Raw genomic sequence first — 72,089 nt, 5'->3', positions numbered from 1 at the left:
GTGTGAGCTGACATGATAGAATGTAGTGTATCATGTCCGCTGCACATCGATAAATGCCGACAGCATATGCTGTTGGCATTTATCATTGCACCATTGCAAAGGCAACTGTTCAGCCCTTCATTGGTTTTAATTTGCTGCAATTAACCAGATTGTATATATTATATACATATAAATACAGTGTGTGTGTGTGTATAAAACCATATTAATTGTGAGGGGTTGGAAGTCCTGGTGAGTTCCCACACTTTTGAAGGACTTGACCCCTGTATATATGTCTGTAAATACATGTATACACATAAATACACATATAAATACATAAATACATATGTACACTCATATAAATAGATAGATAGATAGATAGATAGATAGTACATATACAAATTTAGACACGTATATGTATGTGTCTATGTCAAAGCCCTTTGCAGTCTTTTTTTTTTCTTACACCTGAGACCTCATATCTTTGAGCCCTTATAACTTTTTAATGCATTTTTTTAGTAAGTGTAACTGTACTTTTCAATGTATTTTTGATGTATTTTGTACAACTTTTTATTTGAGCATAACAGTGATCACATGCTTTTTATTTGCTTTTCACAACAGGGGAGAGCTAGTTCATGTAAACCATAGAATTAACATTGTGATAACATCCGTGGATTGTGACAAACACAGCACTAATTGGCTAAAATGCAAGTAAATTGATAATAAAATGTCATGTGATCAGGGGGCTGTCATAAGAGGCTTAGATACAAGGTAATCACAGATGTAAAAAGTATATTAATATAACCGGGTTGGTTATGCAAAACTGGGGAATGGGTAATAAAGGGATTACCTACCTAAAACAACATATATTCCGGTGTTGACTCTCCATTTAATTCACAGAACAAGGTACAAAAAAGAGAAAGTGAAATATATATACTAAATCTATTCCACAAAATAACTAATGTCCCACTCAGGATTTAAATCCCCTAGTACTCTTGATTTTAATTTATAGATCCAATATAGCTCAAGGAAGTAAACTACAAATTCAGTACTGCAGTTTGCATAATGTCTGATCTTGAATTCTTGTCCCTTGGTTTCAAGGAGCAAACAATTGCCTAGATTTAGAGTTCTGCGTTAGCCGTCCAAACCAGCGTTATGTTTTTACCGCACGCTGGTATTTAGAGTCAGTCAGGAAAGGGTCTAACGCTCACTTTCCAGCCGCGACTTTTCCATACCGCAGATCCCCTTACGTCAATTGCATATCCTATCTTTTCAATGGGATCTTTCTAACGCTGGTATTTAGAGTCTTGGCTGAAGTGAGCGTTAGAACTCTAACGACAAGACTCCAGCCGCAGAAAAAAGTCAGGAGTTAGGAGCTTTATGGGCTAACGCCGGTTCATAAAGCTCTTAACTACTGTGCTCTAAAGTACACTAACACCCATAAACTACCTATGCACCCCTAAACAGAGGTCCCCCCATATCGCCGCCACTCTAATAAAAATTTTTAACCCCTAATCTGCCGACCGCACACCCCTGCAACCTACATTATCCCTATGTACCCCTAATCTGCTACCCCTAACATCGCCGACCCCTATATTATATTTATTACCCCCTAATCTGCCCCCCCCCAACATCGCCGCTACCTTATCTACACTTATTAACCCCTAATCTGCCGACCGGACCTCGCCGCCACTATAATAAATGTATTAACCCCTAAACCGCCTCACTCCCGCCTCAAAAACCCTATAATAAATAGTATTAACCCCTAATCTGCCCTCCCTAACATCGCCGACACCTAACTTCAAGTATTAACCCCTAATCTGCCGACCGGACCTCACCGCTACTATAATAAATGTATTAACCCCTAAAGCTAAGTCTAACCCTAACACCCCCCTAAGTTAAATATAATTTAAATCTAACAAAATAAAATAAATCTTATTAAATAAATTAATCCTATTTAAAGCTAAATACTTACCTGTAAAATAAACCCTAATATAGCTACAATATAACGAATAATTACATTGTAGCTATTTTAGGATTTATATTTATTTTACAGGCAACTTTGTATTTATTTTAACCAGGTACAATAGCTATTAAATAGTTAATAACTATTTAATAGCTACCTAGTTCATCCTATCCGGCAAGAAGAGGACATCTGGACCGGCAAACATCTTCATCCAAGCGGCATCTTCTATCTTCATCCATCCGACGAGGAGCGGCTCCATCTTCAAGACCTCCGGTGTGGAACATCCTCTTCTCCCGACGACTAGACGACGAATGAAGATTCCTTTAAGGGACGTCATCCAAGATGGCGTCCCTCGAATTCCGATTGGCTGATAGGATTCTATCAGCCAATCGTAATTAAGGTAGGAAAAATCTGATTGGCTGATTGAATCAGCCAATCAGATTCAAGTTCAATCTGATTGGCTGATCCAATCAGCCAATCAGATTGAGCTCGCATTCTATAGGTAGGAAAAATCTGATTGGCTGATTGGATCAGCCAATCCTATTGAACTTGAATCTGATTGGCTGATTCAATCAGCCAATCAGATTTTTCCTACCTTAATTCCGATTGGCAGATAGAATCCTATCAGCCAATCGGAATTCGAGGGACGCCATCTTGGATGACGTCCCTTAAAGGAACCTTCATTCGTCGTCTAGTCATCGGGAGAAGAGGATGTTCCGCGCCGGAGGTCTTGAAGATGGAGCCGCTCCTCGTCAGATGGATGAAGATAGAAGATGCCGCTTGGATGAAGATGTTTGCCAGTCCGGATGTCCTCTTCTTGCCGGATAGGATGAAGACTTCGGAGCCTCTTCTGGACCTCTTCTTGCCGGATAGGATGAAGCCTTCGGAGCCTCTTCTGGACGGATCGGTGATACCCGGCGTGGTGAAGATAAGGTAGGGAGATCTTCAGGGGCTTAGTGTTAGGTTTTTTTTAAGGGGGGTTTGGGTTAGATTAGGGGTATGTGGGTGGTGGGTTGTAATGTTGGGGGGGGGGTATTGTATGTTTTTTTACAGACAAAAGAGCTGAATTCTTTGGGGCATGCCCCGCAAAAGGCCCTTTTAAGGGCTAGTAAGGTAAAAGAGCTGTAAACTTTTTATTTTAGAATAGGGTAGGGCATTTTTTTATTTTGGGGGGCTTTGTTATTTTTTTAGGGGGCTTATAGTAGGTGTAATTAGTTTAAAATTCTTGTAATCTTTTTTTATTTTTTGTAATTTAGTGTTTGTTTGTTTTTGTAATTTAGTGTTTGTTTGTTTTTTGTAATTTAGTTTAGTTGATTTAATTGTAGATAATTGTAGGTAGTTTATTTAATTAATTTAATGATAGTGTAGTGTTAGGTTTAATTGTAACTTAGGTTAGGATTTATTTTACAGGTAATTTTGTAATTATTTTAACTAGGTAGCTATTAAATAGTTATTAACTATTTAATAGCTATTGTACCTGGTTAAAATAAATACAAAGTTGCCCGTAAAATAAATATAAATCCTAAAATAGCTACAATGTAATTATTATTTATATTGTAGCTATATTAGGGTTTATTTTACAGGTAAGTATTTAGCTTTAAATAGGAAAAATTTATTTAATAAGATTTATTTTTTTTCATTAGATTTAATTTATATTTAATTTAGGGGGGTGTTAGGGTTAGGGTTAGACTTAGCTTTAGGGGTTAATACATTTATTATAGTAGCGGTGAGGTCCGGTCGGCAGATTAGGGGTTAATACTTGAAGTTAGGTGTCAGCGATGTTAGGGAGGGCAGATTAGGGGTTAATACTATTTATTATAGGGTTTTTGAGGCGGGAGTGAGGCAGTTTAGGGGTTAATACATTTATTATAGTGGCGGCGAGGTCCGGTCGGCAGATTAGGGATTAATAAGTGTAGGTAGGTAGCGGCAACGTTGGGGGGGCATATTAAGGGTTAATAAATATAATATAGGTGTCGGCGATGTTAGGGGCAGCAGATTAGGGGTACATAGGGATAATGTAGGTTGCAGCGGTGTCCGGAGCGGCAGATTAGGGGTTAATAATAAAATGCAGGGGTCAGCGATAGCGGGGGCGGCAGATTAGGGGTTAATAAGTGTAAGGTTAGGGGTGTTTAGACTCGGGGTTCATGTTAGGGTGTTAGGTGCAGACTTAGGAAGTGTTTCCCCATAGGAAACAATGGGGCTGCGTTAGGAGCTGAACGCTGCTTTTTTGCAGGTGTTAGGTTTTTTTTCAGCTCAAACAGCCCCATTGTTTCCTATGGGGGAATCGTGCACGAGCACGTTTTTTAAGCTGGCCGCGTCCGTAAGCAACGCTGGTATTGAGAATTGAAGTGGCAGAAAATTATGCTCTACGCTCCCTTTTTGGAGCCTAACGCAGCCCTTCAGAGAACGCTCAATACCAGCATTATTTAAAAGGTGCGGGGGGAAAAAACACGCGTAGCTAATGCACCCCTTCTAACGCTAAACTCTAAATCTAGGTGAATGTTATTTCATATACAAAAATAAACGTAAAGGAGCAATTTCACATAAAATCTTTAACTTGTGTACAATGGGGCTGATTGACACCCCCTGCTAGCGGCTGATTGGCTGCCAATCTGTAGGGGGCAGCATTGCACAAGCTGTTCACTAGAACGGCTTGTACAATGCTGAATGCCGACAGCGATGTCTGGCGGACATGATACGCTACAGACATGCTCAATAGGAACAGGTGCCTCAGAAAGGGTGCCTATGAAAAGACTATGCAAAATGTGATAATGGAAGTAAATTAGTAATTATCTTAAAACTGTGTGCTCTTTCTGAATCATGAAAGTTTAATTTTGACTTTAGTGTCCCTTTAAAGGGACATTAAACATTAAATACATTTTATAAGCATAGGTTCTGCCATGTTGAAATCTGTCTTTGACTACGTTCCAGTGCTGATGTGTTTGCACATGTGCAGCGACTCTCCTTCAGATACTTGCAGTGTAACCTAGGTTCCAAAATGGCAGCCCCCATGATTAGAGGGAGGTGTATGAGTGTTTAGTGTCCCTTTAAGGGCAAAAGGGTAAAATTCTCACAGCTATGCATCTACCTTGCTGCTCGTGCGTATAAAGTTTCATTTACGTCTAGTTTGCCTTAGCGAGGTTCCTATTTTTGCTCCCTAGATAACACAAGTTACACCTGCGTTTGTCCTGCTACAAACCCGTACTTGGAACTTCTAAGTGAAAATAGAGTTTAATAAAAACAAAGCCCCTCACTGTGGTCCAGATGATCCAAAGCTCTACATACCGATGACATTATATAAAAAAGTCTTGTGAGAACAGCAAGGTGCCTCATAGAACTATATAAAGGCACAATTTAGGGTAGTTAGATCCCAGAAAAGATTTACTGCGCAGTGAGGCAGAAACAGCTGAGTGCTGTGTAGATAATCAGCAGCATTTCGGATGTTTCCATTAAGGCTGCTGTAGCTCTCTAACTAGTGAGAATTACGTACGTATACATAGGCAGCGAAAGCACTGCAAGGTGGCAGCAAAATAGCTCATGCGTGCCATTTACAAACTTTATCTACAACTAAAGCTCTATTTAAATACCCCTTAAACATGTTTGTGTACAACGTCCCTTTAAGAGTGGTAAATCTTGCTATGCAGGTTCAGGGTGTGACGGAGACACACATACAAATGTAATGCTCTCCGTGCCAGTGACTTTGTGATTAGCAGGTTCTATATTACTAATCAAATCCACATCATTTAGTTTTCTGTATTTATGTGGAAAATGGGTATTTGTTCTCTTGTTATCCTTTGTTGAAAAGCAGGAAGGCAACAGTTTTGCAACAATATTATTCATTAGCAAGAGCACTATATGGCAGCACTATTTCCTGTCAGGTAGCGCTCCAGACATGTGCCCGCTACCTATCTAGATATCTCTTCAACAAAGAATAAGAAGAGAACAAGGCAAATTTGATCATAGAAGTAAATTAGAAACTCTTTTGTAAAATTGTATTTTCTATCTGGATCATGAAAGAAACATTTTGGGTTTCATGTCCCTTTAAGCAACGTGAGACTGAATTCTATTTCTGGTGTCGGAACTCTCTCATCACTTCTGAAGACTGAAGGTTTTGCCTGATCTCCTTTTACTTCTTCAGGAATATTCAGAACATAATGCGAGAGATATGAAAGACAATGATAAAAGTAAAAACATTTCCATTTAACTTATGATGACATTTAAAAGTGCAAATCTCTCTTATGCTTTATGATACCAGCCAGCTCCTCAGAGATGATGCTGGCTTTTTATTTTTTTTATTTTACTGCAAAACATCCATTATTTTTTATTTATCTGGCTATAAACACAGCATCGTAAGATGAAACTGAATGCGGCATTGATTGTGTGCAATGATGTTTAATCCTAAAAATGGTTACTTCAGCTGAGTAAATGAACGAGACAAGAAAAACAATGGTTTGATAATAACTGTAAGGAAAACACTTTCATATGAAACAAAAGAAATATGCCGTAATTATAAGCAACACTGTTACCTTCGCAATATTGTTTTATTCTATTCATGTATATAAAGTTGTTTACTATACAATAATTTATTAAGTGAGGGCGGATATTTATGTGAATGTAAAGGGTGAGGAATTAACTAGAAATGTGGGACGTTACATTGGTTGTAAAACAAATTAATTACAGTCACATCTGAGATAAAAGCAATGCACACCTCCTGTATATATTGTAACCCTTTGAGTGTTGGCATTTTGGATGCTTTTATGTCCAAGGAAAACAGGCAGACTTTCAACATCTTCTAAAACATTTAATTATGGGCAACATTTACTCTGGGAATAATACATATTTTTATCAGAGGTGTGTCAAGGTATTTTAAATTGACTGAAAACAATTATTAACATTTTAAAAGAAGCCCGTAGGTCAAAATTAAACTCTTATGATTGAGATTGTAGATATAAACTTGCTCTATTCAAAATAATCTTAAATAGTCCAAAACACCTTATTCCAAGATATTGGAAAAACTCATATTCCATCTTATACATAATGGAAGAACTTAGTCACTAAACCTTACAACTAGAAAAACCGCACTATGTTAAAATAGGGAAATTAAACTGTTTCCTTAATGTTGAATTTTATTGGAAAGACACTATATTAACATTACATCCTACCTTAACGTATTATAATTACTGTATTATATTATTTTAATGTTACCAAAGAAGCGACTTAACATACCTTAATTTTGATCTTGTAGATGTTATTTTAATTTTGTTGTTGTCAACTTGTTTAAAAATGAATAAAAATATTTGACTCAAAAATAAGCAGTGACCGTAACTCTCGGCTGCAGGCCTTTATTAAATGACCCTACCCCTTAACCACTACTGCATACGCAGCCAGGGACATGACTGGACCTCATTGGGCCTCTAGGGCAAAGGCTGTGGAGGGGCCCCACATTTTAATAGCCCCCTCTTTTTTTGTTGTTGCAATAACTAGAGACTAAGCCTGAAGCCACATAGGAGCAAGAGGAGTTGCTTCTCTGTGACCGTGTCATTCTTCCCCCTTGGTTAGACCACCACAGAGAGCATGCACTTGTGCAGCCTTTCTGTATAAATATGGTGGCGCATTGTCTGTACAACAAGAACGTTTGGAAACCCTGGTACTGTATTTGTAAAAGCAACTACACTCCCCCTACACTGTAAGCCCTGTTTTGTAGGGGAGGGCACACTTAGGAGCCAGACTTGATGCAGGAGGAGTCCAGGCATCACCAGGCTCCTCTGTAGGAGCAGAACTACTAACCAAAGGGCCAGAAGGGGCCCCTAATCTTTTAAATTAAACTCATATAAATGTCTCAATTTGACATTACTAACTAGATAAGAAACAGTCTTTCCCCCCTCCCTGCTGCTCAAGGCTGAGAATTAGATATTCCACATTCAATAACCACCCAACTTCCAAAACTCACCACGCTAGTCCATGTTTCAGAGGAGCAACAAAGTCTGGAACAGTGAGGAGTATGAGCAGATTGCTCACCGGTTTATTATCCGTGTGTATGCAAACACCGGTCCGGGTCCCCGCTCCTATTACCTACCAGCCTGTTGTATATCCAGATCCACAGCTCCCAGGATTAGCAAGCAGCATTAAGTCGACCAAGTTCAACAATCCTCCGCCTGGATGTAGCGGCACATAACAGGGGTTGTGTCCTGGTGATCTCATTCCTCAATGCCAGTCTGATAGGTCCTGCAGCAATGAGTCTCAAGCCTGGTAAGGAAGTGTAAATGAAATAGCAGAAACGACCGGCAAAACTCCAAATGCTTGATATCAAAAAAACTTTATTCAGGAGAACTAAAATTGCACATAAAAGCACACAGAAAAAAGTCACTGCATAAGTAGAACGGTCTTACGCGTTTCATAGACATAATGACATCATAGATAACCTTGCTTAAATACACAGGGAAATCAGATACAATTAAAATCAGCTGTGACCTTAAAGGGACACTGAACCCAAATGTTTTCTTTTGTGATTAAGATAGAGCATGCAATTTTAAGAAACTTTCTAATTTACTCCTATTATTATTTTTTCTTCGTTCTCTTGCTATCTTTATTTGAAAAAGAAGGCATCTAAGCTAAGGAGCCAGCCAATTTTTGGTTCAGACCCTGGACAGCACTTATTTATTGGTGGGAGAATTTATCCACCAATCAGCAAAAACAACCCAGGTTTTTCACCAAAAATGGGCCAGCATCTAAACTTACATTCTTGTTTTTCAAATAAAGATACCAAAAGAATGAAGAGAATTTGATAATAGGAGTAAATTAGAAAGTTGCTTAAAATTGCATGCTCTAGAATGCCATGGGTTCCGGTGGAGGAGGAGCTCAACAGGTGTTGCTGAGCCCACACCTCCAGCCACACACATACTGGCGGTGGACTGTTTTGCGCGCCTGCTCCAAGTCCTGGGGCTCTTTGTAAGGACAGCTTGGTAAAAGCAGCTCTGGAACCCTTTACCAGTGGCCCACCATCCCACTGGTTCATACTAACTCTTTTCATTGCCTGGACTCAACTTGTCTCTATTTTGACTTACCCAGCCTAAAAACTATCTCTCATCACGCTACCTACCCTCTCTGCTTTAGACTGTATCTCCCTCCTCCTTCAAACTAAACTCTGCCACTTCGCTCAAACTTCAAACCTTATCTCCCCCACTCCGCCTGTAGCCCTCGCCAGGAAAATTTTCAGCATCTTTGACCGCTCTGTTATTACCTGAACCTCACCTGCGGTACCGCTGGAAGTGCCCCCCCTGCAGCGTTGCAGCTTGGTGTCCGCCCTCTCCCTCCCCCACCGGTGCTGCGCGGGAGGGAGCTGGGCTCGATCTTGGATTGGGGTTCTGACGCTGGAGCCGTCCCTCTCCGGCTGACGCCGGTGTCTGATGCAGCCCTCTTGCTCTCCTCCCACCGTTGCTGCGTGAGGAGAGCCGAGCGCGATCCTCGATAGGGGCGGAGGGGAAACGGCTACTGGAAGCAGCCCCGTGTCGGCTTGCGGGGACCTGGACGTCGCTGGCGAACACGGCGAGTGGACAGGCGGAGGCAAGGGGTGAGTTTACCTGAACTTTTTTCTTACTCCACTGTGGGTCAGACACTGCTCCTGGATACCTGAAGAGGCTCCTAAAAGTTTCAGGTTAGACCCGCTAAAAGTCAATTTTCTAAAGGCAGAGGTGAATAGGAGGAGGAAGGGGGGAGAAAGAGAAAGAATCAGGCTGATGGCGAATGGCCTGGAAGCTTACCAAGGGGGGTAAACCTGAGACGCTAAAATTGTCTAGAGCACTTAATTATATTCAACAAGCTCTCTTGCTCCCTATCTTGATATCCTAACTGTGGACTAAAAATATATAAAGGGGCAATTTGAACTTAAGAAGGGACCGAGAATAAAAAGACTTCTTCTATGAGAATATTTGCTTAATCTTTAACAACTTGAATATGCTCTCTCACTTTCCCCCTACCTGTTACAAAAGTTTCAAAACCTGATATTATTAACTGATTAACTTGCACTTCTCTTTTTATTTGGGATATAACACTATCTAGCTTTATTAGATTGCGCATATACTGATACTATTTATGCAAAAAGGAATTGTCTTTGTTTGATGGCTTTTTAAAAAGCGTTACTACGCTACACATATCTTCCTAAAGATGGGTCATTAAGGCTTAAATTGAATCATATCACTAACCAACATTCTTACTGACCCTTTGAAAGGTTTACATGATAGTTAGTGTAGCTGAAAAAAGCAAAAATTAACTGTATTACCTGAGTTTTTTTCCTGCTCTCTGTCTACGAAAAAGATACAATAGGGATACAGGCAGCAATCTCCTGACCTAACTGTGGTATTTAATACTTTACTACAACAATAATAAACAGGGGTAATTTCCCCTAGTTTCTTCCCTTAAAAATAAAATATTTCTAATCAAGTCTTTAGATTTTAAAGAACTCCCTGAATCAATACTACCTGCTTATTCATATCACCTAATACTAATAAGAGCGTGGTAACTCCTGATACTTAGTATACTGAAAATTACTGTGCCACATGAAATAAGCATATATCTAGTACTGCGCAATATCTGGTAGCCTCAGCCTTTAACAAATTTGAATAAGCTCCTTCAATTTTTTTTTTTTTTTTTATACAAAAGTTTTAAAACCTGATACTACCAACTGATGATGTTGCACTTTTCTTCTTGTTTTGTATATAACACTGTCTAGCTTTGCCAGATTGCGTACATACTTATACTGCATATGCAAAAAGGAATTGTTTTTTGTTTGATGGCTTTTTAAAGGTGTCACTACGCTATATATACAGGTATCTTACTAAAGCTGGGTCACTAAGGCTCAAACTGAATCTTCTTATTAATCAACACTCTCACTGACCCTTTGAAAGGTCTACACGATAACTAGTATAGCTGGAAAACCAAAATTTATCTGTACTACCTGAGTTTCTTCCCTGCCCTGTGTCTGGGAAGAAGAAGGAAAAAAAGAAAGAAAAAAAAGAGAACATACAATAGGGATACAGGCAGCAGTCCCCTGACCTATCTGTAGTACTCAATACCTTATCACAATAATAGTAAACAGGGGTAATCTCCCCTAGCTCCTTCTCTTAGAAATAAAATACCTCAAATCAATCCCTTAGATACTAAAGAACTTCCTGAATCAATATTATCTGCTTACTCATATCACTAATTGACTTCTTATTGCTAAAGAGGCTTTCCATTAACTTACTGTTGTTACTATTCTGTCAAATATCCTAAACCCAGTGATTAAAAATACTAAAGCCCTCATACTTTAGAAAAAGCGAGCAGATAAATAATATATAGGGTAAACGCGAATACACAACGTTTCTCTAAACGTCTTTTCCTTTTTTTTTTCCCCCTCTCTTCCCCCCCTCTTTTCCCTCTTTCTCCTCTTTTTCCACTTAGCTACACAATCACCCAAATAGCACGTAATTTAAATAGGGCATCACAAGTCACAGCCCGACACTGAATTGGCGCATTCCTCTACGCCCACCCCACTGATTCCCTTTTAGGGATCTTGAGATATATTCTTCCTTAGCTCACTTCTTCCTCTTCTTTTTTTTTTTTTTTAATCACAAACAACACAATTGAAAATTCCACACGAAGGCACTACCCTAGATCTGGCGTACTCACAACTCCCTGCCCGACTCAATCACCTCCCATAGGTCACGTACCATCTCCCCACATTCCCCCACCTCCCCTGCACCTCTACGTTCCTTCTTTCCTTTTTTTTTTTTTTTTTTTTTTTGTTTTTTTTTTTTTTTTTTTTTTTTTTTTTCTTTTTCTCCTCTCCCTCTCCCCCCTTCTTCCCTTCTCTCTGCCTCTCTCTCTTCTATAGAGAAGTACATGGATCAATTTCTTGGTATCTCTTCTAAAGCATCCTCACCAGGAATGGCAGGTAGACAAAGAGATAAGAAATCCAAAAACACACAGGACTCAACAGCTGAGATTCAATCAACTTTATTAAGTGCAGCCACACCCGAAGTACTAAATGTCCAAAATCTAGTTGCCAGCATTTCTGATGCCCTCTCTCCCAAATTCGATGCTCTTAGGATGGAAATTAAGCAGGATATTTCCTCTCTGTCTCAGGAAATCAGACAATTCTCCTCAAGAATGCAGGAGGTCGAGCAGAGAGTATCGGACCTGGAAGATACGGTAGCAGTACAAGGCACTAAGCTGGACAGCATCAGTTGTAGTAATCAAAAAACTCTTATGAGACTAGAAGACCTTGAAAACCGTAGCAGAAGAAACAACATCAGAATAATAGGTCTTCCAGAGGAGAAACAATATGAGGACCTTGCCCTCTTTGTTTCTGACACACTAAAGACAGCTCTCAAACTCTCGCCCTTATACAACAACATCTTGGTAGAGAGGGCCCACAGACTGGGCCCACCACAATTAGCTCAAAAATCTAATAGGCCTAGACCTGTTATTGTAAAGCTACTCAATTACCAGGACAAAATCTCTATTCTCCAGCACTATCATAAAACACAACCTCTCATTATTAATGGAGCTAAGATCCTTATTTTTCAGGATTTCTCGGCTGAGACAGCTTCCAAAAGGAGAGATCTGGCACCTATATGCACTAAATTCATAAATTCCGGAATAAATGCGACCATACTTTACCCAGCTAAATTAAAAGTTACTGTGAACGGAATGGCACATCTTTTCCTGGAGGCACACGCAGCCGAGAAATTCTTCATGTCCTTAGACTCCCTAGCAACAGACGATGCAGCCCCCACCTAAACAGTGTAGGTTCGATAACTGGGAAGACCTCTCATATAGGGCTAAATGGGTCAAGTTCCATATGTGTCAGGTGGTTTTTTCTTTTTTTTTTTTTTTTTTTTTTTTCTCTCTCCATTCCCTTTTCCCTACCTCTCTCCCTCATCTTACTTTCATGCAATAAAGATACAGAAAAATAGAAAAACTTAGAATAGTTTCGTGGAATGTGGGAGGGATCTCCACCCCCATTAAACGGAAAACCATATTAACACAACTAAGGAAATATCAGACGGATATAGGATTAATCCAGGAAACCCATCTCAATTCAGAAGAATCTAACAAACTTAAGTCCTCATGGGTAAGAGACGTATACTTCTCGCCAAGCATAGGCAAAAAAAGGGGAGTGGCAATTTTAATTGGCAAAAGAGCTCAGCTTGAGGTGATCCACTGCGAGCCTGATCCGGAGGGGAGATATGTCCTAATTAAAGTAAAAATCGCCCAGGAAATTTATACAATTTGCAACCTATATGGCCCTAATACCTTTGATCCAGAATTCTGGAATAGAATCCAAACTAAATTTCTCCTGTACAATCAGGGGCTATCAATTATAGGTGGCGATTTCAACATGGCACCGCACTCCCCATTAGATAGACTTAGAGAATCTATGAAGCAAAAAAAACAGAAAAAGGATAATTTAGAATCTAAAATGTTTAAGAAACTAAAACAAAACCTAGCATTATACGATATCTGGAGAAGTCAGAATCCAGATGTTCAGGAATTCACGTGCCTCTCAAAAGCGCATAAAACTATGTCTCGCATAGATCTCTTTCTCGTAGATGAGCGCTTGGGCTCCTTGAGAGCCCAAGCAGGAATTACCTCTATATTGCTATCAGATCACGCCCCTATTACTTTAGACATTAAGCCTGAACAATCAAGATTCAAATCTTCACGCTTCTTCTTTCCATATTATTTAGCGACAGATATGAAATTCAAAACCCACATTAGATCTAAATTTGAGGAATATCTCCGGTTTAATTCAGAATATACCGAACGTCCAGAGTTGTTCTGGGAAGCCGCCAAGGCGGTCCTTAGAGGAGAAATTCTAACCTACAAGATAGCCCTGACCAAGAAATTGAAGGTAAGGGAGAGAGAGATACAAAAAGCATTAACTAATGCATATAATAAATTCATATTACAGAAGAACGCCTTAAACTGGTCTAAGTATGTACAGGCTAAGGAAGCCCGGGATACATTCTCTTTGACTCAACAAACACAAAAGGAATTAAAAACCCAGGCTAAACTTTATAGATTCGGGAACAAGTCCGGAAAGATGCTTGCCAGAATGGTCAATAACGAAAAAAAGCAACCCTATATCGAAGGACTCCTAGAGAAGGGTGTGCAAATCCTAAATCCGGATAAAATCGCATCCACATTGGTGAACTATTATCAGGAATTATATTCCTGTAAAGGCTATGATCATGACAAGGCCACGGAATTCTGGAATATGATTAAAAGCCCTTCACTAATGGACGAAGATATCAGTATCCTTAACTCCCCCATATCAGTGCAAGAACTAACTGAGGCAATCTCTGGTCTTCCCACTGGTAAGGCAGCAGGTCCGGATGGATTACCTGGTGAATTTTACAAAATTCTTTCTTCAGAAATCTCTCCATATTTAATAAATTTATATAATGATCTCTATATCAAAGGTAAACCAATCCCTCCTTCATTCTCGGCATCACATACAACTCTGATCCTCAAGGAAGGGAAGGACCCAAGGCTCAAAGAATCTTATAGGCCAATAGCCTTACTTAATTCAGATTATAAGATTCTCACCTCTATCTTAGCAGCTCGATTACAGCAAATACTCCCACAGGTAATCCATCCGGACCAAGCGGGCTTCATGAATGGACGGAACTCCTCGGCAAAAATAAGGGAATTATTACTTACACTTGAATATTTGGAAAAGGCCCGGCAGGCGGGAGGGGGGAGAGAGGAAATGCCCGGAGCACCGGACATGGCTATTCGGTCCATTGACGCAGAAAAAGCGTTTGACTCTGTCACTTTCAAGCATCTCAACACCTCCCTGACAAAATTCGGAATTAAGGGTAAATTTCCTGAATTTGTTAAGAACCTTTATAAAGGCTCAGCTACACGCCTAATCATTAATGGCATGGTATCCCCATCAATAACTCTGGAAAGAGGAACCCGCCAGGGGTGTCCTCTCTCCCCTCTCCTGTTCAATGTGGCCATTGAACCTTTGGCAATCATGGTAAGACAAAACTTGGAAGGAATTAAGATCTCAAATCATGAAATGAAAATCGGCCTATATGCAGACGATGTACTATTATATATATCTAACACTAAAATTAACATCCCAAAACTTATGCAAATAATAGACCATTTTGCTACCTTCTCAGGATATAAAATAAATACAGCTAAGTCAGAAATTCTTTGGATCCGCAGGGATAAAGACTCTTGTACAGAAAATCCTTTCAAGAGAATAACAGATTCATTTAAATACTTGGGAATAAATGTTCCGGTGAATGCCGACAAACTATATGAACTTAACATACCCCCTATTATTAGGCAAATTAAAGAAAAGCTGAGAACCTGGCACACACTTCCACTCTCGGTCTCGGGTCGAGTGGCAATATTTAAGATGGTTCTTCTCCCGAAACTCCTTTATATACTTCTGAATGTCCCAGTAATCTTGTACGAAAAGGATGTAAGATTAATCAATAGCTTGATTAGCCAATTTCTCTGGCAAGGGAAAAAGGCACGAATTTCCCTTAAAAAACTCTCTCTCCCATGCGATTCTGGAGGTATGGCACTCCCAGATATCAGAGCATACAACCTCAGCTCCTTGGCACGAATAGCTACTAGCTGGATCTTATCTAAGGATTATATCCTAAATAACCATCTTGAAAGCAATGTCTGCGATCCTTATCTTCCCCTAGCACTCCTACACTCCCCTCCTAAAGAGCTACCCCTAGAAATTAAAAGACTGAAATCTATATCCAACCCTATCAGGGCTTGGTGGAAAATATCAAAGCTTTTATCTTTCAACCCTAAAATTTCAAAACACCTCACCTTGATAGGGAACCCAAAGTTTCAACCCGGTCTACAGTCTGAGGTCTTCAATAGATGGCACAATAATGGACTAAATAAACTAATCTTACTGATAGATGGGGACGGAAAAACCATTAAAACATTTGAAAAACTAAAAGGGGAATATAACTTACCCAACAAAGACTTCTTTGCTTATTTACAGATAAGGCATTATTTCCTGGAAACAACTAGAGAGGTAGGATGGTCTTGGAAATTAGGTAAACTTGAAAATTGGCTTACACTTACGACTGTGGATCGGATCTCTATCTCTGTATGCTATCATCTTTTGGCTATTAGCAGGGGCAACCAGAATTTAGCAAGACTTGCTCTAACATGGACTTCACTGTCAGAACAAAATAGGGTAGACTCAAAAATAGTGCAACATTCCATAAGCAAAGTGAAAAAAACAACTCTTTCAGCTACTTGGCGGGAAGCACACATCAAAATTCTTCATAGGGCATATTTTACTCCGGAAACGGGTCACAGGGTTCACAACTCAGGCTTCGATAAATGCCCCAAATGCTCATTCCCGGCAGCCAACTTAGAACACATGCTTTGGTTCTGTCCAAAAGTAAGAAATACTTGGTGCAAGCTGGAATATTGGTTGAATAAGGTGCTGAAAATTCCCCCTGTAACTTTTACCCTATATCAAATTATATTATGTAACGATAATCTAACTGAACGCCACCCTAATGATAACCTGATCTCTGTCTCGATATTAGCCACTAGATACTTAATTTGTAAAAAATGGAAAACGCGCTCAGCGCCCAGCGTATGCGAAATCCAAAACTGTCTAAAAAAACAATGCTTATTAGAACAAAAAGACACAGACATAGACAATGAAGAGGACATAAGGAATTTTTTCAATAAATGGGCAGTATATATTAAATCACTTCCTGAAAATGAAAAAGAATATATGATCTTCCCATTTCAAAACTCTGAACTAATCTTACTAGGCATCTGGTAGCTGGGCGAGATGAATGAGAGATGGCCACCTTCCCTTTCCCCTCCCTCCCCCTTTTTTTTTTTTTTTTTTTTTTTTTTTTTTTTCTTTCTTTTCCTCTTGGATTGTTTTTGTTTTGTTTTGTTTTAATTTAAATAAAATAAAAAAATTCCAACAATGAGTAATGACTAAATAGATGGATAATTCAGGTTAATCTATTGTATATATGAATTATAATATATATTTCATGTTTGGTTGATATTGTTTCTCGTTTTCTTTTCTTCTCTGTTATCATAACATGTATGACAAACTGAAATATCTCTTGTTTTTTTTTTGTGCCGATATGGATATTGTATTCATTGTTGGTTATAAATAAATATTTAAAAAAAAAAAAAAAATTGCATGCTCTATCTGAATCACAAAAGAAAAAATGTGGGTTCAGTGTCCCTTTAAAGGTAAATAGCAATAGCAATTGTGAGAGAGAAAAGACCAACTGAACAATTTCAAAATTTAAATACATTCAATAGGCAATTGGCTATATGCGGCAAACTTTAACCATAAGGATAACATATATACAGGAGGTAATAGAGAATATTTAAAATTTAAAACGTATAAAATACATACATACTCATATTAATACGATCATATTCATTTAATAGATGAATCACTGCATACATTAGCTACATGGAATAAACTTCTTAGTGTGAGTACCATGTACATGTGTGGCAGTAGGATAAATAGCTACGGACGGGACCTGTGAGTACAGGTACAAAGTAATGGGTGCTTAGAACATCATCTAAGTGAATCCCTATCCAGTATAGCAGAGATATTGATCTATGGGCATAGTCATAAAGGTTAATGAATGCATAATATTAAACCAATAATGGGCAAGTTACTATAGAATCTATTCATATGTAGAACACTTGATCAGAGATAGTGTATCTCATAGCTATAGTTAATTAATATTTCATCGAATATAGCTGATAATCCTGAAGATCCATAGTGATAATATATGCACACAATGTACTCAAAATAAATCAATACTGGTATAAACCACTAATCTGTATGGGCACAACACACATATTCAGATATATATGCACACAGTTAACCATGCTATTAGTTAAAGAGAATGTATAGTGTAAGCACATAGGTAAAGCTTTGAGAGAACATGACAGAAGTGGAAAAAAAAACAAAAGAGTGGGGGGACAGGTCTTACTGCCATGATAACATCAACACTGGTAGGACCAAAATTGAATGTCCCCATCAATGTTAAAACCATCGGGCCTTCTAGTTTTGAGTTATAAGATCCAAAATTCTTCCCTATAGAAAAGCCTTGTGGTCCTGTCTTCACCTCTCACAGAAGTTTTAACGTGCTCTATCACCTGCCATTTGAAAGTGGCATTGCATTTCCCGTGGTCATAGATGAAATGTCTTACCAGATCTGAACACTCAGTGCCGTGTTCAATATTCTTAAGGTGTTGTCTGATCCTACTACATGCCTCTCTGGTGGTGCACCCTACGTACTGCCTCTCACATTGGGTGCATTCTACCAGATAAATTACAAATGTAGTACGGCAATTAGTATGACTAGTAAGATCGTAGATTCTTTGAGTTGTTCTGGATTGAAATTGTTTTGACACCCTCGAGTGACCACAGGCTTTGCAAATGCCAAAATGGCACTTAAAATATCCCTTCACATTTAACCAACTATTCGTGTGTGTGACAGGAGGTCTCAACATGCTTGGGGACAGGACATTTCCCAGAGTACAGCCTCTCCTAGATACAAAGTTATCCGCCCCGGTTGACAGCCGCCCCCGACATAGCCGCAACCTAAATAAAATTTATTAACCCCTATTCCGCCGCTCCCAACACTGCCGCCACTAAATAAACTTATTAACCCCTAAACCTCTGTCCTCCCACATCACCACCACTAACTAAACCTATTAACCCCTAAATCGTTCGCCCCCCACATCGCAAAAAACTAAATTAAGCTATTAAAGGGACACTGAACCCAAACTTTTTCTTTCATGCTTCAGATAGAGCATAACATTTTAAGCAACTTCCTAATTTACTTATATTATCAAATTGTCTTTGTTCTCTTGCTATCTTTAATTTAAAAGCAGGAATGTAAATCTTAGCAGCCAACCCATTTTAGTTTCAGCACCACGGATAGCGCTTGCTTATTGGAGGCTGACATTTACCCACCAATAAGCAAGCATAACCCAGGTTCTCAGCCAAAAATGGGCCGGCTTCTATGCATTACATTTCTGCTTTTAAAATAAAGATAGCAAGAGAACGAAGAAAAATTGATAATAGTAGTAAATTAGAAAGTTGCTTATAATTGCATGCTCTTTCTGAATCATGAAATAAAAAAATTGGGTTTAGTGTCCCTTTAACCCCTTAATGACCGAGGACGTGCAGGGTACGTCCTCTAAAAAAAGTCAGTTAACGACCAAGGACGTACCCTGCACGTCCTCAGTCTGGAAAGCAGCTGGAAGCGATCCTGCTCGCTTCCAGCTGCTTTCCGGTTATTGCAGTAATGCCTCGATATCGAGGCATCCTGCAATAACACTTTTTAGCCATCCGATGCAGAGAGAGCCACTCTGTGGCCCTCTCTGCACCGGACATCGATGGCTATGCTCTTTGGTGGATGGGAACCAGTGTGGGAGGCGGGTGGCGGCCATCGATGGCCTTGTGATGTGGAGGGGGCGGGATAGTGGGCGAGGATGGCCGGGGGCGTGCACGGGGAGGCGGGGCGGGCGCGTGCACGAGGAGGGAGCGGGTGGGAACCGCTACACTACAGAAAAATGAATATTAAAAGTGGGAAAAAGGGGGGGATATATGTTAAAAAAAAGATCAGTCAGGGGGTGGAGGAAGCTACACTACAGAAAGAAAAAAAAAAGATATTTTTTTTGCAAACTGGGACTGGCAGACAGCTGCCAGTACCCAAGATGGCCCCCAATAAGGCAGAGGGGGAGGGTTAGAGAGCTGTTGTGGGGGAGATCAGGGAGGTTGGGGGCTAAGGGGGATCCTACACAGCAGCATATGTAAATTCAAAGATACCTTTTATTTTAGTACTGGCAGACTTTCTGCCAGTACTTAAGATGGCGGGGACAATTGTGGGGTGGGGGAGGGAAGGGAGCTGTTTGGGAGGGATCAGGGGGTGTGATGTGTCAGGTCGGAGGCTGATCTCTACACTAAAGCTAAAATTAACCCTGCAAGCTCCCTACAAACTACCTAATTAACCCCTTCACTGCTAGCCATAATACACGAGTGATGCGCAGCAGTATTTAGCGGCCTTTTAATTACCAAAAAGCAACACCAAAGTCACATATGTCTGCTATTTCTGAACAAAGGGGATCCCAGAGAAGCATTTACAACAATTTGTGCCATAATTGCACAAGCTGTTTGTAAATAATTTCAGTGAGAAACCTAAAATTGTGAAAAATGTAACGTTTTTTTTTAATTTGATCGCATTTGGCGGTGAAATGGTGGCATGAAATATATCAAAATGGGCCTAGATCAATACTTGGGGTTGTCTACTACACTACACTAAAGCTAAAATTAACCCTAGAAGCTCCCTACATGCTCCCTAATTAACCCCTTCACTGCTGGGCATAATACATGTGTGGTGCGCAGTGGCATTTAGCAGCCTTCTAATACCAAAAAGCAAATCCAAAGCCATATATGTCTGCTATTTCTGAACAAAGGGGATCCCAGAGAAGCATTTACAACCATTTATGCCATAGTTGCATAAGTTGTTTGTAAATAATTTCAGTGCGAAACCTAAAGTTTGCAAAAAAATTTGTGAAAATGTGAACAATTTTTTTTATTTGATCGCATTTGGCGGTGAAATGGTGGCATGAAATATACCAAAATGGGCCTAGATCAATACTTTGGGAAGTTTCTAAAAAATATATATACATGTCAATGGATATTCAGGGATAGTGTTAACTAGCGCTAATTTCGAAAAAAAAGTGGTTTGGAAATAGCAAAGTGCTACTTGTATTTATGGCCCTATAACTTGCAATGTAAACATTGGGTATTTCTAAACTCAGGACAAAATTTAGAAACTATTTAGCATGGGTGTAGATGTGTAACAGATTTTGGGGGTCAAAGTTAGAAAAAGTGTTTTTTCCTCATATTTTATAATTTTTTTATAGTAAATTATAAGATATGATGAAAATAATGGTATCTTTTGAAAGTCCATTTAATGGTGAGAAAAAGATTATATAATATGTGTGGGTACAGTAAATGAGTAAGAGAAAAATTACAGCTAAACACAAACACTGCAAAAATGTAAAAATAGCCTTGGTCCCAAACGGACAGAAAATGGAATTAAAACACCTGTAAAATTAAAATAAACTAATTTTAAACTATTAATTAACCTACCCTAACTATTATACTACAATTAAATTAAACTACCAATTAAATAAACTAAATTACATATTAAAAAACCTAACCCTAATTAAATTATTTAAATATACAATTAAACCTTATTAAAAAGTACTAAATTACCAAAAATAAAACAACTAAGTTACGGAAAAAAATAAACACTAAATTACCAAAAATAACAAACCAAATTATCCAAAATAAAAAAAATTACACCTAGCCTACAATAAACTACCCCCCCCAAAATAAAAAAAAAACCCTATCCTACAATAAACTACCAATGTCCCTTAAAAGGGCCTTTTGTGGGGCATTGCCCCAAAGATATCAGCTCTTTTACCTGGCAAAAAAAATACAAACACCCCACCCAACAGTAAAACCCACCACCCAACCAACCCCCGAAATAAAAACCCTAACTAAAAACCTAAGCTACCCATTGCCCTGAAAAGGGCATTTGTATGGGCATTGCCCTTAAAAGGGCATTAAGCTCTTTTACTGCCCAGACCCTAATCTAAAAATAAAACCCACCCAAAAAAAACCTTAAAAAAACCTAACACTAATCCCCGACGATCCACTTACAGTTGTTGAAGTCCCGCTTGAAGGATCCATCCAGCCGGCGAAGTCCTCATCCATGCGGCAAGAAGTCTTCATCAAGTAATCCCCTGCTGGATTACTTGATGACCTTAGTGAAGCAGAGAAGCACCTACCTTTAATTCCCGCCTTTGGATAGCAGAGCAGATAGCTCACAACAGCAAGAGGTGATTGTGTACACAGGGCGCAAAAATGGGACTCTAGCAATACGCAGAAATATCAGTAACCTGCAGAGGCCAGATGGGTTGGAGCCACTTCTTACTACATCTCACTTAGTAGATGTTGCCCCATGTTTCATCACAGCCCCCTCAATCACCAGACATACAGGACAGATCTGGAAGCCTCCTCAGCTCAGCTCCCACAGAATTGGAATAGGCTAAAAAAACTTAAAAAATGTACAGATGGTGAGGCAACTATGAACCTTTGCAACACTTCTCCATACATTCTTATGACGTTTGCCTGGTTGGTATAAGATATCACAGAACCAGCCAGTCCATTGCACATCTTGACTATCCCAAAAAGTGTCATTATCAATGCAATCTAACCTTTCATGAGGACTTTAGCGTCTGCTCACTTATGTCTTTATCTGCGTTGTCTGTTCATAATGATACTATCCCATCACAAGTTGTACATTACTTTTTATGGTTGAGATATACTAATAAGTGGGGTATAGGCTGAGCCTTTACAATTATGATCAATCAATGCTCTCTATGCTTTGCAGGATTAGTTTAAAGAGTGGGTACTAATATAGATTATATACCTGTTAATGATTTTATCGTGTGAAGGTGTAAAGTAATAGAGAGTAGTATTTTAGATCTCCTATAGCAAAATGTCAGAGCATAATAGATACCTAAAGTAGTCTGACTTCTTACAGGACCCAGAGGGTTAGATCTTAGTATTATCTTAGCACCTAGGTATTTGCCCTCCCAGGTTCCCTACATATTTAACTACCATAACGGTTTGTAATTGCTAAACTAAGCTTATGTCAGACATAGCTGGCTCATCCCTACAGGGTATCCTTTGCTGACATTGTAGACTGTAGGTTGGCACTTACACCTCATAGTCAAGCTCTTGCTCCTTAATACAGCAGCATTGTTTCCAAACCCCAGCAATATACCCCAAGCAAACTTAGTTTTAAAAAAAAAATAGTTTTTTGCTCATTAAGCTCTAACCTCTATCCTATGATATATTTTGTTAAGAAGAGATTGGATATTGTATTACCACAGGGCATACTCAATAAAACTGCCTTATATACTTGAGGTGTATGTCTTCTTTGAGCAGCTATCACTACTAGTTTATCATAATATGGAGCATTATATTGAGCATAGCTGTTGTAAAGGTTACTCTTTTATTTAGCTGACATGTTTCCTCCATCTCCCTCACCCAGTGAGGGAGGGGCAGAGGATATTAAGTAGTGACCCATAACAACATTAACTAGCTTATCCATTTGACACTTTATAATAGCTTACACTGAGATAATGCTAGCTATATCTGCAGGGTCCAGTCAGATCCACTACATGATATCGCAGACAAACGTATTAAGATACACATGCATCCTCTTAACTGTTATGTTCACAACGCCCTACAGAATTTACCACATATATATAAATACTTAGGACCTCTAGACACGGGAATACCTTTCTGAATCATATTACTAACTATTAGGAGGGTATAGTAGGTCCAGCTTTCATATACTGTTATGAATCTCTTGTACTGCTATTCACGGATACTTGTTATGCTTGCAATAATCGGTATATTCTGCCCTTGGGAATTTAAGCATATATGTTTCTTTGCTAACTGGTTTATTGTTCTGTTCTGTTTTTTTTTAAAAAAATCTGAAATCCCTTATTTATTTATTTATTTATTTACATAGTTCAGTGTTATAGTTGGTGATGTGTCACACCTTCACAACCCTGTATCTCACACAGCCTATTTTACACTTGAATTACTATATTAATCTATATATTACGACCTGTCTGGCCATATATCACATATAATATAAGAGCACCCGCGATATTGCTCTCGAAAACACAAAACTCATAAGAAAGAACCCCTCCTCACATTTTGTTAGCGGTGCTTACGCGCTTAATTACCTTCCTCATTGCTCTTCAGCACATTGACTCTCAACATTTCCACAATACACCTGCTCCTAACCCATACTAAATATGTTCTTATGTTCAAGATAGCAAACTTGTAAGGGTCATACATGTAGCTACAAAGCTATGTACCCTCCCTATATCACTTGGTCCAGAATTGGCCATTATAATAGCTACCATCACTTTCCAGAATATAAACTTAAAGAGAGGTTTCCAAATTTGATAACTCTGTACTATTTCTCATTATTTGGTTGTAACACTGTATATTCATGTTTGTTAAATGTATACTTATATATTGATGTCAAACCTCAATCGAAAATTATTAAAGAGAAAAGTACATATTATTATATTTTGTCTCTATCCCAACTTGTTTTATGTCCCTTTAAACCTCATTCTATATCTGCACGTTTTAGCTATGACCTGCTACATATCTGTTTATAGCTAAACCTAGACAGTTGCTGAAAGAGACAAGTAAATGGTTAAACCACATTCTATATCTGCACATTTTAGCTATGACCTGCTACATATCTGTTTATAGCTAAACCTAGACATTTGCTGAAAGAGACAAGTAAATGGTTAAACCACATTCTATATCTGCACATTTTAGCTATGACCTGCTACATATCTGTTTATAGCTAAACCTAGACATTTGCTGAAAGAGACAAGTAAATGGTTAAACCACATTCTATATCTGCACATTTTAGCTATGACCTGCTACATATCTGTTTATAGCTAAACCTAGACATTTGCTGAAAGAGACAAGTAAATGGTTAAACCACATTCTATATCTGCACATTTTAGCTATGACCTGCTACATATCTGTTTATAGCTAAACCTAGACATTTGCTGAAAGAGACAAGTAAATGGTTAAACCACATTCTATATCTGCACATTTTAGCTATGACCTGCTACATATCTGTTTATAGCTAAACCTAGACATTTGCTGAAAGAGACAAGTAAATGGTTAAACCACATTCTATATCTGCACATTTTAGCTATGACCTGCTACATATCTGTTTATAGCTAAACCTAGACATTTGCTGAAAGAGACAAGTAAATGGTTAAACCACATTCTATATCTGCACATTTTAGCTATGACCTGCTACATATCTGTTTATAGCTAAACCTAGACATTTGCTGAAAGAGACAAGTAAATGGTTAAACCACATTCTATATCTGTACATTTTAGCTATGACCTGCTACATATCTGTTTATAGCTAAACCTAGACAGTTGCTGAAAGAGACAAGTAAATGGTTAAACCACATTCTATATCTACACATTTTAGCTATAACCTGCTACATATCTGTTTATAGCTAAACCTAGACATTTGCTGAAAGAGACAAGTAAATGGTTAAACCACATTCTATATCTGCCCATTTAAGATATGACCTGCTACATATCTGTTTATAGCTAAACCTAGACATTTGCTGAAAGAGACAAGTAAATGGTTAAACCATATTCTATATCTGCACATTTTAGCTATGACCTGCTACATATCTGTTTATGCAACTTGCTTCTTTGGATTTCTTTTGCTTCAAATCTTCCAACACCTGGAGGTGGGAACAGTGAGGTGGATCCCCAAGGGTTACGATGCCATTACCCATTGTCAAAGGAGTGAGACCTGGTTCCTGTGAGCTTAAGAGGAGAGTTTCACCAGACAACTCTAAGGTTCCGGTCTGCCCAGCCTGTAGCACATCTTGGTGCTTCACAAAACGTGAGTGTATCAGAGTCTGAATTATCTTCCTGACATTTCACACAGAATTATGCTATGTGGCGCCTTCTCTATTTTCTTATAGAATAACTCTATGTGGATGGCCTTATACCTCGAGGAGAGCTGCCTTTCTACACTTATGTAGCACGAAACAGATTGGATATTCATTGGGCTATCATTTGTTTTAACATTTAAGCATATGTTATATTTGTGGTACTCTATCTTATTGCTTTTAAGATTAGATCACCGGCTTATTTGTATATTCACAGGATATCGTCCTTAATTTGGTGATATTTATTTTTATTTTTTGTGATAGCGCCCCTATTTACACATCTTAGGGTGTTATTTATATTGTATATCTGTTTATATAAACCTAGACATTTTCTGAAAGAAACAAGTAAATGGTTAAACCTCATTCTATGGCCTCTAGTTATTAAGCCGTCGACTTTCTTGCATTCGACGGCACCAGTACGCTCGCCTAAGATCGCCTAACATCGCTGCTGCGGACCTGAATACGCTATCCAAAATTATCAAGAAAGCTGTCAAAAAGCCACGCACCAAGTACGGAGCGATGAGCAGCGGACTGTTGTTAACTAACAGTCATCAATCTCGCTGCTCTTCGGCTTATTCACAGATTTCTTGGTACCCTGTCACTAAACACCCACACTATACTATACTGTTTTACCCCCTATACCGCCGTTCCCGGAGACAACCGCAACTCTAATAAAGTGTTTAACCCTTAAACCACCGCTCCCGGAGCCCACCGCCACCTACATTATATGTATCAACTCCTAAACCACCGCTCCTGGAACCCGCCGCAACTAAATAAAATGTTTATCCCCTAAACCGCCACTCACAGACCCCGCCACCACCTACATTATATTTATTAACCCCTAATCTGCCCCCCCCCCCACACTGCCGCCACTATATTAAATTTATTAACCCCTAATCTTAAGTCTAACCCTAACCCTAACACCCCCTAACTTAAATATAATTTAAATTAATCTAAATAAATATTCCTATCTTTAAATAAATTATTCCTATTTAAAAATAAATACTTACCTATAAAATAAACCCTAAGCTAGCTACAATATAACTAATAGTTACATTGTAGCTATTTTAGGATTTATTTTTATTTTACAGGCAAGTTTGTATTTATTTTAACTAGGTAGAATAGTTACTAAATAGTTATTAACTATTTAATAACTTCCTAGCTAAAATAAATACAAATATACCCGTAAAATAAAACCTAACAATTACACCTAACACTACACTATCATTAAATTAATTACCTAAACTAAATACAATTAAATACAATTAAATAAAATTATCTAAAGTACAAAAAAACAAAACACTAAATTACGGAAAATAATAAATAATTACAACATTTTTAAACTAATTACACCTAATCTAATGCCCCTAATAAAATAAAAAGCCCCCCAAAATAATAAAAATCCCTACCCTACACTAAATTTTACCTGTAAAAAAAAATACAATACCCCACCCCTAACATTACAACCCACCACCCACACACCCAACCCTACTCTAAAACCCACCCAATCCCCCTTAATAAAACCTAACACTAACCCCTTGAAGATCACCCTACCTTGAGATGTCTTCACCCAACCGGGCAGAAGTGGTCCTCCAGACGGCCAGAAGTCTTCATCCTATCCGGGCAGAAGAGGACTTCCAGACGGGCAGAAGTCTTCATCCAGGCAGCATCTTCTATCTTCATCCATCCAAAGCGGAGCGGGTCCATCTTCAAGACATCCGACGCGGAGCATCCTTCCAGGCCCGACGAATGAATATTCCTATAAATGACGTCATCCAAGATGGCGTCCCTTGAATTCCGATTGGCTGATAGAATTCTATCAGCCAATCGGAATTAAGGTAGGAAAAATCCTATTGGCTGATGCAATCAGCCAATAGGATTGAAGTTCAATCCTAATGGCTGATCCAATCAGCCAATAGGATTGAGCTCGCATTCTATTGACTGATTGGAACAGCCAATAGAATGCAAGCTCAATCCTATTAGCTGTTTGGATCAGCCAATAGGATTGAAGCTCAATCCTATTGGCTGATTGCATCAGCGAATAGGATTTTTTACCCTTTAATTCCGATTGGCTGATAGAATTCTATCAGCCAATCGGAATTCAAGGGACGCTATCTTGGATGACGTCATATAAAGGAACCTTCAGTGTACGGCTGGGACCGTATGAAGAGGATGTTCTGTGTCAGATATCTTGAAGATGGAGCTGCTCCATGTCGGAAGGATGAAGATAGAAGATGCCGTCTGGATGAAGACTTCTGCCCACCTGGAGGATGACTTCTTGCTGCTTGGATGAAGACTTCTCCCGGCTTTGTTGAGGACTTCTGCCCGCTTGGATGAAGACTTCTCCCGGCTTGATGAGGATGGATTTCCAGTCTTTAAAAACTGTAAGTGGATCTTCAGGGGTTAGTGTTAGGTTTTTTAAAGGGTTTCTTGGGTGGGTTTTATTTTTAGCTTAGGGACTTTGGGCATGGAAAAAGAGCTAAATGCCCTTTTAAGGGCAATGCCCATCAAAATGCCCTTTTCAGGGCATTGGGGAGCTTAGGTTTTTTTAGGTAGTTTTTTTTGGGGGGTTGGTTGTGTGGGTGGTGAGTTTTACTGTTGGGGGGTTGTTTGTATTTTTTTTTACAGGTAAAAGAGCTGATTTCTTTGGGGCAATGCCCAGCAAAATGCCATTTTAAGGGCTATTGATAGTTTAGCTTAGGCTAGGGTTTTTTTTATTTTGGGGGGCTTTTTTATTTTGATAGGGCTATTAGATTAGGTGTAATTAGTTTAAATATTTGACAATTTCTTTTTTATTTTCTGTAATTTAGTGTTTATTTTTTTGTAATTTAGTTAATTGTATTTAATTAATGTAATTTATTTAATTTATTTAATGTTAGGTGATAGTGTAAAAAAAAAAAAGGTTAAGGTTTTATTTTACAGGTAAATTTGTATTTATTTCAACTAGGTAGTTAGTAAATAGTTAACTATTTACTAACTAATCTACCTAGTTAAAATAAATACAAACTTACCTGTAAAATAAAAATAAAACCTAAGCTAGCTACAATGTAAATATTAGTTATATTGTAGCTAGCTTAGGGTTTATGTTATAGGTAAGTATTTAGTTTTAAATAGGAATTAGTTAGGTAATAATAGTAATTTTTATTTAGATTTATTTTAAGCATATTAAAGTTAGGCGTGTTAGGGTTAGACTTAGGGTTAGGTTTAGGGGTTAATAACTTTAGTATAGTAGTGGCGGTGACGTTGGGGCAGCAGATTAGGGGTTAATAATATTTAACTAGTGTTTGTGATGCAAGAGTGCGGCGGTTTAGGGGTAAATATGTTTATTATAGTGGCGGCGATGTCCGGAGCGGCATATTAGGGGTTAATAATTTTATTATAGTATTTGCGATGCGGGGGGGCCTCGGTTTAGGGGATAATAGGTAGTTTATGGGTGTTAGTGTACTTTGTAACACTTTAGTTATGAGTTTTATGCTACAGCTTTGTAGCGCAAAAACCATAACTACTGACTTTAGATGGCGTACGAATCTTGTCGGTATAGACTGTACCGCTCACTTTTTGGCCTCCCAGGCAAAACTTGTAACACCGGTGCTATGGAAGTCCCATTGAAAAAGGACTTTTTGAAAGGTGCGGTAGTTACGTTGCGTTACGGCCAAAAAGGTGTGCGGTACAGCTATACCTACAGGACTCGTAATAGCAGTAGTAGTGAAAAAGCAGCGTTATGAGGCTTTTTCACTCATAACGCAAAACTCGTAATCTAGCCGATAATTAATCAGTAATTGTAATAAAACACCCAGATTATTCTTTATTCAAATATTGGTGGGGAAAACTAAAGTGATCAAGTGTCTTATCAGTGAGGATAAAAATAGTTGTACAGATCACAACTGTGGAACTCAGGTAAGTCATAGGTTGTTGCTGAGTAAAAGTATAAGCATATACTTAAAATAAATATACTTACACCAAAACCGAAGCAATTTATCTATGTTGGTTACTCACACACATCCTCTTTAGATAGGAGGATGGTAGGAGAGATCTAATGAGAGGTGTGTGTGAGTATTAACAAAATTTTGAATAGCAATACAAACTGCAGTAGGGAGCTTAGTAAAGTGCACAAAGCGCATAGTAATACATTCAGAAGGACCTTGGTAAGCTTACCGGAATTCAAAGATGAGGTGGTCAAACAGAAGGAGTAAGCGTCCAGAGTCTGTAGCAGACGAGTGGAGCGGCACAAATGAGAGACGCTTGGAAGCAGCCGTCAGCTGATCGGAGCTCAGTGGAGAGGAACAGCACGGCTGTGATGACATCACCTGCAGATAGCTGAGTAAGGAAATCCGTATGCCGAACTCACGATTACAGGTAGATTATACAAACAGTGAATTCCGGAGTTGGAAATTAGAACAAAACTTGCAGAGTCCTTACAAGGAGAACCAGCACACTTAGAAGTGAAAAAAAGGCTTGGAAGGAAAATCCACACAGAAAGAATCAATGTGAGCAGCAAACCCACACCCACATTCAATACCAAGCAATGCTTGACTGAATGATGCTGCTATTTATTGGTAAGCATGTACGGTGAGGTTAACACACACTTAAAGGTGCAAAAGGAATGGAACAGATGTTACAGTAATACTATGGCAGGATTGGCCAGGGGACTATGGACATTACCAACAAAGGAGCTTATTAACCAAACATTCTAAATCCTTCCCTTATGCCTTTCTCTTTTTTTTTACGCTAAACGTCATGAACCATTCGCTTTTTGTTCATTTCGACCAATGATGTATCCAGCTTTTCGTTTATAAAACGACTGAAAAACATCAGCAACATTTGGACAAATTTACATTGGTTTGAAGCCTGAAGACATATCTCTAATACATTTTATTTTTTATCTTTATAGTTTAACCTAGGTGTTTCTCCTTCACATACAGAACCCTGCATAGTGAGATTAACAGCTTTAAAGCTACAATTTGTAGACATCTAAAGACGCAAGTATTGATGGAACGTCTCACCAGAGCCGAGAGCTTTAGATCCTGTATTGTCTTGATATTATGTATTTGGCAATTTTGCAATTTTATTGTACTTAAAGATCCTTTCAAAACCCCATAAAAGTGATGTTTGTTTTTTGAAAATGAACATTCCTTTTTACTTGCGGTAGTTTGGCATATCGTCCAGTGCGCAGTCAACTCCAGAGGATTATTTGTTTACAAATATGCATGTTCTATGATAGGAAAAAAGTTCAGAAATATATACACAGAATTAGGGGCTAAATCATTTACAAACAGTGAGTCTGAGGACGTCTTCAAACCAAGAACCCAAACACTGTACATCAGGGCACATATGAAAAAAAAATAATAATAAAGCTCAGACAGATTTTAGTTCACAAGCACCAAAAATTTTGAGTAGTAAAAAAAGTTCAGGAAAAAAAAATCTAATTTAGCACTGAAAAAAAATGAAATAAAAAAAAAGCCTCAGTTACAAAGGGTCAATACGTTTCGACAGAACTCTGTCTTCCTCTAACATTCTAGAACTGTAATAAGTTGATAGTTGTGTTTTCTGACCCACAGCTTGACAGGTACCTGTAAACTGCACAACAAGGAGCAAAATATCAGAGCTCAGCAAAGGCAAACAATTCAATAATGGTGAAAGAATGAACTACACACTTATGTGTATATGCTCGCGGCACGTGTATTTAAACACCAGACCTACTTAGAGATCTTAGGGTTATCCCAATCATTTAGAGAAGCTCATCAAATGATTTATCTAAGAAAATCGCTATTGATTTTAATGGTGCATTTTGAGGAAAAATTCTAAGATAAACATTTCTGCAGGATTGTGATTGTGTTTAGAATCATATGCTGTATCTGAATCATGAAAGAAAAAAAATTGTGTTTCATATTCCTTTAACCCCTTAATGACCACAGCACTTTTCCATTTTCTGTCCGTTTGGGACCAAGGGTATTTTTACATTTCTGCAGTGTTTGTGTTTAGCTGTAATTTTCCTCTTACTCATTTACTGTACCCACACATATTATATACCGTTTTTCTCGCCATTAAATGGACTTTCTAAAGATACCCCTATTTTCCTCATATCTTATAATTTACTATAAAAAATATATAAAATATGAGAAAAAAATGGAAAAAAACACACTTTTTCTAACTTTTAGCCCCAAAATCTGTTACACATCTACAACCACCAAAAAACACCCATGATAAATAGTTTCTAAATTTTGTCCTGAGTTCAGAAATACCCAATGTTTACATGTTCTTTGCTTTTTTTTTCCAAGTTATAGGGCAATAAATACAAGTAGCACTTTGCTATTTCAAAACCATTTTTTTTTCAAAATGAGCACTAGTTACATTGGAACCCTGATATCTTTCAGGAATACCTGAATATCCCTTGACATGTACATATTTTTTTTTAGAAGACAGCCCAAAGTATTGATCAAGGCCCATTTTGGTATATTTCATGCCACCATTTCACCGCCAAATGCAATCAAATACAAAAAATCATTCACTTCTTCACAAATTTTTTCACAAACTTTTGGTTTCTCACTGAAATTATTTACAAACAGCTTGTGCAATTATGGCTTAAATGGTTGTAAATGCTTCTTTGGGATCCACTTTGTTCAGAAATAGCAGACATATATGGCTTTGGTGTTGCTTTTTGGTAATTAGAAGACCGCTAAATGCCACTGCACACATACGTGTATTATGCCCAGCAGTGAGGGGGTTAATTAGGGAGCATGTAGGGAGCTTTTTGGGGTAATTTTAGCTTTAGTGTAGTGTAGTAAACAACCCAAAGTATTGATCTAGGCCCATTTTGGTATATTTCATGCCACCATTTCACTGCCAAATACGTTCAAATAAAAAAAAAAACTTTACATTTTTCACAATTTTAGGTTTCTTACTGAAAACATTTACAATCAGTTTGTGCAATTATGTCACAACTGGTTGTAAATGCTTCTCTGGGATCCCCTTTGTTCAGAAATAGCAGACATATATGGCTTTGGCATTGCTTTTTGGTAATTAGAAGGCTGCTAAATGCCGCTGCGCACCACACGTGTATTATGCCCAGCAGTGCAGGGGTTAATTAGGGAGCTTGTAGGGAATGTGTAGGGTTAATTTTAGCTTTAGTGTAGTGTAGTAGACAACCCAAAGTATTGAGCTAGGCCCATTTTGGTATATTTCATGCCACCATTTCACCGCCAAATGCGATCAAATAAAAATAAATTGTTTCCTTTTCACAAACTTTAGGTTTCTCACTAAAATTATTTACAAACAGCTTGTGCAATTATGGCACAAATGGTTGTAAATGCTTCTCTGGGATCCCCTTTGTTCAGAAATAGCAGACATATATGGCTTTGGTGTTGCTTTTTGATAATTAGAAGCAGTGATGTGCGGTGAGGTCAGAGGCTGGTGAGGCAGTGGCTAGGAATCGGATACATCTTCATTCTTTAGATATCCTTTGTTGAAGAAAAAGCAATGCACATGGGTGAGCCAATCGCATGAGGTATGCATATGCAGCCACCAATCAGTAGCTACTAAGCATATTTAGATATGATTTTCAACAAAGGATATCTGATTTTCTTCATTCTTTTGATATCCTTTGTTGAAAATCATATCTAAATATGCGCACTAGCTAATGAGCATATTTAGATATGATTTTCAACAAAGGATATCTGATTTTCTTCATTCTTTTGATATCATTTGTTGAAAATCATATCTAAATATGCGCAGTAGCTATGAGCATATTTAGATATGATTTTAAAAGGATATCTGATTTTCTTCATTCTTTTGATATCCTTTGTTGAAAATCATATCCAAATATGCGCAGTAGGTAATGAGCATATTTAGATATGATTTTCAACAAAGGATATCAAAAGAATGAAGATAATCAGATATTAGATGTAAATTAAAAAGTTATTTAAAATTGCATGCCCTATTTGAAAAATGAAAGTTTTTTTTTGTACTTGACTGTCCCTTTAAGCACTTTTAATGTGGGGAGTGGCTTCCTTAGCCATAAGAATAAACTAAGCTTCCTTGTCAGCAGCCAACAACACTATATTATTAATCAATTTACTCTTGCTCACTGCTCTTTTCAAAGAGGAGAGGTTCTATAGAGCTGGCACTAGTATAGTGTGAGAATAAGGGAATAATGGACCAATGGTCCGGTGCTACCCCCCAAACAAAATTTAATTAGAGAGCAAGTGGTTAGAAAAGGTCAAACCAAAGTGGGGGTTTAAATACAGCACTCTTCCCTAATAAATGGGTAGGGGAATAAAGAGGTTAAATTAAAAACTCTATTCTTGAATAAATGTGTTTAAAAAGAGAGAAACTATGTTTCGCAATCTACCAACTAGTCACACAGAATATAAACTACAATTTATTCTTCCTCACTGCTCTTTTCACCATCAGCCAGCAAAAGGACCTTTTCCCAAGGGAGACAAATATGCTGTTTTGTTAAAATCCAATACTCTTTTTTTTTTTCTTCCAAAATCTCACTTTAGGGCAGTTCCATAACAGGTGAGCAAAGGAAGGATAAAGAAATAAACATTTTTTGGCAGACATTTGTAGCCGAATTTGCCCATTCGGCATTGGATTTGAACATTGCCTCAGGATAATAGAGGCCCTGTATATTTATTTATATTGAGTCCCAGTCCACAAAGGTCAACTGAGATAGTTGCAGACGCACTATCAAAACTATTGCATTTACTTGAATCACTTTATCAAGAGCAATATCAGATTTTGCCTCCACCATTGTCTTACTGTACAATCATTAAAGGGACAGTACACTGTAAAATTGTTTTTCCATAAATGTATTTTCAATGACTTGTTATACCAACTGCAGAGTATAAAATATTTGAGAAATTGCATTTTCGGGTTTATTTGTGTATTTGAAGTAGCTGGTTTTGTGCTTTGAAACCGCAGCCTATTACAATGGGTTGAGCTTCAGGTAATATCAGATCTCATTATGTTATCACTTTTATGTACACAGACTTGCTTCCTTATCTTATATTTGTCTGGAACACCAAAGCTCAATACATAGAGAGAACAATGGAAAATTATCATTTTATTACTATCATGCCCCCCACTGAGGGTGTAATTTCTTCTGCTGGCTGTGTTTACTTAGGCTTGTCAATAGCCTATACGCCAGTATCAAAACTTTCAGTATAGGTTGGGAAACCACAAGCTAAATCAGCTATTTCAAATGCTCAATTATGAGTAAAGGAGCTACTTGCAACCAATTTAATACACTCTAGCAGGTAAAAAGTATAATTGGGAATAATTTAAAGGGGAGAAAGTTTTTGGGTGAACTGTCCCTTTAAGGATATATAGAAGAATAATACCTTTTTGTGCCCAATTAAGCCAGTAAGCCACCCGGTCCCTTCAGATTCAGAACGTTTTACTCTTACTATTTTTGTTTTTGTCAGTGCTGGCCTGAGTGCTATGCTGTGGTGTTTTTCACACCAATTTATAAGTTATGATGACATTTAAATAACCTCGTTAAACAAGGTTAATAAATGTCGTAACTTATAAATTGGTGTGAAAAACACCACAGTATAGCACCGACAAAAACAGTTACTAAAAGTAAAAGTAAGACGTTCTAAATCTGAACGAGTCAGTCCAGTCAAGATATAGCTTGAAGTTGCTGCCTAACTCTCTCAGTGCCACTGCCAATGATCATTATTCTGCCACGCAGGCAGCACAGTAAAAGGTGCAAATTATCTCCAAGGCTTAATGGATTTACTGATAATAATAACTGTGAAAACTTACAACTTTTTAAAACTATTACAAATAAACTCTCCAAAAAAAAATGCCTGTTCTTCAATGGCTTGGGCAATAAAAGAAAAAGCCATAACGGTTACCAATGATTTGCTGGGCAATACTTAGAGAAATACATCAACATCCATTTTTTCTAATTATTTATATTATTTAATATTTAATTATTTATATATGTATTTCGCCCACTACTATTAAGTATGGAAAAGGTTTATAAAATTGATTTAATGTCACAAAATTATTTCTATGAAACATCAAAACTCTGCAAACTTTGATACTGATAATTCATTTATTTTGTATGCTTATGAAATGTTGCAGTGCAATACACACACATAAAAATTTTTATATATATATATATATATATATATATATATATATATTCTTTTTTCAAGCTATTGTTGCTTTTTTACTCTGCTACTACACTGCATCTAGCTAAGACTTTTTATGAAATGCTAAATATTTAGTCTTTGGTCATTAACCATTGCTGTATTTATTACCAAATGTTAATCTAAATTGTATTTGATTTTCAAGTTCTTCATACATCTAGCAGATGTTAGGTAATATATGTTTTACTGTACATATATGCCAGGGGATTGCCTCTGGGAGGATTAAGCAGACTGGCCAGTGGCCATATAGAAATACAGGTTTACATTAAATTATGTTTTCAAGGGTAAAAACAGGTACAACGTCTAAATAAATGCCTTTTTATATTTGCAAATGTGGAAAACTCAGAAAATGGGAAATCTAAAACCAAAAATAGGTGTACTGAGCAACTGGAAACAGAAAAATTATGATCTCTCAAGCGTGAATGAGAATTTGGAAATGGATTTCCTCTGTTATATACAAATTACATTTAGAGATGACCCCATTACAATTACACACTGGGAAGGCTGATCTAGGTGCCACTGTGCCAGACTTAACCCGATCTATGACATTATCAATCAAAGAAACTTTAAGGCTAGCCGCTTTTTCTTTATACATAGCGCACCGCCACCTACCTACAGAAGTCAGATGCGCCAAAATGTTGAAATGTTGACTACATTCACGACGACACCTGTCCACCACACAGTCACGCCTGAATCCGTCTCGCTGACTGATCTGAGACTGAGAACACGATGTGTACTGACGCGCGCCTCGATTCCTTCCCGCCCGGCACTCAGCCCAGAGACTCAGACTTGCTGATGTCTGATTGGCTGAGAGGCCGGCCAGGGAGGGCTCCCGAGTCCCGAGGCTTTCAGAGTCAAGCCTCCGGTGGGAGCGTATGGGCCGCATTGGAGAGCACTGCATTAGCACCTTTTCTCCTCTTGGTGGCAGTCTCTCAGCGGCCCATACACTTCCACATTCATATTGCGCAATGCAAGGACAGCTGGCTGGCCTTGTCTTGCGCAATATGAATGTATTCTATTGATGTATTACGTTTTATATAAGTTAATTAATTTACAGTACACAAACACAAGTCCTGATTTTGGTGGGGGCGGTGGGGCGGTAGGTGGGGTCACCTTTTTTTATTAAAAAAAAATATATGAAAAAAAAAAAAGATCTAATTTTTTTATTTTTTATTTCTATAAAAAGGCTGTTATTACATACATTGGCCAGGGGAGGCGCTGCCTCACCTGCCTCCTGTGACTGCACGTCACTGATTAGAAGGCCGCTAAATGCCGCTGCACATCACACGTGTATTATGGCTAGCAGTAAAGAGGTTAATTAGGTAGCTTGTAGGGAGTTTGCAGGGTTAATTTTAGCTTTAGTGTAGAGATCAGCCTCCCACCTGAAACATCAGACCCCCTGATCCCTCCCAAACAGCTCTCTTCCCTCCCCCAACCCACAATTGTTCCCGCCATCTTAAGTACTGGTAGAAAGTCTGCCAGTACTAAAATAAAAGGTATATTTGTTTTTTGGGGGTTTTTTTGCATATTTACATATGCTGCTGTGTAGAATCCCCCCTGTCTGCCAGTACATATGCATATTTACATATGCTGCTGTGTAGAATCCCCCCTGTCTGCCAGTACCCAGTTTAGTAAAAAAAATTATGCTTTAATTTTTTGCCCTTTTCTATAGAGTAGCTACCCCCCCACACACACCCCTCGCAGAACCCTTTGATTGCTTCTTAAATTAAAATCCCCCCCCCCATCTCTCCCAATTTATTATTTAATGTTTCTGTAGTGTAGCGGTTCCCACCTGCTCTCGCCCCTAGGGTTGCCTGGTCTCCTCCACAAAAATACCGGACACGGGGGGGAATTTAGTAAAAAGAACATACACACACACACACATATACATATATATATATACACACACACACACACATATACATACATATATATACACACACACACACAGATATATACAGTGCCCTTGACTAAAATTGGCACAGATTGATTATTATCCAAAGAAGGCAGCTGCCATTATACACCTTATACTCAAAAGCAATCCATCTCTTGTTGGTTAGAGGGACATTAAATAAATGGCCTTTTCTTTAAATAATTTATTTGTTACAGAGTGTATCACATATATGATTTGACTTTGTATTCTAGTCAGAGGAGCCAGCACTAATATTAGTAGTCACAAATTCTGTATACACATATGCTTTATAACCTCTAAACTTAAAGATACTTCTTGGTGCAGAAATGCTGCTTAGTTTTACCTATCAAATCCCATTCTTATCTATAGATCCTGCAGAAATCAACTTTCACTGTCCAATATTATCGTCTGATAAGCAACTAAAAAAAACAGTTTTCAAATAATTGTAGAGCATGTAGAGCCTATAAGGTGACTAAAAAAAGTATTGGAATTGTTTAAATAATTGCATTGAAATTCAAAACGCTATGTAGGAATTAGAAACACTGATAACTATGAAAGCCAGATGCATGTAACTGTGTAAGCAACATCCCTCTTGCTAAAAAGGTGCATCAGAGAAGCCTCTTTTTCTGCCAGGTGAGCCTAACATAATACAGAACTTACAACTTACAAGTTTCAAATTGCTGCTGCAGTCTGCATATGTCAGCACGGGTCTTCTCACTGATGTGACGTCACGGGCGTGATCACGTGACATCCGACACTCACAGCATGCACAGGCACAAATCAGGAAGAAAGTCATGCCCGCTTCCTTCCTGCTTGTAGTCCGGAGTTCGCGCAAGCTAAATAGCATGCTAGAAGGGGTGCTGCAGTGCCGATTGAGGAGGGTGGAAGTAAAAACACGGGCTGGGAAGGTTGGGTTAGGTATAGCCGGTGGATGTGGCCAGGGGTCCGGACCGGATCACATGAAAAAATTTAAACACTTTAAATCATCTTAAAAGATACCTATGCCCGTTTTTTTTAACAAAATACCGGGCAGAAACTTAAAATACCGGACTGTACGGTCAAATACCGGACGCCTGGCAACCCTACCTGCCCCGTGCACGCGCCCGCCTAACGCCCCCCCCCGTGCACGTGCACACGTCCGTGCGCACCCCCGGGCACTCCCGCCTCTGATCCCGCCCCCCTCCACAAGATCACAGGCCCATTGCAGGCTGCCCACCCGCCTCCCTGTTTCGCTCCCACCCACCAATGACGCTCCGGTGCAGAGAGGGCCACAGAGTGGCTCTCTCTGCGTCGGAGGCTTGCAAAGGGGTATTGCAGGATGCCTCCATATCGAGGCATCACTGCAATACCCTCAGAGCTGCTGGAAGCAATCACAATCGCTTCCAGCACTCTGTTAGACAACTGACGTACCAGGTACATCTATTGTCATTAACTGCTTGTTAATGCATGACGTACCTGGTACGTCAGTTGTCATTAAGGGGTTAAGGAATAGGATACCAACCTTGCAAAAGCAGCTGGGTCTATCCTGTCATTGGTAGGTAGGTGATCTTAACATTTTTTAGAAATATCAGGTTTAAAATAACGGTCCATATCAAGGCTAGGGATAGGCGAATGTGGCTAAATTGAAATTCAAATGTTAGAACAAATATACCATTGTATATTCATTTTACACAATAGAATATCCATAAGAACAAAATGTGTTGCTTTCGATTTCGAATGTTCATAATAGTTGAAGTATACACATTCTTATTTTTCTAAATGCATACATAAATTGCATAAATTAATTAAAAATTGAATATTATAGCTAACAGATTACATACATTAAATTTAAATATTCAAACGAATAATACCGAATATCACAACTCCAATTCTGAAAAAGTTGGGACAGTATGTGTAATGCTCATGGGATATTTCCCTATCAGACCAAACTTGGCCAGTAGTCTTCTTATCACAGTGTCAAGTGGAAGGATAAGGAAATATCCCATAACAGAATGAGAGGTATAAAATGAGGTAAGTAGTACTCACGGAAAACAGGGCAGACCTTAAAATCAGCAGTACAGGAAAAAGCAGCAGAGAGGTCAATGACAGGCAAAGTTCAGCAACAAGGTATCAAGCAGTTCAGGGGTTAAACAGCAAGTTCAGCAACAAGGTATCCAGCAGTTCATGGTTTAAACGGCAGAGTGGTCAGACAGGCAAAGTTCAGCAACAAGGTATAAAGCAGTTAATGGGTTAAACAGCAGAGTGGTCAGACAGGCAAAGTTCAGCAACAAGGTATCCAGCAGTTCAGGAGTTAAACAGCAGAGTGATCAGACAGGCAAAGTTCAGCACTGAGGTATCCAGCAGTTCAGGGGTTAAACAACAGAGTGGTCAGACAGGCAAAGTCCAGCAACAAGATATCCAGCAGTTCAGGGGTTAAGCAACAGAGTGGTCAGGTAGGCAAAGTCCAGCAACAAGGTATCCAGCAGTTCAGGGTTAAGCAACAGAGTGGTAAGACAGGCAAAGTTCAGCAACGATAAATTAATCAAGCAACAGTAGAAAATAGCAACCAGGAGCACACAGAGTAAGTTCTATACTTGGGCAGTGTGTAAAAGTTAAGCAGGTACTTACATAGGCGCTGATTCATGCCAAGGATACTCTGAGGAGCCAACCGGCAACAGAGGGGAATTGATGTGTGGCAACCGCCGCATCCATGGCAACAGCCATAGCAACAGAGCGGAGCAACAGAGAATAAGGAGCGGCGCGGTGCGGCACGGCTAGACATAGCCCCCCACTCAAGGGTTCCCTCTGGGAACTAGAGTTGGTTTCAAAGGGTGAGCAGCATGGAACCTGGAGACCAAAGATGGAGTATGCACATAACGGGCAGGGACCCAGGAACACTCTGCCACAGAGTAACCCTTTTAGTGCACAAGGTATTGGAGTTGCCTGTGCTTGATTCTGGAGTCCAGGATTTTGGCAACCTCATACTCCGGTTCACCATGAATCAGGAGTGGAAGAGGAGGACGTCTGAGTCGAGTATACCTATTCATGATGTAGGGTTTGAGCAAGGAGATGTGAAAGACTGGGTAAATGTGCAAGGTCTTAGGCAAGGCCACTCTGTAGGCAACAGGAGAAAGTCTTTTGAGGACTTAATAAGGACCAATATACTGAGGTCCTAATTTGTGACAAGGTTGACGTAAACGGATATGTCGGGTAGAGACCCAAACACGATCACCTGTCAGTCAACAGTATCCGGGGTATGCTACCAGAAGTAGGGGAGGAGGTACTAGCAGAGACAGGCTGTGTAGCAACAGGAGCAGAATTTTTCTCTTCAACAAGTGAGGAGAGCATAGTGAAATAGTCTCCAACTTGGAATCCAGGCTTTGCAGATGTGAGGCGTGGGTTCCCAGCATTTGTCCCTGAGGAGAAATTGCTCTAGCTACCTCATTTGGGTCCATGGCCCAAGTATAATGTAATGCTCGTGAAAAAATTCCCTATCAGACCAAACTTGGCCAGTAGTCTTCTTATCCCAACGTCAAGTGGAAGGATAAGGAAATATCCCAGAACAGAATGAGAGATATAAAATGAGGTAAGTAGTTCTCACGGAAAACAGGGCAGTCCTTAAAATCAGCAGTACAGGAAAAAACAGCAGAGAGGTCAGAGACAGGCAAAGTTCAGCAACAAGGTATCCAGCAGTTCAGGGGTTAAACAGCAGAGTGGTCAGACAGGCAAAGTTCAGTAACAAGGTATCCAGCAGTTCATGGTTTAAACAGCAGAGTGGTCAGACAGGCAAAGTTCAGCAACAAGGTATCTAGCCGTTCAAGGGTTAAACAGCAGAGTAGTAAAACAGGTAAAGTTCAGCAACAAGATATCCAGCAGTTCAGGGGTTAAACAACAGAGTGGTCAAACAGGCAAAATCCAGCAACAAGATATCCAGCAGTTCAGGGGTTAAGCAACCGAGTGGTCAGGTAGGCAAAGTCCAGCAACAAGATAGCCAGCAGTTTAGGGGTTAAGCAACATAGTAGTCAGGTAGGCAAAGTCCAGCAACAAGGTATCCAGCAGTTCAGGGGTTAAACAACAGAGTGGTCAGACAGGCAAAGTTCAGCAACGATAAGGTAATCAAGCAACAGTAGAAAATAGCACCCAGGAGCACACAGAGTAAATCCTATACTTAGGAAGTGTGTAAAAGTTAAGCAGGTACTTACATAGGCGCTGATTCGCGCCAAGAAGACTCTGAGGATCCAACTGGCAACAGAGGGGAATTGATATGCGGCAATGACGTCATCGCCGCACGCTCACAGCAACCATTGCGTCAATGGCAACAGCCATAGCAACAGAGTGGCGCAACAGAGAAGAAGGAGCGGCGCTGCGTGACAGTATGGAAATGCAAACACACATTCCCATTTGGAGACTGGAAAATGCAGGGATGTCCCGGGAAAAGACGATGTCTGGATTGCAGCATATGTTTCTCCAAAATGGATACGTAACTTTGCAGTCATCAGATTTGAAATGAGTGCATATTTTCAAAAATACATTAAATTCAGTAAAACATCAAAAAATGTGTTAATAATGTGTTTTCAATATAGTACAGCGTGAATTGAATTTTCAAATGACTCTTTTTGTATGTTTTTTTTGCATTTTCCATATTGTCCCAACTTTTTTGGAATTGGAGTTGTAATTTTAATTCAAAAACTAATATTCGAAATGAGAATGTTAGAATATTTGATAAACTTTTGAAATTCGATATGAACGGACAAATGTGTAAAAATTTGTTTTAAATTTTGAATGTTGTGAAATATTTACCCATCCCTAATCAAGGCATATTCAACATCACAGGCATCACTGAGAGATAAATTACAGAAAGAGCAATTGACACTTCTGGCTGATACACAAGTCTAACCTTGTGTTACGGCCTGCCCGGATTCGAACCTGGGAATTACCTGTGAATGTTTACCTTGTTCCTATAACCAAGCATCTCTACAGTGATACCTGTGTATGCTTACCTTGTTCCTATAACCAAGCATCTCTACAGTGATACCTGTGTATGTTTACCCTGTTCCTGAAACCAAGCATCTCTACAGTGATACCTGTGTATGTTTACCCTGTTCCTGAAACCAAGCATCTCTACTGTAATACCTGTGTATGTTTACCTTGTTCCTGAAACCAAGCATCTCTACGGTGATACCTGTGTATGTTTACATTGTTCCTATAACCAAGCATCTCTACAGTGATACCCGTGTATGTTTACCTTGTTCCTATAACCAAGCATCTCTATTGTGATACCCGTGTATGTTTACCTTGTTCCTGAAACCAAGCATCTCTACTGTAATACCTGTGTATGTTTACCCTGTTCCTAAAACCAAGCATCGCTACAGTGATACCTGTGTATGTTTACCCTGTTCCTATAACCAAGCATCTCTACTGTAATACCTGTGTATGTTTACCCTGTTCCTAAAACCAAGCATCGCTACAGTGATACCTGTGTATGTTTACCCTGTTCCTGAAACCAAGCATCTCTACTGTAATACCTGTGTATGTTTACCTTGTTCCTATAACCAAGCATCTCTACAGTGATACCTGTGTATGTTTACCTTGTTCCTATAACCAAGCATCTCTACAGTGATACCTGTGTATGTTTACCCTGTTCCTGAAACCAAGCATCTCTACTGTAATACCTGTGTATGTTTACCTTGTTCCTATAACCAAGCATCTCTACAGTGATACCTGTGTATGTTTACCCTGTTCCTATAACCAAGCATCTCTACAGTGATACCTGTGTATGTTTACCTTGTTCCTATAACCAAGCATCTCTACAGTGATACCTGTGTATGTTTACCTTGTTCCTATAACCAAGCATCTCTACAGTGATACCTGTGTATGTTTACCCTGTTCCTGAAACCAAGCATCTCTATTGTGATACCTGTGTATGTTTACCTTGTTCCTGAAACCAAGCATCTCTACTGTGATACCTGTGTATGCTTACCTTGTTCCTGAAACCAAGCATCTCTATTGTGATACCCGTGTATGTTTACCCTGTTCCTGAAACCAAGCATCTCTACAGTGATACCTGTGTATGCTTACCTTGTTCCTGAAACCAAGCATCTCTACTGTGATACCTGTGTATGCTTACCTTGTTCCTGAAACCAAGCATCTCTATTGTGATACCCGTGTATGTTTACCTTGTTCCTGAAACCAAGCATCTCTATGTTGAAAACTACTATGTGCCGTTGTGAGCTGTGGGCTCACTTTTGTTTTTAAGCTGACTCACGATTAAAAGTTATTTTTTACGGGATTGGCCCCCCTGCAAGTCTCTAATTTCCTCACCACCTTGTGATGCCTGGAAGTTTTTGGGTTATCTCTACGGTGATACCTGTGTATGTTTACCCTGTTCCTGAAACCAAGCATCTCTACGGTGATACTCGTGTATATTTACCCTGTTCCTGAAACCAAGCATCTCTACGGTGATACTCGTGTATATTTACCCTGTTCCTGAAACCAAGCATCTCTACGGTAATACTCGTGTATATTTACCCTGTTCCTGAAACCAAGCATCTCTACGGTAATACTCGTGTATATTTACCCTGTTCCTGAAACCAAGCATCTCTACGGTAATACTCGTGTATATTTACCCTGTTCCTGAAACCAAGCATCTCTACGGTAATACTCATGTATATTTACCCTGTTCCTGAAACCAAGCATCTCTACGGTAATACTCGTGTATATTTACCCTGTTCCTGAAACCAAGCATCTCTACGGTGATACCTGTGTTTGCTTACCCTGTTCCTGAAACCAAGCATCGCTACAGTGATACCCGTGTATGTTTACCTTGTTCCTGAAACCAAGCATCTCTACGGCGATACCTGTGTATGCTTACCTTGTTCCTGAAACCAAGCATCTCTACGGTGATACCTGTGTATGCTTACCTTGTTCCTGAAACCAAGCATCTCTACGGTGATACCTGTGTATGTTTACATTGTTCCTGAAACCAAGCATCTCTACGGTGATACCTGTGTTTGCTTACCCTGTTCCTGAAACCAAGCATCGCTACAGTGATACCCGTGTATTTTTACCCTGTTCCTGAAACCAAGCAACTCTACGGTGATACCTGTGTATGTGTATCTTGTTCCTGTGTATGTTTACCCTGTTCCTAAAACCAAGCATCTCTACGGTGATACCCGTGTATGTTTACCCTGTTCCTGAAACCAAGCATCTGTACGGTGATACCTGTGTATGCTTACCTTGTTCTTGAAACCAAGCATCTCTACGGTGATACCTGTGTATGCTTACCTTGTTCCTGAAACCAAGCATCTCTACGGTGATACCTGTGTATGCTTACCTTGTTCCTGAAACCAAGCATCTATATGGCGATACCTGTGTATGCTTACCTTGTTCCTGAAACCAAGCATCTATATGGCGATACCTGTGTATATGTTTACCTTGTTCCTGAAACCAAGTTTCTCTAAGTTGATACCTGTGTATGCTTACCTTGTTCCTATAACCAAGCATCTCTACGGTAATAATGTGTATGTTTACCCTGTTCCTAAAACCAAGCATCTCTACGGTGATACCTGTGTATGCTTACCTTGTTCCTGAAACCAAGCATCTCTACTGTGATACCTGTGTATGTTTACCTTGTTCCTGAAACCAAGTTTCTCTAAATTGATACCTGTGTATGTTAACCTTGTTCCTATAACCAAGCCTCTCTACGGTAATACCTGTGTATGCTTACCTTGTTTCTGAAACCAATCATCTCTACTGTAATACCTGTGTATGTTTACCTTGTTTCTGAAACCAAGCATCTCTACGGTGATACCTGTGTATTCTTACCTTGTTCCTGAAACCCAGCATCTCTACTGTGATACCTGTGTATGTTTACCCTGTTCCTGAAACCAAGCATCTCTACGGCGATACCTGTGTATGCTTACCTTGTTCCTGAAACCCAGCATCTCTACTGTGATACCTGTGTATGTTTACCCTGTTCCTGAAACCAAGCATCTCTACGGTGATACCTGTGTATGCTTACCTTGTTCCTGAAACCAAGCATCTCTACGGTGATACATATGTATGCTTACCTTGTTCCTGAAACCAAGCATCTCTACGGTGATACCTGTGTATGCTTACCTTGTTCCTGAAACCAAGCATCTCTACGGTGATACCTGTGTATGCTTACCTTGTTCCTGAAACCAAGCATCTCTACGGTGATACCTGTGTATGCTTACCTTGTTCCTGAAACCAAGCATCTCTACGGCGATACATGTGTATGCTTACCTTGTTCCTGAAACCAAGCATCTCTACGGTGATACCTGTGTATGCTTACCTTGTTCCTGAAACCAAGCATCTCTACGGTGATACCTGTGTATGCTTACCTTGTTCCTGAAACCCAGCATCTCTACTGTGATACCTGTGTATGTTTACCCTGTTCCTGAAACCAAGCATCTCTACGGCGATACCTGTGTATGCTTACCTTGTTCCTGAAATCAAGCATCTCTATGGTAATACCTGTGTATGTTTACCCTGTTCCTGAAACCAAGCATCTCTACGGTGATACATATGTATGCTTACCTTGTTCCTGAAACCAAGCATCTCTACGGTGATACCTGTGTATGCTTACCTTGTTCCTGAAACCAAGCATCTCTACGGTGATACCTGTGTATGCTTACCTTGTTCCTGAAACCAAGCATCTCTACCGTGATACCTGTGTATGCTTACCTTGTTCCTGAAACCAAGCATCTCTATGGTGATACCTGTGTATGCTTACCTTGTTCCTGAAACCAAGCATCTCTACGGTGATACATGTATCCTGCCACAGAGCCTGCCAGCATCCTGCCACCTAAATTGCCTGTATCCAGTCTCGGCCTACAGTGGGCGTCTCCAGTTTCAGTTAGTCTGTTACTAAATACATTTATAATAGGGACTATTAGGGGTATTCCTGAAAGAAGCACTAACCGCTAGCCCCTTGCTGTACTCCAGACTATCCTAGCCTGCCATCAGAGACTGCATCAGAACCTCGTGCACCAAAGGAGGTAAGTAGCGAAGCGATGGGCAGCATTTTTAAATATATATGTATATAAGCATATACATATATATTTACATTGTGGTCTATGGGAACACACAGTTCCCATAGACCGCATTGTAAAGACACTTTCAGTGCCGTATTTTTTTCTAACACCCCACTCACACCAACTTTAAAGCCCCAAAACTGTCTAGCTATTTTTTTCTAAAAATAAAAAACTATAATGCCCTCTGTTTTGATGGTATTTGGGGCACTTTTAGAAGATTAAGCAGAGATCGGATCTCTGGTTAATTTTCTGAGCATAGTAGCAATAACCAGCCACTTGTAATGGCTGGTTAATTATTGCGCTCCCGCAAATGGGCCAATTATTTAGCGCTCCACTTGTAATCTAGCCCAATGTGTATATATGTATATACATACAAATATGCACATATAAACACACACATATATATATATATATATATATATATATATATATATATATATATACATTGGAATCCTTTGCATTTAAATTCCTGAAAACATAAAAAATCATATTTATTCAAATATTATTATTATAACAATGTGTTTTAATGTGCACTTACTGTACACATTTCCATTCCAATGTTCTTCAAGGTTCTTTTTATATTAAATTTATATCTATATATATATATATATATATATATACCTATATCTGTATATCTATTCCTATAGATATAAAGGTATATATATTTTACATTAACAATATCAGATCTTTATAGACATATATATTTAATAAAGAAAAGTAAAAAATTATGAAGAACATATGAATTTAAAATATCTGTTACATGCTTCCGGTTTTGCGGTTTCGGTCAAGTTAGCGCAGAAAAAGAATTAGTTATCAATGCACCTTACTGTAATATTAAATATAAAAACATTAATAATATTTATTAAAAATTATTATATATTCTGTTTTGTTTTTGTTTTATGTTGTCATCATAACAACAAAATAACTCTTACTAATAGAAAATGTTTTCTTGCATTGTAAATTATCATCTTACAATATGGCATTTTCCTTGTTTTGTATTTTTTTCCTTTTGTCTTTGATGGTTAAAATATAAAACCTCCTACAATGTATACACTGAAAAGAAATGATACTGATCTCAGGTTAAAGGAGAATGAACATGGTGTATATTCTTATGTTTTTCTTTTTGTTCTGTGCGCCCTGGGTGGCGTCTAATTGATGCACTTATCCTTTTTGCCTTCTTTCTTCTTTTTTTGTGTGCATTGTACACATTGGCCTCTATTTTCAAGCTGTCAACCGCAAATACGCTGGAATTCCGCAGCGTATTTGTGGCAAGCCTGATTCGCCTTAGTAATCAAAGGCTAGAGACCGGAAAAAGTAGAATTTAGTGACGTAACATACGATCCGCCGGACTCAGTCCGACACAGATTGATGGTTACGTCACTCCAGATGTTTCGAATGCAATAGATATTTATATATGAACAGTATTTATCAGAAATGAAGTGCTGCATTACAAAAGGTCTGCTCGCACAATAGATATTTATATATGAACAGTATTTATCAAAAATTAAGCGCTGCATTACAAAAGGTCTGCTCGCACAATAGATGTTTATATATGAACAGTATTTATCAGAAATTAAGTGCTGCATTACAAAAGGTCTGCTCGCACAATAGATGTTTATATATGAACAGTATTTATCAGAAATGAAGTGCTGCATTACAAAGGTCTGCTTGCACAATAAATGTTTATAAGCGCAAAAGTATATATAAGTAATTAAAGGGACAATAAAACCCATAACTTTTCTTTCATGATTCAGATAGAGCATACCATTTTAAACAACTTTTCAATTTACTTCTATTATCAATTTTGCTTCATTTTCTTGTTATCCTTTGTTGAAGGAGCATCAATGCACTACAGGAAGCTAGCTGAACACATCAGATGAACCAATGACAACAGTCATATAAGTGCAGCCACCAATCAGCAGCTAGCTCCCAGTTGCGCATTGCTGCTTCTGAGCCTACCTAGGTATGATTTTGAGCAAAGGATACAAAGAGAAGAAAGCAAATTAGATAATAGAACTAAATTGGAATGTTGTTTAAAATTTTAAGCTTTATCTGAATCATGAAAGAAATTTTTTTGGATTAATTTCCTTTTAAAATATGCAGTGAAACACCCTGCAAGGTTTTCCCCCTTTTTGAGATTTAACTGCAAAAGAGGTAATGAATGTAAATTGCAAAGTTTACCTACATCTAAATCATTATTTAAATTGGCCAATTTTGTTTTTGACTACACTGTCCCTTTAAAAAAATAATAATACACAAGTTAAACCTCTTAGTATAAAGTTAATTTTGTTTATTGCTTAGTGCTTCTCAGTAGGTAGTACCCTCACAGGTGTATTACATTTCCTAAGTACCCCCTAACCCTAAAATATAGATGAACCAGGGCAAAAATATCCGTTAGAAATCTACTTCTAAATTCTATCTACTATTTCTGATTGCAGATTCAGCAAAAAATTACAACTTGTTACAACAAACAAAAGGTTATTTTTGTACTTCTTCCACAAAAATGTCCAAATGCACTGAGATAAGAGGCGGCTTTCAATTACTTAGAAATCAGTTTATGCGCCTACCTAGTGTTAGCTTTAAACAAACAATACCAAGAGAACAAAGCAAATTTGATGATAAAAGTAAATTGGAAAGTTGTTTAAAATTGGATGCCCTATCTGAATCATGAAAGTTTAAAGGGACAGACTACTCCAGAATTTTTATTGTTTAAAAAGATAGGTAATCCTTTTATTCCCAACACGATTATATTAATATACTTTTTACCTCTGTGATTACCTTGTATCTAAGCCTCTACAGACTGCCCCCTTATTTTAGTTCTTTTGACAGACATCGATTTTAGCCAATTAGTGCTGACTCTTAGGTAACTCCACGGGAGTGAGCACAGTCTTGTCTATATGGCTCACCTGAACTTGCACTGTCAAGCTGTGAAATACTGTCAAAATGCACTGAGATAAGAGGCTGCCCTCAAGGACTTAGTAATTAGCATATGAGCCTACCTAGGTTTAGCTTTCAGCAAAGAATACCAAGACAACAAAGCAAATGTAAGATAAAAGTCTATTGTAAAGTTGTTTATAATTGCATGCTTTACCTGAATCATGAAAATTTAATTCTGATTATACTGCCCTTTAATTTTGAGTAGACTGTCCCTTTAAAATACACTGTGGGAAAATCATGAAATTAACTCTGTATCTAACCAACCAACTCATTTTATGGTTCCTTTTACTATACTTTAATAAACCAATACTTTACCTTTAATGTTCTGATATTATATATTTAAAGGGATACTCAAGACAAAATAAACTTTTGTGATTCAGAAAGAGCAGCAGTTTTGAGGCACTTTTCAATTAACTTCCATTACCAAATTTTGCAGGAAATATGGGGAACAAGATCCTAGCGCACAGGGTATACGTATACTAGTCTGTGATTGGCTGATGTCTGTCACATGATACAGCCTCCTCATCCTGTATAGTCTCTGCAAAATATATGTAAACACTGTAGCCACCATAAGTAACAGCATCATTTGCAACTAAACCCACTAACCTGAAAAACAAAAATATATTTTTTATACCATCTGCTTTATAAAGTATACTGTGCCACTTTGTATTTCATAAATAGGAAGATCTGGTAATTGGTAAACAAGAATTGTAGACTCAACGTATATACTTTGCTGATGAATGAACAATAATTATTTACAGTGTCTTTTAGAAATTTGCTAGATGGATACAATGGCCATATTTCTATAAACATTTCAAGACCAATGTCATATTCTTACAAAGGGCTCTGATACAGATGTTTAGGCTACAATGAGCTGTATCAGCAATTGACCTTCATTAGCAGACGGTAGATTATGTTCAAACAATGCACAGTACTCCTCTGAATATGCTTTTTATTAGCTCTGACTTAATTCTCATTCATGGTGCCAATAACAAGACAGCACAGCAGATATGCAATAGAGGCCATTCTGGGTATGTCCTTTAAATCTCCTGCCAAAACTGTTACAGCGATAAGCAGACATACTGTGCAAAATGCATTTTAATAAACAAGGGTTTTCTTACAAATATCATACCTATTATTATTCACACAATACTGTGCTAAATATTTTCTTGATCTAACTAATTTGGATAAAGAAGATTTTGCTATAGATTAATTCTGATACTGTTGGATGCCGTTCATTGTGTTTTAACATTCAGAACTTGTGCACAGGTTGCTAAGTGTTCAGCCTGCTCTCTCTTTAACCTCTTAGCCTCCAGAACGGACTGAAACGTCTTGCTAGTAAAAAGATTCAGCCATTTCTAGGAGCCAATGAGTTAATGAAAATCCTTCAGGTTGTTAATATAATGGATGTAAATGTTATTACTGATTTATGGAGTGACATATGGACATTGCTTTCAGCATAACTAAATCCCAACATAGACAGGGTAGAAAATAATCTAATAATCATATCTAAAACCTTATTCTAACACACTGGGGAGGTTGATGAACAGGGATTCATAAGCAAACGTACCATGGATGTTTACTAAATCAATTCAGGTTGTCCATTACCACTGAGTCATCTTGGACAACTAAAGTGATTCTTAATTTAGGGAATAAATACTATTTAAACCCTATTCAGTTGTTTTCTTTCAACATTTTCAACAGAAAAAATGTACTTTTCATTTTCCCCGCTGTGACCAGTGAACATAAAATGTTAAATATAGTGAAAAAAAATCACTTAGAGTTAAAACTGGAGCTGTAATCTATTATCTGAAAATTCTCAGACCAATGCATGCTGCTTTACTCATTACTGAGTTGGTACCAGCAAATGCAAGGGAAGTGCCTTTGTAAAGGAATGGAAATTGAATGCTAAATGAAATTTAGAGTCTGTGTTTAACCAGCAGCAGATCAGACAAACACAGTGAAAATGTGTCAGTTAGTACATTAATATTTAAAGGGACAACATTCAATAAATTGTTTCATCATTAACAGTTTTGCAGATTTGAAATAGATGATATTGTACATGGGAGTTGATCTGTTTCATTGTTTTCCACTGATCAGTTCTCTTATATTAAAGAACATTTATATGTCTTGAAATATCCTGTATTCCTGTGTCAGGACTGTTCAAGCTGAAGAATATATAAATCAGCACTACAATGCAAGTGATTTATAAAAAGGTACAATAGTAAAAAAACTGCAACAGCTACTTATTGTATATCAGCCCCATTTTTGTGAGTGTATCAAAATCTCATCACTATTTTTTATTGTAAATTATTTTAAATAATTATAAACAGCTTCTGGCCCCTGCTGCAATAAGGATTGATACTTTGGCCCATGGGTATTAGCAGGTCCATTGATTAGAGGGTCATTATGGGGGAGGAAGTCACTTGGGAGGAGTTTCATACTGGTACATTAAGGGTGGGGGTCCCTTGGATTTGGTGTCCTTTGTAAATAGTGGAATCTATTGTGAGGGGGGTTTCACTGGAGCAAGATGATACTTTTGCAGGGCAGGTGCAGAGATGGGAGTGCCACCCATGTCTGTAGTTTATTGAAGTAAGAGGTCACCATAATAATGAATTGGGTGTAGGGGTCCAGGGTTAAGATATTATGGGTTACATTACAAGTCGAGCATTAATTTAATGTCGCCTGTAAAGGGGCAAATTTGTTACAAGTGGGTGGTTAACGCTCCCGCAAACTTGTGGTAACACTTTGTGCTAAGCAAAATTAACCAGAGGTCAGACCTCTGGTTAACTAAATAAAATGTCAACAAATTGCCCCCAAAATAAAGTATATATTTCCTATATTAAAAACAAAATTATAAGCATCTTTAAAAAAAAAGAAAAAGAAATCTGTGCTTTTACTGTTAATATATATGTATATGGTTATATACATATGTATGTATGTGTTAATATGTGTTTATAATCATCTCTAGGCTTAGTTTTAACTAAACAATGGCCTATGTTTGATGAGTTAAGAAATGAATGAGGTCTGTAATATGTATGTATTTATATTTTGAGGTTGTATTATAGTAACGTTTAACACGCCTATTTTATTTTAACCAATTAGCATTGTCTCTGTATTTTAAATAGGATGATCATGATGATTCATGTAAGGCTATGATTAAGTCTACGGCCAAAACGCGTAAGCCACTCTAGGCGTTGTGTCCTACATTTGGCTCTTCATTGTGGAAGTTTTAATATAGCTAATTAAAAGCTATGTTTTATTTATTAAGCAATTGGTCTACCTCCTTTGTGCTATGTTTTGACTTTAGACACATATAAACACATAAATATATATGAAAAAAATGAGAAAATTGGTGCTTTATTTAATATAAGCTGGATTTTCAAACTTTTGGATGACCTTGATTTAAATACTGTTTTTGAGGTAAACATCCAAAAGTGTGCTACAACATAATTTGTACTAATATACAAAAGACCTATTATAGATAGTTAATTTCAAGTATGCTGTAGAACATAAAATATATACAGCTATACCCCGCTCATACAGCGGGTTAGGGACCAGAGCCCCCGCTGTAATGTGAAAACCGCCTTAAAGTGGAACAAGGCAGTTTTAGCTTTCTTTTCACTTGCCAGTGTATATTAGGGGTGCAATAGTGCTATGTTTAGTTTAACACTAGCACAGCACAGTATTCAATTAGTATTCAATAAATACTGTGCCTGTAAAATAGTAACAATTACTGCAGTAAAATTTGCCAGACTTTAGCACTGAGACACAAATTGTACTGTAATGCTGTAAACAGAGGGAACTAAACATAACAAAATGGCGCCAGTCACTTTTCTCGCACTCTCGCAATGATTACAGCACTGTTTCAAAATCCTTGGAGGTTGAACTTTAGCTCCACAAAGCGCTGTATTAGCGAAGCGCTGTAAAGTGAGGTATACCTGTATATAAAATAAAATTTAACATTTAATGATAGCAATTTAAAAAGATGGCAAGAAATCTGCTGCCCGGCAAAACTAATATAAAAGCACATCTCTGCCTGTTTTATATAGTTGAGTATATATTTCAAAGGGTGCTACCTTTGATCAAATAAATGCATAGAAAAGTTTCACTCTATATTAATTCCTACTCCCATTGTTCCCTTTTGGACAAACAAACATGAAATTAACAAACACACGGACAGAGAGCACATTAAAATTGAACACAACATGGGGGCAGAGCTAGCCAGCACAAGGAGCGGACACACTGTAGCTGAGCTCCCGCACACTATAGATTAAAGGGCTTTATATCTCTAATACCCCTCCAAACCTTAATTCATACAACCTGGGGCACATGTTACCACCCCACCAGTTGGTCCTAGAAAGCACACAGTGAAGGGCTGCGTGCGAGGAGAACGCCAACCTTGGATCTGCTGAATGGCCCAGCCTATCACGGAGGCCGCCACCTTGCCTCTTATGAGCTGCAACTGTGGCGTTTCATATTGTGTGGGACCTTTCTGAGCTCTGTTGTCACCGGGACTGGGTAGAAGACACCCTTAACCTTTTAAGAGGATTACTGCGGCTGCGGCATTGCCTTATCAGGGGTGTGAGTACCCCCTTCTTGATCGCCACTTGTCATCATCATCAGATTACAGGAGGCCCAGCTCCATTTGTCATCAGCAGACTCCCAAGGCCTCACACAGCTGCAGAACTAGTGGGGGACAGACAACCCAGCTGGACCCGCAAGTGAAACCCCAGAGAGCCTTTTACTAAGCAACAAAACGGCCGGCTGAGACAGACCCAACCTTCCAAGCTCCTTGTATAAGCGGGTGAGATCTGACTTGTTAACCCCTACACACCACTGCACTCAGTCTCATCTACCCATTTTTAAAGGGGAATTTGATAACACTTACCAACACCTAAGGGCTTCTGAGCCACATTACCAGTAGGCCTTAGGATTCACAATCCACTAACTCTGCCTTATCTCATACATTTCTGGACTTTATTCACACTTTTGGGACTAATCCAATAAATCTGCAATATAAAAGCTTTTATTACATAGGTTTAAGCAATATTATCTAACATTTCTATGTCTGTTTTCTGAGTAATTTGTACCAGTTTGCCCCTCTCCTCTCCCTTTCCTGCTCAGCTTGTCTGAGCGGGTCACCTCCTTATCCCTTTTTCCCCCTCTTTGAGGACGTATCCAATTTTCCCTGAGGAGAGGGAACAAATTCATAAAAAGCCTGTGTATTGAATATCATTTTCCCTAAGTACTACTAAGTTAACTATTATAGAGGGTACTTGGTGCCCTCTCCTTTGTGTAATCTGGGCCGGATCTGCTTCTCCACCCCCTTCTTTCCCGCCTAGCTTGTCTGGGTGGGTCACCTCCACATCCCTTTTCCCCCCTCTTGGAGGACGTATCCCATTCCCTGAGGTGGGAAATTGATCTGGACGTAGAAATGTAATTGGTGTTACAATTGTTACTAAGTGTTAAAAACCCCAGGGTTAGGTGTTAACATGTAATCAAGGTTACTTCATGGCAGCACGCTTGCTTTCCTGACAAGACTACTCATTAAAAGCTAATCTTTCACCTCCACTGCCACTGTCAACTAATAGCAGAGCTGCCTCAGCGCCCGCATATCAGGGGTTGCGGCCCTTCCCTCTAAGTATTTCACTAGCAAATCCCTCCTGCCTGTACTCTATTACGGTAGTAAATCCTTTGACTCCCAAAGAAAATTACATGAGTATATAAAAGTAATATATTATTTCAGAAACCACCTTCCCCCACTATGGTGGTAGAGTAGTCCTATCAGGAAGGCTATGGTCAGCCCCGATCTGCTCCTTGTTTAAGCAATATATTTTAGTATTAATTATACTATTATTATTATATAGTCAGTGTCTCTAGTGTTACCTTGTACCTATGTGAATTTATAAGATCTCATTGTTTCATATCAAGTTTGGCTATAAACCCACCCAATATTCCGCACTCTTCAAGGAGGCACCCCAAAACTCCATCAACTTTCAAAAAGACGGTCTTTGATCACTTTTCCTAATGGCCAAAGGATCATTCAGATACTGCTGGCAGGGATCTAAGTGATCCAGAGTCCCTAGATGAAGGTTATCAATCAAGCACACAATCACCTACTCAACGGCAGCACTACATAACTGAATCCAGCTTAAAAAACATTTAGCTGCACAAATGAACTCTATCACTGCAGAGATTCAAAGCAGTTCTGCAGAACTAAGAAAAGACATTGCGGAGATAGGTGAAAGGGTAGATACACTAGAAAGGTGACATGATGACCTTACTACCGATCACTCCAACCTCCTCTCATACACAGAGAGCCTAGCAGATCAAATCACTCAATTAGCGCTTAAGCTGGCGGATGGTGAGGACAGAGCCAGGAGAAATAATGTTAGATTTAGAGGCATCCCCAACACTGCTGGGTCCTCTGTAAGGCACCTTGCACACTATGGAGTGACCTCATAGAGCTCTAAAACCAAGGACACTGTCATCTGACAGACCAAGAGATGTTGTGGTATGCTTTCACTACTTCACTTTCAAGGATCGATTGATGCAGGCAGCTTTTAAAAAATCTGCCCTTCCAGAAAACGTCAAAGATCTTCAGCTGCTACCAGATCTATCTTTACATACCTTGCAGCAACGAAGGTCCTACATGCCTATCTACACCTCCCTCAGAAGGGCCAACATCAAGTACAGGTGGGAATACCCCACAAAACTAATCATAACGAAGGACAATCAAACCCATGTGGTGACCTCACTTCCTCAAGGCAATGCCCTCCTGGCAAACTGGGGACTGCAAAATGATCCAGCACCTTTATCTGTCACTCCTCATCCTAAATTGAGGGCCTCTGCGCCTGACTGGACTGTAAGAAAACAAAGATCTAAATGCCAGAAACATGGCCAGCTCCAAGACTCTCTGCAGCCTCGCCGACTTAAACTAAAATTTCCCCACGAAGTGGGAACACTCCTACATCTTGAGATCACGTATAAATATGGCATTATTCTTGTTCGGTTACCTAGAGTTTAGATAGAATTTATAAGTTTGTACTATTTGTTTGCACTTAATCGGGGCTGACTGTATCAGTCTCACATTTTATTTGCACTAGTCGCCTCCCCCAGCACAGAGCCCACATTTGGGTTCAACAGTGGTGGACTATTTCCACTGACCAAACCCACATCCTTCCTACCCCTCTGTACCCTTCCCAAACTCCACCCCACATCCTACAGCTCAATATGACCTCCCTTAAATTTGTTACACACAATGTGAGAGGCCTGAATTCTACGGGAAAAATAAGTCTTCTTATAAGATCCCTTAAGTCTCATAGAGCAGATGTAGCATTCCTTCAGGAAACGCATTTATCGTTAGATGTCCAAGCCAAACCCCTATCTAAGAACTATCCAGTCATAGAATCAGCCCCATTCTCCAAGAAAGCGAGAGGAGCAGCCATTCTGATCCATAGGCGGTTGGCTTATGACCCACAAGTCAGATACGTCATATTACTATGTAAATTGAACCACATCACCTATACCCTGGTTTCCATTTACCTCCCCAATGTCCACCAATCCAAATACCTAAAGAAAATTCTACACAAGGTTGATCAGGTCAAACAAGGCAGGGTTATCTTAGCAGGGGATTTCAATATGGTTTGGGATAACAGATTAGATAGGAAATCCAACCCTTCTAACAAGAGCTATGAAACCCCTGACCCTTTAAGTCTCAAATTTTAAAACCCTAATGACATAGTTCGGTTATTACGACATATGGAGATCCTATCACTCACTTGATAAGGACTACACCCACTTCTCTCACCCCTATAGGACATACTCCAGGATAGATTACCTATTTTGCCATTCGGACACCCTTAGACTTAGTACAATCAGCAGACATATCCATTATCCCATGGTCAGACCATGACCAAGTTACAATGGGTCTTCATTCTGTGAACACTATTAGATCCAAATCCACCTGGCGATTACCCCACCATATACTATCAGACATACCATTTAGGGAAGAAGTAAAAAAAGAATTGAAATTTCTCATACAAGCAAATGATAATCCTACACTTTGTGTGGACATAATATGGGGAGCAATTAAGGCCACTATTAGAGGCTACTTTATCAGAAAAAAGCCCACCTAAGAAAGCAGGAAGGCCTCTCATTTTCCCAGCCCACTGTAAACTGAGAGACCTTGAATTATCGCAACGCATTTCCAACTCCTTAGACCTTAGAGAGCAAATCTCAAAACTCAGATGTCATGTCTGTCAATTAGAGCTTAAGTGGCCGATTTATCATTGTCCAACATGATACGCTGTAGAGCTGTAGCGTATCATGTCCGACAGACATCGCTGAATTTGTTTTTGCAAAGTTTGTGCAAGCTGTGTTCACATTATGCTATGATTACGGCTGTTGCTGAAACATGTTAGCCATAAGGACACTGCATATGCCACTGACTGGTGGTTTATGACTTTGTATGTAACTTTTTAAGCTATTTAACTCCTTGAATAAAAGATAAGTTTTACTACACCATTGGATGGACCGGTTCTCCTTGTTTTCTTTAACTTTACCTTGGATCTGGAGCGAAGTGAGCACGGTATTTCTGTTATCCAATACAGACCTAAAAGGCTACAGAAGGATTTGCTGCATACAGGCAACGAGGTGACAGGGACACTTACAGTGCTAAAAGACGTCATTAGCGGTTGCCGGTTGAAAGAGGGAGATGAGCGGGTGTGCCCAGCGAGCAAAGGTGCTTGACACAGAGGTGCAGAACGGATACCTGAATCGAAAGCGGACCCACCTAGCGACTCTCCTTAGGACCGACCTGAGCAACCAAGACGCAGAAGGAAGACACAGGTAAGAACTGAGTTATACTCACGCATGTTCCATCTATACAGACCAGTTGTCGTTAACGCTGCATATTGCTCAAATCCAGAGCCTGTCATACATGACTTTGTTATATGCCTTTATTGACAGTGCTGAGGTTAATTCTTTTTGACTGTTACTATATAATTTCTTGGCCAGTGAAAAATAGATCTTTTATGTAATCTAGAATATAAAATATTTGTACAAATCACTTGTAATACATTTTAATACGAAAACATTTTTATTTTTTTTATGCTAGTAATTATATCTTTGGTCCTAGTAATTATAACTAGTCTAGAACAAAGTTTGAGGTGTACCATATTTACCTATAGCATTATTGTAAACCAATGTTTTTGCTTTAGTGCATTTATACTGTTCCCCGGTGTACTATAGTGGACTTATATTAACAAAGTGAATGTGTTTATTGTGGTGCTTTAAAATTGTAAATATTAAAGTTCCCTAATAGATATGTGTTAGTGTCTACGTTAATATAATTTTACTCGCTATTAATAATATTATACAATAGTGAAGTGATTATATGCTAAGTACCCCTTTTTTATATATACATTCTAAGTGCTAAGTTTCCTTAAGTGTATTTTACTAAATATTTAGTGTGATTCTATTTTGAGATTATAGTGCTGTCATGTTACAATTATTCATTTAAATTATGTTTTGAGAGCATCTAAATTGAGTGCATTTGTGTCACTATCAATGTAGTTCTTTTTATGTAAATATTTTGTAGTTCCATTTATGTGAATATTATGAATGTCGTAAATGATCATAAGTTAGAGGCAATAGTAAGTTATGAGTAGAGGCTACTTCTAGATTAATGCTGCTACTCTGATGTCTTTATTTAGTCCATAATGTCCATATGTCTTTATGGTGTGGATCCAACAAAGTTCCCTCCTATCTAACTCCTTTTCCATCTTACCCCCTCTCCAATGTAGGGAAACTTTTTCAATACCAATCCAAAGTATCATATAAAGGACAATTATTACAATGTAAGTGGACTCCATGATCATCTTTCTCTTTTTTTCGATTTTATTTAAATGTTCTAATTTAATTAAAAAAATAAAACGTGAGGTTTGACCTAAGTATTGGATCTTACAATTGCATTGCAATAGATAAATTACATTTTTTGTTTTGCAACTGATATTTGATGAGTTTTTCCTGTGATAGTCGATGTAAATGTTTTGTGTGTTCATTTTGTATTATTACATGCTTTGTAATGTCCACAGGTATAAAAACCTGTAAGATTCAAAATTTGAATGGGTTTAGGTGGATTCATGCCTTTAATTAGGGAGGGTGCCAATCTCTGTTTGAGATTAGTGCCTTTTCTAAATGTTATCTGTGGTTTTTCAGGAAATATGGTATTGAGGACCTCATCATTCTTAGGAATGTGCCAATGTTGGCCTATAATATGTTTAATTTGTTTGTGGTAACAATTAAAGGTGGTAATGAATCTGGAGAAACTCTGTGTTGGAGAATTATTCTTGATGTTATATGTTATTAAAGAATCCCTATCTTTATCTCTTACATCAATTCTGTCTTGTTCTAGAGTTCTACTTTCATATCCCTTTAGCTCAAATATTTTTTTGATAATTTTAGATTGTAAGTTAAAATCCTCCATTCTATCACAATTTCTCCTGATTCACAGGAATTGTCCCTTTGGAATGGCCTTTAGCTAAGTAGGGTGATGTTTACTATCTTTTCTTATATATGTGTTCATATCACATTTTTTTAAAAATGTTTTTGTGTGTATATTACCTTCTATTATAAAGATAGAAAGATCCAGGAAATTGATTTCTGTCTTACTTATTTCTGGTGTCAGTTTTATATTCATATTATTACTGTTTAGATTAGAAATAAAGAAATTCAAAGTGTCATCACTTCCGTTCCAGATACATAGAACATCATCAATGTATCTCTGCCAGGGCACCAGGCTCATCCCAAATGCATCAATGGACCATACATAAGTGTGTTCAAAGTGGTCCATATAAATATTAGCATAACTTGGGGCGAACCTGGTACCCATGGCGGTTCCACAGATTTGTAAGTACTGGTAACCATCGAACCAGAAAAAGTTATGTTTTAGTATGTATTCTATTGATGAAACAATAAATTCCAAAAGTGGAATTGCCAGATCTGGATCTTGCTCTAACTTCCATTTTATAGCTTCTATGCCTTTTTGGTGGTCTATGACGGAATAAAGCGAAGTCACATCCATTGTGACCCACAAATAACCTGGCTCCCATTTGGTGTCTCTAAGTATGTTTAAGACATGTTTTGTGTCCCTAATATAAGAATTGGCTGTTTGTGCATATGGTTGTAATGAATTATCTATAAAAGCTGATAGGTTACACGTTAGATAATCTATCCCACTAATAATAGGTCTACCTTGGGGTTTTTCTGGATTTTTATGGACCTTGGGGAGAAAATTGAATATTGGTGTTTTTGATTCTGTTTTATATAGAAATAGGTATTCATCTTTGGAAATTATCTCCCTGTACATAGCTTGTGATAATATCTCATTTAATTAATTGGTGAATTTCTTTTTGGGATTATCTTTGAGGATTAGATAAGTATTAGTGTCTGATAGTATTCTATTGGCTTCTTCCATGTAATAACTATGGTCCATGATGACTATGCTCCCTCCCTTATCCGCCTCTTTTATGATAATATCTTCATGTTTATTTAAAGTTTGATAGATCTCAAATTCCTGTTTGTTCAAGTTAAAATGTTTGAGTTTTGACTGAAAATGTTCTATGTCTTTAAGTATTAGCTTTCCAAAGACCTCTATATTGGAGCCTTTACAATGACTTGGATAAAAAGTAGATGTATTTTTAAAATAGGATCTGGGGTCTCTCTTTTGTGTTATGTTAACTTGATTGTGACTTATTATATCTTTTTTAGCAAAGAACCTTTTAACTGTTAAATTCTGAATGAATTTTTGTGCATCTATAAAAAGATATTCCTGAGGAAACATTGACTTTATAGCTGAGAAACGCGTTGTATTAGTGGGGAGCTACATGTCTATGCCCTCCTATCACTGGAAGCTTTTGTTTTTATGTGAGTTTTAATAAACCTTGTGTTTTACATAAGCCAAGTGTTAGCACCTTACTTTTATCCCTATTGCTCTTTGGGGTGAACTACATTCAGTACTCCATCTGGGTACTGCATCTGGTGTTTCTGAGTGTTACCTGATGCCTGGGTTAGCTGATACACCCTGAGTTATTAGTTTGCTACCACAAGCACACAAGGGTGCTTCAGCTAAATGTGAGTATCCATTCGGCTTTCTATTCAGTGTGGGATTTGTTACATCTCTGATCTACACATGAGGCGCCCCTTTGTCTTTTGTATCCATGTCTAGAGCCTGATCGAGAGTGATCTGCAAAAATGAGAGCAGTCCTGTATCTGGAAATTATGGACTAACTGTTTTGTGAGATAAGAATATCTCTGACCTGTCCTCTCATATATTGGACTTGTACTGTAGTTGTGATATTTTATATTACTTTTTATGCATTTGTGATTGATCTGATGCATTTGTGATTCATTATATGTTATTTATTTTATTTGTTTTAATTTATTTTGTGTTTTTTTTTACTTTTAGATGGTCATATATTAATTTATGTAGTAGAGAGCGCCCCCTAACTTGGTTAATTTTATAAAAAGTTAAAATGTATTAACACTTTGTGTTGGAATTAATTTTAAACCTTTTGAAAATACTATCTTTTCTTGGTCAGTTATAATCTGTGAAGAAATGTTGTGTACTCCTATTCCCTCTGGCACCTCCTTCTGTGTCTTTCTTCTTCCTCCTCTTCTCTGATGGGTTCTGTCTGAGTGGAGTGGGGAATATGTGTTCGGATATACCCATCCTTGATTGGTAGGAGTGTGATGTAGCCCTGTTTTGCACCTCTCTCTGTGTGCATCTTGTTGAAAAGGGCGAGATGAGCCTTGCTCATGGGTATAATGTTGATTTTGTTGATCACTGGCTCTCTCTTTTTCTCCATTTTTGAACACATTTTTAAATTCTGTTCTGTTACTGGAGTGAGTGTTGTAATTGTAATTCTGATGTGGTTTATTATGGTTGCCTCCTTTTTCATGGTTATTCATATAACCATGATTTTCCCTATTATTGTGATAATTGCCATTTTGGTAACTCATTTTATATTCATAATTCTCCCTATTTGTATGGGAATTATTTCCGTCATAGTTCTTTTTGTGGTTTGAATAGTCTCTATGTGCATGTTCTCTATTGTGGTTGGTGTTATAGTTATAATTTGAATTAGTATTATAATTTTGACTAAAATGTGTATTATTCCTTCCCCATGGTTGCATATTCCTTTATCTAGAATAATCTGGTCTGGAATTATCTCGCCTGAATGTTTGTGATGTATGTGTATATGGTTTTAAAGATTTAGTCTGTACATACTGGGTCCCAATTTTTAAATCTTCACTGTCTCTGAGGTAATTATTATATTTGGAGTCCCCAATTTGTTCATCCAATTCTTTAGCTTGGGTCTTAATTGATTCAAATTTGTCATTACATGCTTTGTTGGCTAAAAATGTTCTGTTTCTAAGAAAAAAATCTACTTTTCAATGTCTTTAAGGGCTATGTCTTGATGTTCATATAGTAAACTTACTAGGTCTAAAGAACATTTATGGAGAGCTGCATTCCATTTATTCATAAAAACTGAATTATCTGTACCAAAGGCTGGAACCTTAAAGGGACACTGAACCCATAATTTTTCTTTCGTGATTCAGATAGAGCATGCAATTTTAAGCAACTTGCTAATTTACTCCTATTATCAATGTTTCTTCTTTCTCTTGCTATCTTTATATGAAAAAGAAGGCATCTAAGCTTTTTTCTTGGTTCAGAACTCTGGACAGCAGTTTTTGATTGGTGGATGAATTTATCCACCAATCAGCAAGGACAACCTAGGTTGTTCGCCAAAAATGGGCCGGCATCTAAACTTACATTCTTGCATTTCAAATAAAGATACCAAGAGAATAAAGAACATTTGATAATAGGAATAAATTGGAAAGTTGCTTAAAATGTCATGCTCTATCTGAATCACAAAAGAAAAAAATTGGGTACAGTGTCCCTTTAAATACCCTTAGTCCTCTGGGGACTATTTCTTCATTTAAATTTATGCTTAAAAAGGTTATTTCCCACCTTTTTTTGTTTTTTGTTTTTTTAACATATAATTTCCGTAGTTTATTAGTTATAGATTCGCAATTGGGACTGTCTCTATCTGATTGTTTAAAAGTCTTTAGAAAAAGGAAAAGGTCCGGTTCCGTAAAAGCATCAAAATTTATTGGACACTTAAAAATCCAAGTGGATGAAACATCAGCAGCAAACATCAGCATACATCAGAGGAGCGTACACCAAATGGCTTACGCGTTTCGGCCGTTGGCCGTAATCATAGCCTAACTGGTTACATTCTAACATACTATTTAAACTAACATCTCAATTTTTTTTTTTTCAATAATACTTTTTATTGAGGTAAAGTCATAGATAAAACAGTACATTTACATAAGGGAATCATGGCAACATGTCCATATGACATACATCAAGAAAGCAAACATAAATGAACAATATAACAGACATGTCATTAGGATTTTGTAAAGTTCTTGAGAGCTATCCAAAGAGGACGTTCTTTAGCCATGAGTGATACCTCTTTTTACATAACTTCATACTCACAGACAGCGAATAGTACATGCATCTGAGTTATCTACTGTAAGCCTATAATCTCACAAAGGTGGTTAGTACCTGAAGGCTTATCCCTGTCAATGCTCAATTCAGAGATCATAGTTTTAGCTAAAAATAACATAGACCAGAAAACAGTAACTAAAGGTTCACACATGCCTTGCCTGGGGCATGGCCCCTCCTCTAGACTTATCTAATATAAGATAAAGTGTATATGGATTACTTAGTTATCTAGACCCAGGCAGGCTATACCTTGTTCAACAGTAAAAGGTTAAGAATGTAACCGGGCGGCAGGGCGTCCAGGTGTGTAGAGAGGAGTAAGAGAGTGGGGAAGGGGGAGAGAGGAGAAAGGGGAAGCGAAGGGAAAAAGAAAAAAAAAAAAAAAAGGGGGGGAGGGGGACCCCAGTCTCAGCAGCAGGTGGCTATCTCCTACAATGTTCCCTTGATCTCCACTCCCGAGGGCCATTGCATTTTAAATGTCTTTCTATTTGTTGTCTCCTACTTCCCAGAGTGCCCAAACTTGCCCGTGTAAGCCAGCTCTGCCCATGGATCTCAAAGAGAATTCCTCCATAGACCGGATATATTCGATGATATCTCGTATCATGTAAAGTGTGACCTGTGTTTTTCCCAACCAGCATCTTGCGATTGCTAGCTTCGTGGCTAAGAGTATAGTGATACAGAGCATTTTCTCAGGTTGGGCCAGTTTCTCTAGTCCTAAATGGAACAGGGCAGTATCAGGTGTCAGTCTGTGTAGTAACCCCAATTGATCTAACATTACCTCTATTTGGTCCCAGATTTCCCTGATTCTCACACAGCTCCACCAGATATGATAGTGGGAACCCCTTTGGCCACACCCCCTCCAGCATCTGTCTGTAGTCTGTGGGAACATCTTATTGAGGCTGACTGGTACTCTATGCCAGCATAGGACTAGTTTTATGTAAAGCTCGTATAATGAGACACAGTGGATTGCTGCTCTAGTATATTGAACTGCCTGCTGCCACTCGAGCTCCTCGTGCTCCCTCCCCATATCCCTCTCCCATTCCACGATGCGGAAAGTTTTGGTAAATCTTTCGGAATCTAATAGGAGTTGATAGTGTATTGTCAACGCCTTGCGTAGGGGCTTGCCCACTAGCCACCTTTTTTCCCATTGTGTCAATTCTCTAGGTTTCTCCTTTTGGAACTTCCAGGATATCAACAATGATATAAGCCTGAAATACTCGAAGTGGAACTTTTTGGGAATATCCATGTCCAACAAGTCCGAAGCTTGAATCGCCAACCCTCGGGGTGTATGGAGATCCCTGACATGCCTGATACCCCAGCCAGACCACAGCTGCGCATGGGATTCCGGCAGGCAGGATAGCAGAGACCTGATTGAATGTATTGGGGATGGGTGTGGAGCCACTCCGGTCAAGCCACGAAGTTCTCTCCATATTTTAATGCCTGCTTTAATGACAGGATTCTCAACCCCCAAGAGTGTATCTGCATGTTGAGGGACCCATATAAGGTCTTCTAGCATCAGACCTGAGGGGAGCACAGCCTGCTCAAGCTGTCCCCATCTGGTGTCTTCAGCTGGAGCCCCCCACGCAGTCACGTGGGAGAGCATAGCCGCCTTATAGTACTTGCCTATGCTGGGTGCTGCCAACCCTCCATGTAGAACAGGCCGTTGTAATTGTTGCATGGCTATCCTCAAGGGTTTACCCTGCCAGATAAACCTGTTTATGATCGTCTGGAAATGACTAAGAATATATTGCGGGACAGCCAACGGTATACACCTAAAGAGGTATGTGACCTTGGGAAGAAGGGACATCTTTACCGACTGTATTCTCCCAATCCATGATATCTCATATTTAACCCATTTCGCAGTAAGAGAATCGAATTCTTTTAGTAGAGGGTCGTAATTTGCCCGAATTACTATCTTCGGGTCCGGGGAGAGGATAACCCCTAAATGTTTCAATTCAGTTGTGGACCAAGCAAATGGGTAAGTCTCCTTGAGCCCCTTAAGTTGCTCCGTAGGCAGGTTTATCACCAACGCCTCTGTCTTAGTGAAGTTGAGCTTATAGTATGATATCGTACCAAATGTCTGTAAACATTCAAATACTACCGGCAATGAGGTCTCAGGTTCCGTGATGAACAGGGTGAGGTCATCTGCAAAAAGTGCGAGTTTCTGCATAGTATCATGAATCAACATTCCCTGTATTCCAGCAGTTTTTCTAATCAGGGCTGCCAGAGGCTCAATAGACAACACAAAGAGCAGTGGGGACAATGGGCACCCCTGCCTGGTCCCATTTCTGATCTCAAAGGGATCGGAGCAAAACCCCTTTCCTCGGATTCTGGCTGAAGGGCCCGAGTACAGTGCCATGACCGCACTAATTAGACGGACCGGGAGCCCAAAGACCCTCAACACTTCCTCCATATACTCCCACCGCACCCTGTCGAAGGCCTTTTCTGCATCCAACGACAGGGCAACAAGTGGGAGCCCCAGAGACTTGGATTCAGCAAAAATGTCCAGAAGGCGGCGCGTATTGTCCGAACCCTGACAACCCCGGACAAACCCCACCTGATCCAGATGGATCAGGGAGGGGAGTATTTTGGCTAGCCTATTGGCCAGGATTTTCGAGTAAAGTTTTATATCCACATTTATCAAAGATATAGGTCTATAACTTTCACATCTGCTCGGGTCTTTATTCGGTTTTGGGATTGTCACAATTTCCGCTTCCAAGTATTCTCTGGGAAAACACCCAGTCTGGAAGGCTGCATTAAAGACAGACACCAGGATGGGACTAACCTCCCCCGAGAGTTTCTTATAGAAGATAGATGAAAATCCATCTGGACCCGGGGCTTTGTGCAGTTTCAGCCCCTTTATAGCCTGGGTCACCTCAGAAACAGTAATAAGAGCTGACAACGATTCCTCAGCTTCCTTCGGGACCTTAGGCAGGTTGAGGGTATGTAGAAAGTTCACTATATCCTCCCTAGGGAGGCTTGGCCTTCCCTCCAAAGAGGATATCTGGTAGAGCCTGCTATAATACTCCACAAATGCTTCGCCTATGGCTCTTGGAGAATAACACCTCCCCTTCTCCGTCTGGATATAGGAGATTCTGTTCGCCATTGTTTTTTGGCGAAGTTTATTCGCGAGCATGCGGTTGGCCTTATTTCCACTATGGTAGAATTTCATTTTCAAATATCTGAGCGTTTTTTGCGTTTGCTCTAGCTCCAATTTTTGGATTTGTGCCTTGATTTCTTGCCACTTAGTGACATCCAGGGGGGAGGCCCTGTTCTCAGCTCTCTTCCTAAGTGCTCCCAGCTTGCAGTATAACTGTGCCAGGGACTCATTTCTCTGTTTTCTCTGCTGTGATTCCTTTTTTATAAGGAGCCCCCTCATGTAGTCTTTTAGTGCCAACCAAACTATGGGGACTGAAGTCTCCCCCGTGTTATTGATCCGAAGAAATTCTGAGGTTTCTCTGGTCCATTCGGGCATGGAGGTATCTTGGAATAAATAGTCAGGCATGTGCCATCTCCTGGGCCCCTCTCGGGCGCCTCCTGCCTCTAAGGCAACCACCACCGCATCGTGGTCAGACCATGTGCATGGCATTATAACAGATCTTTGTACCCTCCTCAGTGCCCAAGGGTCACAGAAGAAGTAGTCTAATCTGGAGAAGGATGAGTGGGGAGCCGAGTAGAAGGTATGATCACAAGAGTCAGGGTGGAGAGCCCTCCAGACATCATGGAGATCGTATTGGGCAGACAGTTCCCTAAATTTTTGAGAGGTATAGTCTCTATTCCTATCTCCTGACAGTTTAGTGTTCCCCCTCCTATCTTTCTCTGGATCCCAGATCATGTTGAAATCTCCAGCTAGTAGGGTGTGGCCTTGTTTTACTTTATCTAATTTCCGGAGGAGATTCTTAAGGAAGCTAGCTTGATTGGTGTTAGGCACATATATAGCCACCAATGTATACAGAATACAATCAAGCCGGCATACACAAATTACGTACCTCCCTGCAGCATCACATTCAGTGTATATAGGTTCGTACGCTACTTGATCCCCTATCAGTATCGTCACACCCCTTGCCTTCTTGTGAAATGTGGATGTAATACAAATTGGGTAGTGTATTGATTTGAATCTGGCGGCTATATCATCCGTCCAGTGGGTCTCCTGGAGGAGAGCTATATCAATATGGTGATTTTTCAGAAATTTAGTGAGCAAGCTCCGTTTAGTCGGAGAGTTCAGGCCTCTGGTGTTTAAAGTGCATAGTTTCATGTCTCGCAGCTGTGAGGGGGGCCCTAAGGTAAAAGAAGAGAGGGAGGAAAAAAAAAAAAAAAAAAGGGGGAGGGAGGGGGGTAGGGGAGAGAGGGAGGGATGAGAGTTATAGAATAAGAGTTTTCGTAATGATGATCCAACCTCCTCAGACGCCCCGCCTCCCCGGATTGGCAGAGAGTCCTCTACTCCGCCAGGTGTATGCGGGGGGCCAAGTGTCCCCTATCCGCATATTAATCCTATGTTTCACGAGTTGGAGAGCAGTAATGTGAAATACTGTGATATATAGAGGAGTGGGGCGCTGGGGTGGGGAGGGCAGGGGCAAGAATAGATGGGATGAGGTAGTGTTAGTAGGGCAGGGGGGGGGGAAATGGGGCGGGATGGGGCGTGGATCGGAAAACAGGAGTGGGCAGATAAAATGAGTGTGAAGTACGACGGGATGAAGGAAGTAAAGATAGGGATAGTCGAGATGGGGTGGGAGAGGCAAAGAAAATAGTATGGGACACGATGGGAGGGGAGCAGGAGAAGGGAGTTATGAGATGGGGGGTAAGGTGGGAATGAAGTGGTGGAAGGACAGAAGACAAAAGTTGGAAGATGGAGGGGGCTAGGTAGAGAGGCGAAGGGGAAAGAAGATTGTGATGAGCCGGTAGGTGTGCAGTGCGCAATGTAAAACAGAGAATGATGGGTGGAAAGTGAGGGGTGAGGGTAGGGGGATGTAGGGTGAAAGGTGGGGGGCGAGATATGGGAGAAAAAAGGTAATAGATGCGGAATGTAAGGTGGAGGGTGAGAGATGGAGGATGAGGGATGGAATATGGAAAGTGGTAGTTGAGGGGTGAAGGATGGAAGATGAAAGATGAAAAATGAGAAATGAAAAGTGAAAAGAAGGGGGGGGGCGGAGCCAACAACAGACCCACAGCCCCCCCCCCAAACCTATATCTATAGAAACATATGAAATGAAGACAACATCAACAAATTTATAAACATGCATAAAGACAGCAGTGACTTAACATAGGCCTGATAGGCCTTCAACTTCAGTAAAATTTAAATCCACTTTGACATTAAACAGCAATTACTAAGAAACAGATAAACATTCGCTGAGGTTAGTGGCATTTAAAAACTTATACTTTTACTAGTTTTCTCGACATAGTTGAGACCCACTAGTGCACTTCTAGGTGGACACAACCTAGCCAGACCCATGCAGACCCTAACGGGCACAAAATTAGTCTCAGGACTATGGGCTACCAGGATTCCATTCTTGGGCATGTACTCTCAGCTCCGGGCTCCTTCTGCGTGGACGTGCTGGTAGGTTTCGTTCTATGGGGGGTCTCCCCGGGGAGGCTGACGGTGACCCAGCCTGCCTTGGCAATTGCCATGTCCTGAGGAGCTCCTGCCCCTGTTGGGGAGTCAATATGATATGCTGAGTTCCATCTTTGGTAGCTATTAATTTGGTTGGAAAGCCCCATCTGTATCGAACTTGGTTACTTCTCAAGACTCTGGTGACCTCTGCAAAACTTCTCCTTTGAGCCAATGTGTAGGAGGAGAGATCTGGAAACAGCGTGACCTCTCTGAATTGGCCATTAAGCTGGGGTGAGCGCAGCATTGCTCTCATCAATTTATCTTTGTATGAGTAGTAATGTAAACAGGCTATAGTGTCTCTGGGTTTGCCCGGAGGAAGATTTCTGTGTCTCGCCGTACGATGAATTCAATCTATTCTGTTCATGTCTCCAGCAGCTGGACCAAGGATGGACTGGAAAAGGCGATGTGCATAATCTTCTAAGTCTTGCGGGAGAACCGACTCTGGGATTCCTCTGAGTCTCACATTATTTCGCCTAGATCTATACTCTAGATCCGCCACCTTCGCCTCCAACGAAGATACTTGGTCCATCAGGCTTTGCGTTTGGCCCACCCAATTAGTATGGTCCACCATAAGATCTTCCTGTTTCCTTTCAATAGTATCAGTTCTTTCACTGATAGAGGAGATATCTCGTCTCAGATCCTCAAATGTCCTTTCCAACTTGTCAAACCGTCTGCTGAGGGTCTGATTTTGGGTCTCGAACATGCGCTGGATAGATTCAAGTGGTAAAGGCAGAGCGTCTCCCTTAAATCTACCTGGGGTATTTGAAGTAGAGAGCCTACTCTCGGGATGGTCCTCTGGCATATCTGAGGTATTAGATAACTCATCTTCTGATCTGACTGATTCTCTTTGTCCCCTCGGGTGGAAGTGATCCATCACAGTCTTCTTAGGGCCAAGGTTGCCTTTCAGCTTCTTCTTCGCTTGCTGCGACATAGTGGCTAGGTCTTTCCTTACCAAACGGGTCACTGCTATAACTGGTATATAGATGTTGTCAATCTGTATTATGTGAGGAGGGGGGGGGGCTTCCAGGGCCCTTTTTAAACCGACATAGTGATGTCTGACTAACTTTGGGTGCACAAATCAATGTATAGCAGGCATGTAGCCTCCCTCAAGGGGAGGGATCCCCGGGTCTGCAGGAGGTCTGGAGGTATTAGCTTTGTCTAACACAATACTGGGGGTTGAGCCCCTCTAGGGGGTATGCTGCTGTATCTTTATGTTAATATGCGACCCTCTCCTAGGGAAGTTGTCACCATAGGACGAGATGGGGAAAGGGAAAGGGAGTATGACCCGCCAGTAGTCACCTGGCGGGAAAGGGAGGAGAGGGCACACCTAGAACCTGGAAATAAGGTTAATGTTAGAAATGCAAACTTAACAAAAATCAGTTCAACACCCTTTATAACCAGAGGACACAAATCTAGATCCCCCAAGATAAAATGCAGTAAGTTAGGCAAGACAAAGTTGTAATGATAAATTTTCTTAGGGACAACCTAAAAGCTGTACTCAGATCTAGAGCAAGTGAATCAATTACAAAACCATTATACCTGTAGGGATAGTCAAAAAGTATTAGGCAGACACTTATCAAACATAAATTGAAATGACACTCCACTTTGGGCTCTGAGCTCAAAGACCTTTGCGCTGACGCAGCAGCCTTTAGTATAAAAAAAACTGTCAGCAATCACCAAGCTATATTAATATGATGAGGCCAAGGAACCCCCTAGAGTAATCCTGGTGGGACCAGCTGCACAGGAGTACAGACTTTTAAAGGACCTGTGCAAAGGTGTTATGTACCATCCAGGTTGTTGTAATTGCAAGCTGCAGTGTCAAGATGAGCTGGGGGAGTATGTGTCTTTGGTTTATATGGTGCACAAATACTTGACAGATGCCTGTGCTGGAAAGCCTATTGAAAGTCCAAGCTTAAAAGGTTTATTGATGTGCAGTTCTTTTCTCTATTAGGTGGTATTGACAGTGTGCTACAGTAGTAGTGCAGATTGGATCATTGAAGAGTTCGTTTGATAAAGTATGCTTCCACGTGGGAGTGTAGCTGCACTAAACTGTATGCCCAGATATCAGACTAGTTGGAAGAAGTAGTTGTATGACAGTTTTTAAATATCCACAGTGCCCCTCAAGCTGTTCTTCTGTTTTAAGCTAAGCAGAAAGTTTATATGGGGATTTTGCTGTCAATGCATAGAGCGTGCTATGTACGGGTCTGCAGCACTGAGCCTGTGAGTGAAAATGAAAATGGCGTTTTCGCACCAGAATCAGAGGGCTGTGAACCGGGA

Source organism: Bombina bombina, chromosome 6 (genome assembly GCF_027579735.1).
Source record: "Bombina bombina isolate aBomBom1 chromosome 6, aBomBom1.pri, whole genome shotgun sequence".
NCBI lineage: Eukaryota > Metazoa > Chordata > Amphibia > Anura > Bombinatoridae > Bombina > Bombina bombina.
The sequence above is the reverse complement of the archived record's forward strand: the minus strand, read 5'-3'. Positions refer to the sequence as shown.